The 72,089-nt window shown below is 34.9% G+C and overlaps 2 protein-coding genes across 7 annotated transcripts; both read right to left on the reverse strand.

Annotated features, from left to right (window-relative positions):
• Nucleotides 1-24,262: 24,262 nt before the first annotated feature.
• Nucleotides 24,263-25,102, reverse strand: LOC133034240 (uncharacterized). Its single transcript, XM_061109289.1, has one exon. The coding sequence runs from the start codon at nt 25,100-25,102 to the stop codon at nt 24,263-24,265; it is 840 nt and encodes a 279-aa protein (XP_060965272.1).
• Nucleotides 25,103-40,913: 15,811 nt separating this feature from the next.
• On the reverse strand, nt 40,914-50,088 carry LOC115718998 (serine/threonine-protein phosphatase PP1 isozyme 2). Of its 6 annotated transcripts, none has more exons than XR_009686230.1 (5): nt 49,472-50,043; nt 47,144-47,703; nt 46,661-46,936; nt 45,264-45,609; nt 40,914-41,953 (listed from the first exon to the last, which is right to left on the reverse strand). XR_009686230.1 is itself a non-coding variant. In XM_061110411.1 (5 exons), exons 2-5 carry the CDS (start codon nt 49,644-49,646, stop codon nt 45,601-45,603), a joined length of 1,020 nt encoding a protein of 339 aa, XP_060966394.1. In that variant the 5' UTR covers nt 49,647-49,659; nt 49,752-50,088; the 3' UTR covers nt 44,583-45,600. The 6 variants fall into 6 exon arrangements, 4 of the variants coding, with proteins under 4 accessions (XP_060966394.1, XP_060966393.1, XP_030503700.1 ...); XR_009686229.1 differs by lacking the exon at nt 40,914-41,953 and adding an exon at nt 44,583-44,654; XM_061110411.1 differs by lacking the exon at nt 40,914-41,953 and having other exon boundaries at nt 44,583-45,609; nt 49,472-49,659; nt 49,752-50,088.
• Between the last annotated feature and the right edge of the window lie 22,001 nt (nt 50,089-72,089).

Raw genomic sequence — 72,089 nt, forward strand, 5'->3', positions numbered from 1 at the left:
GTCGACAAACTCAGTAAGAAAAGCTTAATCATAACATAAACTTAAATCGGATAACAACTAGGTGCCCATACACCCAATCATATCCCTATCCTGTGTCCCATGCGTACTAAGTCTAGAATGTTTGTACGATAGTACTATTGACCATAATATCAGCCTATACTTGGTACTCTAGTTGTACTGATGTGATAGCAGCAATCAATACTTAGGTCAAACATACATTCATCAGTATCCAATATAACTCTATGTATATTGATACTGCTATTTCAATATGTTATCGAACAGGCATTCATAAATATGCACACTAAGCATGTAATCACATATGCATATCATTATACTAATCTTACCTCGATCCTAAGTTCAGGTGTGTCGGTCAACCTGAGTGGAACTGCTGCTAAACAGTTTATAGGCTCCTAAATCACAATATTATAAAATTGATAAGTAATACGCTAAATCACCTTTTGGGGACTTAAAATCAAAACTAGAAGTTTTCCTATCCATAGATAACATGGAAATACCCTAAGTATGGCTAAAACATGAAAAACTAGGGTTCAAAAACTGGTAAAACTAGTACACAAAATTTTCGAAAAAAACCAGTTCTTAGGGTTCTGCCTGGGAAAACGGTTAACCGAATCTACAAGGCTAGCCCAAATCAGTTAACTGGTTCTCTGCAAGAATCCTGAAAAAACCTCACCAATAATTCAATTCTACCCGAAAACGTTCCAACCCTTCCAGAATGCCTAAACAAGCCACAATAAACATAATTCAAGTGACAAAAACATGTAAAGGTTCCTGGAATCAAATATACCATTAAAGGGAAAAGTTTGAGCTCAAAAGCTCAAACTTTGTCTAGGATGTGTAACAACTACTTAAATAGTCCATAAACAACTTGAATAACTTAAAAATAACATAAAAATCCACACTCAAACCAAGCTAACCAAAATAGCAATTTAAACTAACAAAATTGCATTCTAACCTAACCTAAAACCTATAAATTCAAAGAAGGAGAAGAGAACTAGCTTACCTTAGGCTGCTATCTTTAATTCTTATCAATTTCCCTAGAAGAAACCCTTTGATTTACTGAGAAATTGGCTAAAGAACTCAAGCTTCAATGGCTCTAGGTGATGGCCGACCCAAGAGAGAGAGAGAAAAAGGGTTTGGAATTCTAATTTTTCTAATTTCTTCCTAAATGAAATAAAGGAATTAAATTCTTCTTATTTAGCTTAAATAAAATAAACCTAAGGATTATTACTAATCCAAAATCTTATTAAAGACAAAAACAAGGGTAAAATTACCAATTTACCCTTTTTCATAACCTTGAAATAACTTTGCCACCTAGGGGTATTTTGGTCAAACCTAATAACTCTGAACAATCCCAACTTACCAAAAGTCTATCTATAATGCCCCACTATTTCTAAAGTACTAACCATAATAAAGTGACTCTATAGGCCATATGTCGCATTCTACTGTTACCGGGCATAAGATATAAAAAATATAAAATTTCACATATAACATAATTAACACACCTAGAATTCAAATATATCTCCACAATTGCATAAATTATAATTAAAATTCTAATTCTAAATTTAAGTCTTAATTATCTACTAATTCTGATATTAAAGTTAAGCATTTATTACAATGATAATCAACGATAAAGTTTACTTACACTTGTATAAGTGGAATATATATCCTTTCTAGGACATTGGTAAAGTATACTAGTATCTGATTTATGGAGTATACATCAGACTGGATCGATATTGAACTTGGATAAGATATCATAAACTTACCGTTATATCTTTCAAAGTCAATATCACTTAGTTGATCTTAGATCAATAGATCTTAATCTCGAGATAATTAGGTTCTGGCTTAACTGTATTATTTGTGTTCTTTGAGTTATTCGTTAAAGCTGATCAAATGGATCTTCCCAGTACTTACATCTTGGGAACATGATAGTACAATTGAGTGGGAGTGCTAATCATAGATACGGAATTTAGAGCTTCGATAATGACATAGAAGTAAAATGATAATTTCCTTTGAGCTTGGCTTAACAAAGATAAATGGATGAGCTCGTATTTTATTAATTATATTAGTTTACTGAAATATTATTTATAGGAAGATAAGTGTTTTAAAGATAAAATACATTGAAGGGTAGAATGCTAAATTTTTCTCTACTCGATGTAAATCATTAATAGAGGATCTTTGATTATTTAGAAATAATAGATAATTAATAGCGTATTTATATTTAGAACATATAGAGTGTTCTATGTAATCAGGAGTGCAATTCTGAATCTATAGTGGACTCAGGAGGAATGAATAAGTTAAGAAATTTACTTGGTAAATTTTGGATCTACTTATTGTGAGCTTGATTATATAGGCACATGGCCCCCGCACTAGTTGAGATAATATTAGCTTGTAAACTCAGATAATTAATTTTAATTAATCAATTAGAATTTTAAATTAAACTATGTATTATTTATGAATTTTCAGTAAGTAAGGGCTTACTTGAGAAGAAAGAGAGAACTTAGCGTTTATTTATTAATTAAGAGACTTTGTAAAGCTTAATTAATAAATAAATTAAATAGAAATTTTATTATAATTATTAAATAGATAGATTTAATATTTATAGGATTAGAATTAAATGACATTTGTGAAAGAAAAGATAAGTGGTTAAATAAAATGGCAAAATTAAAACCTGTAGGGCCCACTAATAGGTTTAGCCATAAGGGTTTAATTTATGCTATTATTTTATCTTTTTTAATTCCATATAATTTAAATCCTAACCCTGGATGAAATCTTATAAATTGGTAATGATAGGCTCTTTGTCTCGTAACCCTGATAACATAAGATGAAAACTCAAAATTCACTTTGTCAGATAAATTAAGAGAGACTCCTATTAGATTTTGAAATTCCTTCACTTTTGCCCTCTAGAATTTGAATCCTGTAGAGAAGAGAGTACTTGTTCACACAATTCAAGTTAATACTCAATCATAGTGTGAAAGTTTGTGAAGAATTCCATTATCTAGGAGATCCAGGTTCAGATCTTGGTAATACTCTGCGAGAAAACGGATCAAAGGTTAGAGATCTTAACAAAATGAGCTATTATATTCTGCTAACATAAATGTAAGATTTTTTACAACTTTATATGTGTTTATTTCATTATTTTAGGAAATTCATGTTTAGGATGTTAAATTATAGATTATAATCAAACATACATGTTAGTAAATGTAGATACTGGTAAAATAAGTTCCAAAACAGAGACATACCCAGGACCCTCGATGGGGCAATATCCTTTGAAAGCCATTATCTGGGCTTCCTCCAAGTTGATATACGTTTGAGCCCTTTTTTGGAAGTCTTGAAGGCTAGTGGCTCCTTCTTTCTGAAGTTCATTCCAGAAGGGAGTTCCCATCCAGATACCAGCTTGTAATAATGCTAATTGTTGTCCATCATCCACTTCTTAGGTTTCGGAAGCCTCTTCCTTGAATCTGTTCATGAAGTTTTTCAATGTCCCCACCGGTAGTTTCTTAATGTTAGTCAGGGCACTAAATTCAGGATTAATCTTTCTAGCTGCTACAAATTGCCTTCTGAAATTAATTTGTAACTTGTTCTAATAATCTACAGATCTAGGCTCGAGCTTTTTAAACCATTCCTCAGCGAATCCTCTTAATGTGAATGGGAAACACAGGCATTTTACGTCATTGCTGACTCTCATGACTGTCATTACTCGGTTGAACCTTGACAAGTGATCACTTGGATCTGTGTCTTCTGTGTACAGGGTCATTTTAGGCATCTTAAAGTTCTTCGAGAGCTCTGCTTCAAGTATAATTCTTGCACAAGGCTCCCCAGTCCTCACACTCAGATTCTGAATCATCCCCCTTTTGCATTCGAGAGACTTTAGCTATGTCCTTTTAGAGAATAGTGAGTTCAGCTAGGATTATTTCATTTAAGGTGTTATCCAAAATTGTTATGGTTTTATTTTTTCGTTCTAAAAGAGTCTTGAGGTTCCCGTGCTTTGCATTGAGTTTTTGCCTTAGATTGACCAGAGGATCCTTTTGGCTTTTTTTCTTTCTCTCCACGGCTCTTGATGCACGGATATGCTCCTCCGATCTCCCTGAACCAGAGGACCAATTTTTCTCTTAGGAAATCTGCCCCCTATGGGCCTTTCCCTTAAGGGAGATGGGAACAAACTTTATGTGGGTCTCAAGCCTTTTTATTCCTTTCTGGATTAGTCGTAGGATTTGATTTAGGGAGACTTTTGGAAGGGTATCAGATAGGGCTGGGCTCTCGGTTCTTTTGCTTCTAGTCACCCGATGGCTGAGAAGGTCCTTCTCCCGTCTTATCTTGTCCAAGCGAGCCCACATTTGGGTGTACGTGAATGCCTACAACTTCTATCGTTGTTTTCATGGAAATTACTATTTCTTGTATTCTCTTGTTTTGCTCTTTTTGTTCTGCCAACTCAACCTCATGGTTAGCAGCTTTTTTGTCTTAACGCGATCAATTCAGCATAGCTACCATCATCTTATGCCTCCTACTCTTGTTGGTTTTCTTCATACTCGGGATCCTCAGTTTTGTCTTGCTCCTCGATATCTACCCTCGAAACCGCTTCTTCTCTATTTGGACCCACATGACCTTTAGGCGGAGGAGGTCGACGCGAGTTATTCCTAGTCAACACCATCGTATCAGGAATCTATTTATGATTTTCCTTTTATGGAATGCTTAGCTCTCAATGAAAGTACTAAAATATTGACTAAGATTTTTGGCAACTATTAATTAGAGCTATTTCGAATGATTAGAAGAAATTTAATACGAGATTTTTTTACGTGGTTGAAGTATCAATGAGCCTTAGTCCACGAGTCACTGTTATTAATGTGGTTGTTCTTTACAGAGAGTTTTTTACTATTTTCTCCAACCCCCTTGCATGAATGTAGTTGGGGGTATTTATAGCCTCATAAAGATGGTAAAAAGGCCACCATTGTCGTAATTGTATGTACATTACTTGCACAATTCCTCAAGTTTGGACAATAGGGCATGTCTGCCTATTTTCATACAACACGTAGATTTGCTCTAAGTGTTTGGTGAGATAAACCCTTAGCTTCTGCTAATGATTTGACTATTCATTTTGCAACCGTCATAAAAGATGTTGGATAGTGTGAAATCAGAGAATGATGGGTTTAAACCTTTGACACGTCCTTTCAAGGCAATGTGCAGATGTTTTCTCTATGCTACATTTAATGCGCCTACAATGACTTAGATCCAAGTCTTGGCGTTCGGACTCGTTTGCCTTTCTTAACACATCTCCGGATGGACTTAATTCTCAAAGCTGAGGAAGTAAATCTCACTTTCTCAAAGGGACTCCACGGACGCGGCTAATGAGTTCTTTTACAGTTTTAGAAAGATTTAACATAATTACTCTCTAAAGTATTGGTCCAGGTACCACATGACCCGCTTGCCACGTATACCCGGAGAAATTATGGGTCACAGTCATTAGTAGGTGTGATCTGTCACATGATCGTTTAGGATGGAAATTTAATTTTTTTCACATTGTTTTGATGTTTTACAGCTCACACTTATGAGTCATTTAGTTAAAGATGTTGTTAAGATTTTTATCCTTATTACAAACGTCTTGGATTGTTTATTTTTATTAAGAGCATTGCTATTAGGCACCAGTGGTGCCTAGCACATTCTCGACATGTCGCGTTGCGATTGGCTAGCGATACTCCCTAAAAGCTATTACATTGAATTATATGGGATTCGATACTTAGTTAGATCAATAGCGATATTGATACATGGAAAGGTGTTAGGCACCACTAGTACCCTTTAGTATTTTTCTATTATTAATTATACTTAATGAAGATTATCTGTAATGGACTATATTTGATTTATTATAAAAATTCTATTTTTTTTTTTATAATTACATCTTTTCAGAAAAACATGATCTAATTAAAAATCATTTTTTGTTTTTCAAAAAGGAACTAACATATTTTCACGTGAAGCAAGACAATCAATGACTAAAATAATAATAATAATAATAATAATAATAATAATAATAATAATAATAATAATATACAGTGTATGCTTCTCTTATTATATATGTGTGAAAATAATTAAAAAATCCATAGCCAAACTAGAATCAGAATGGGATCTGATAAGTAGTATATAGCTAGTTTGATTTTATAATAAAGTAAATAAATAGTAGTTTTCAAAGAGAGAGGTAGCGGTGCTTATATCCTCAAATAATAATAATAAAAAATAAAAATAAAAAGTCTTTAAAGTCATGTGAACTGAACTGAAAAACTGTGAGATTTAATAGGTTCCAAGTACCCATGTGCTGTGCTTCATTATTCATGGCACCTCTGACTTTTGCTTGACTTTTAAATAATTAATAATTACTTAATTGATAAATATAAATAATATTTATGGTACGTACTTTTAATTAATATTACGAGGATTATAGTTATAGATTTACGTTTTTATACTTAATTTTATTATTTAATTAAAAAAAATTAAATTAATTAAGATTTTTACTTTCTGAACTTTCACATGTACCAAATCATACTCTTTAAATTTTTAATGTCGTTAAAAATACTCTCTGAACTATTGAGATTGTTAGATTTAAGGACTTTTGTCTAATTTTATTCAATTTACTATTTCAGTGATTGTTTATGTATTAAATCATACTCCCCAAACTTTGATAACTACCAAATCATATCTATCGAACTTTGACATATACTAAATCATGTTCTTTGAACTTTTTTATTAAAATTGGATAAAAGTGCTTAAATTCAACAATCTTAATAGTTCAAGGAGTATTTTTAACGATCTTAAAAATTTAGGGGGTATGATTTGATACATATCAAAGTTTAAGGAGCAGAAAAAACCTAATTAGTCAAAAATTTATTTCTTTTTGCATTGTAAAGAGAGTTAAAGAAATAGTTAAATTTGAATTAAAGAAAAATAAAAAATATATTAAATGTAAATATATTTTTAATATAGTGCTAAGAGAATTTTTCTTAATTAAATAATAAAATTAAGTTCAAAAATTTTAATTTTTTTTATTGGTCATTGAACTAAAATTAAGATTAATTATTATTATTTTTTTAAAAAAAAAATTATACCACCAAATAATCCAAATATATATAATCATAGCACTAGTCCCCGTATACCCACCAACCAATTAGATCGATCCATGTGATAGTGTGGTACATCTAATGTTTTAAATTCAACTAAATATTTGAGAATTTTTTTTATACGCTGACTAAAGATTCTCTTATGTGAAAAAAAATTGAATAGTTTAGGGTTGATGTTTTAATTTTAGGGTCCCTTTAGTACTTAGGATTGGATTAAATAGGTTAATTAGTGTGAATAACTAATCCAGTTAATTCTATTTATCTGAAATTATTTATTCCATTCAGTAAGGTGGGATAAATAATCTCATGCAGGTAAGATTTTTTTTATCGATTTTTTAATTTTAATTTTGTTAATACATTTAAAAATTAATAAGAATTTAAATGATTATTATAAATTTTTTTATCAAAAATATATTCATTAAAATAAGTGAAAATGTATTTAAAATCATACGTAAGCTTTTAAAATTTAAAATAATATTAATTAAATGATAATTACTTAAATTGATTTCAAGAGAAATAATATATTTTTAAATTACTTGAAATTTATATTAATATTTTAGAAAAAATAATATTTGTATTAAATTATTGATTAAATTAGTATTTAGCATAAATAATTTTATAATATTTAAGTAATTTTATTTTAATATTTTAATTATTTATTAAATAAAAATATGATAAATTATTTTATTATATATTTATGATGTATATATGATAGATTATTTTATTTGATTTTATAATTTAATTTTTTTTATTATTTTTTTCTGTGAATTATTTATTTTTATTTTTATTTATCTATTTATTATTTATTTTTATTTTAATTTAAGTTTTTTTTTTAAAAAAAATAAATAAAATAGTTCAGTCCATTAATCTTAAATCAAACACAAAATTACTTTCTGCTTTAACCAATTTTTTTCAGTCCAATCCAATCCTACGCACACACCGTTAATATATATATATATATATATATATATGGGTTTCAAAAATATATATAGGGATTTAACTGTATATATTTAAAAAAAATAAAAACTATCAATGAAAAAGTTAAATCTCAAATAAGAAACAATATTCTCAATGTAAATAAAAAACATATAGTATTACTAGATTAAATGCCGGCTTATCATGACTTTTCAAAGCAATGATGTTAAACTATGAATTCTTAGTTTAATAAATTAAAAATAAAAATTTGTTATATACCCGTTCTTTAAGTAATTAATATGAATATTTCAAAAATGATGGTTCTCAAATGTTTTGGAATAAAACTATTTTGAAACATTTTTGAAGTTAAAATAATCTTTAATAAGCAAAACATTAAAATATGATGTATTTTTAATAGTATTTAATTTTAGCCATTATCATATGTTAAATTCCAATAGATTAGGTGTAATTTAAGTATGAGCATTGTTATTACGCATCAGTGGTGTTTACACCTTCTCGACATATCGCGTTGCGATTGACTAGCGATACTCCCTAAGAGCTATTATATTAAATTATATGGGACTCGATACTCGCTTTTAAAGTATTGCATGATTGGTTTCATATGACTAACAATTTTTATATATATGAGAATTTTCTGTAGGTTTGGAGAATTTTTCATGATTCAGATCACAACTAATAAGTCGAGAAAATATATGATGTATATATATATTCTATATAAAATGTGCCTATATAACTGAATTTTTGGTTTATGAGAAATTTATAGGTGTGACTTTTTATTTATATTTAATAAAATAATAAAATATTATTTATATATAATAAAATAATAAAATAAAAATAAAACAAATCTCATTTAAACTGATATTTGATATTTGAACTAATATTATTTATATATATACAATATTATATATTATTCTCATATGATATTATTTAAACCATAAATTTACTATCCTATTTTGAATTTAATTAAAACCAACAAAATATATATACCTAATCTTGTACGTATATCTCTCATTTTTTTTCTTTTTTTTTTATTAAAATTAATTATTTTAAATAAATAAAAATTCATAATAAAAATTTAATTTCTAAATTTTCTCTATTACTATACTATTTTGAATTTAATTAACAACAATAAAATATATGTACGTATATTTTTCATTTTTTCAATATAAATTTTCTATATACATATATATTTATATAAAAAAAAATAGAGATAAAAAATAGTAGTGAAGAGATCTAAAAAATTTCACATAAGCTTCAAACACACTCTAAAAAAGTATCATTTATAATTCTATGTGTAACTAATTTATTTGTTTATTTGGATGATTTTAGTCTATATATCTCAAATTATACTTTTTAATTTTTATAATTCGGTTACAGCAAGTAAGAATATTTGGGTTGATGTAATCATAACAGTATATATATATAGCTTTAGTTGAGCATGAATTGTCCATTTGATTTTGTTTTAAGTTTAGATTTTAAAATTGTATTTGAATACTTAGCTATATATATATGTGGATCTTGAGTTTATCGGGTTAATTTGTTAAAAATATATGTTTACTGATTTGCTCAAAACAAATATACATAAACACATATATTTTGTTGAATCTATCATGGAGTGCTATGAGATTGATGAGAGGCTTCAAGAGAAGAATGAGATTACGATGGCTGCAGTTCAAGTTTCAAAAAAAAAAAAAAAAGTCAGAAGTGGCAACTTGCATTGTGAAGAAAGCTGGAAGCCCAACTGAGAAGAAAGTTGGCCCAAATCTAAATATAAGATTATGATGTTATAGATGATATTAAGAAAAATTTGGAGAGCATTGCTTTGTTATAATATTATTTGGAAGCTATCATATTTCTTGTTTTTTATATTCTTTCTTTCATATGTCCAGTTATATGCCTGCTACTCCTATTCTTTATAATTTTATTATTACCGGCTCGAGTTAAGTGTCCATAGTAAGTGTGTAGCATTATTATTTTTTAAATATATTTCAAGCTAATCTCCATTCTCCTCTTCTCTTTCTGCATATTTTAAATTTGACTTTTCACTATTGATTTTCAAATAACCCCACACACTAATTAAAATTAGTTTTTTTTTTCTTTTGAGAAAGAAATGCTTTATTCAACAACCAAAGAACTACACCAGGTCTGGCATGTCTGCAATCAAAAACGCAGCAGCACAAGAGGGAATACCCTCTGACCAAAAAGAATTACATCTATAATTAAGAGCCCTCTTTGCTAAAGAGTGGGCCACAAAATTACAATCTCTATACACAAAATTAATTCCCACACAACCATCTAAAATATTTAAGGAGAAAATCTCTAACAGGGGAATCCCCCAGTCGGCCCGAGAAGCTGTTTTAGACTTCAGATGATTGGTTGCTGTGATGTTGTCTGAGCTAATAAAGAAAGGTTTAGTTTCCATTCTTTGAACCAAATGCAGACCTAGTTTTATAGCCAAGACCTCTGCCAATAAAATTGAAAACTGGCCGGTCTGAAACCCAGCTTCCGCCGCCAGCAAACAACCTCTGTGATCCCTGATCACAGCAGCAATGCCGCACCCGTGTGTGTCTGTACAAACCGAAGCATCGCAGTTCAGCATATAGGATCCTTTCAGAGGTCCAGTCCATATTCTATTCTCCTTGACTGGGATGATTTGGTTGTGATCTTTATCCTTCTGCAGTAAGTTAGAAATGTAGTCGAGAGCTCAAGGAATCCAGTTACCCATATCAACAGTCTTATTTTGGAAAATGCGTTGATTTCTTTGACTCCAAACAAGCCAACTTAGCCCCAGAAATACTTCAAAGTCCTCTGTAGAACAATTTGACTTCATATACATTAGAAAGGCAAGCATATCAGTCATTGATTCGAGTTCTTTGGGGAAAAGATGCCAGAACCCCGCAGAACGCCAAACATTCTTCAACCGAGGACACTTCCACAATGCATGGCCTATGGTTTCCTCATGATTCCAGCAACCCGTGCAACAGCGATCAAGTTGAATTCCTCTATGAGCCAGAATACTCTTTGAAGGAATCCAGTTGTGACACACCTTCCAAATAAAATTCTTCATCTTCGGGGTTAAATTCGATTGCCATAACATCTTCCACCACCCCCTCACTATAGATTGAATTTTCTTGTAACCACTAGCTTCCGTATACTCCCCATTGATTGTATCGTGCCATATTAGTTCATCCTCCCCACCATCTTTTCGAGTTTGGATACCTAAAATCCAAGGGATGTCGTCTTCATGCATTGTTTCCTTGAGAGTCTCTATGTTCCAATCACCCACCTCATCCATTAGAGAACTCACATATGAGTTGGGGGGAACCATAGCCGGAGTGCGGAGAAGGAAAGGGGCCCCTCGAGGAATCCAATGATCTTCATTGATTCTTATTTGATTACCATTTGTCACACACCACCTTGAACCCTTTACTATAAGCTCGCGGCCCCAAATGATTCCTCTCCAAATATTTGAGCAATAACTCCCAAGGCCAGCGGTTAAGAAACCAGAATTTGGGTAGTAGAGGGCTTTCAGCACTTGAGCGACCAAACTATCAGGTAGGTAACAAGTTTCCACCCTTGCTTAGCAAGTAAGGCTTGGTTAAAATCCTCCAAATCTCTGAATCCCATACCCCCAGGCCACTTATCTTTGCAAAGTTTATCCCAGCTGCCCTAATGAATTTGGTGTTTATCTTTTGTTGATCCCCACCAGAATCGAGCGATAAGACTCTGAATCTCACGGATCAGCCCCTTTGTTAATCTAAAACAACTCATTAGATAGACCGGAATAGCTTGTATTATTGATTTAATTAACACCTCGCGACCCGCTTGAGAGAAGAGACCCATCTTCCAACCTTGAAGTTTCTCCCATACCTTATTCCGAGTCTGACCAAACACTTCTCTTTTATTCCTTCCAACGAACGCAGGTAAGCCCAAGTATTTAGTATGGTTTTCTATAAATGTGACCCCAGTGAAGTAGCAAGCCTTTGACCATCTGTATGTCTAATTTTACTGCCCAACCATAAGCTTGATTTATTGAAATTGATGCATTGGCCAGACATAGCTGAATAGATACGAAGAACCTCACCTAGAGCTGCCCCTTCCTCTAAATTAGCATCCAAGAATATCAAGCTGTTGTCGGCAAATAGAAGATGCGTTAATCTTTTCTCCAAGAGGCCAAATCGAAGCCCATGTAACCTATCGGCTCGGCTAGCTTCGTTAAGTAAGCATGATAATCCTTCGACACAAATGAGAAACAAGAAGGGAGAGATGGGGTCTCCTTGTCTCAAGCCTCTCTTTGGGACAATATGACCCCCGGGGCTCTCCATTTAGCAAGATTGAGAAGGTGACCGTTCTCACACACCCCATAATCTTTACGATCCACTCCTCCTCGTACCCCAGACATCTCATCATCGCCTCTATAAACTCCCATTCGACCCGGTCATAGGCTTTAGACATATCCAACTTTAGCGCCATTTTCCTTCCGTTGCCAAAACGACCCTTCTTCAAACAATGTAGACTTTCAAACCCAAGGATGGCATTATCTTGAATCTGTCTTCCTTTGATGAAAGCACTTTGGTTCTCTAAAATTACTTTGTCCAGGCTTAATTTCATTCTATTAGCAAGGCATTTGGATATCACTTTGTACACAACATTGCACAAACTCAAAGGTCTATAGTCACCTACCATGGTTGGTTTCTTCACTTTGGGGATTAGGCATAAGAGAGTGACATTCAAACTGCTACAATCCTTGTTCTTGTTTAGCACTTCTAGGCAAGTAGTAATCACCTCTTGGCCCGACTTGGTCCAATGATTATGATAAAACAACCCCGGGAGACCATCTTTTCCCGGAGCTTTAAGTGGATGAATTTGCCCAATAGCCTCTTTAACCTCCTCCGCTGTAAAGTCTTCCAAAAGTATTGCATTATCATGAAAACACAGTCGGTTGGGGACACCGAGCTAGAGTTTCTTCCATGTGTGGATATGGGTCTGAAGAGGAGAATAGATCCGAGTAGAAGCGAACTAAGATTTCCTCAATCTCCTTGTCTTTCGTACACCACCTTCTTTGATCATCAAATAAGCCACTTATTGTGTTTTTCTTTTTCCTTTGATGTAACACCCTAACTAACTTAGGCGTATTACGTGATTTTTAAATGTACTGTGCAGCTCGTTGCTAATCAACGAGGTTTATGGAAAAACGTGATTAATTAAAATTTTGCTTTTTAATTAAACTTATAAAACAATATTACAAAAGACTCGGGATCCCGATAATAAAATCATTTACAAAAGGTTTAACTGTTTAACTGTTACATAAAATAAAAGTCGTCTAACGACCAGTTACAAAAATCAGCCTCGCTGTCCCGATGATCGTACGCTCCAGGCCTAACCGCCCCGACATGTACAATCTTCTCAAGCTCGCTCACGGTCCATCAGCTTTAGCCTTGCCTTTACCTACACATAACGTAGAACTGTGAGTCGACAGACTCAGTAAGAAAAGCATAATAATACTCATACATAATACTAACTGCCGTGTCCAACACGATACTGAGTCCCGCTACTGCCATGTCCAACATGGTACTGAGCCACTACTGCCATGTCCAACATGGTACCGAGTTACGAACGTTCATAGGGACGGTACTATTGACACGTAACAACACGATCGGTCGAGCCGGTCATACTCCGCCGCCGGTCATACTCCGGCTGTCTGGACGTGTTACTATATCCTCCCGATCGGTCGAACCGGTCATACTCCGCCGCTGGTCATACTCCACTGTACCGACGGATACGTCAATAGTACGGAACCACCAACCAAGTGTCGGCTGATCGGTCAAACCGGTCATACTCCGCCGTTGGTCATACTCCACCGTACCGACGTGACAGGGTTGGATGGTTCGAAGCCAACATACAACTAATGTAATCTAACAGGCTTCCTACATGCTCGCTAAACATGTAATCTACATATGCATACTGTTATACTAATCTTACGGATTCGATTTCGGGTGTCTTGGTCAACTTTGGCCCAGGCGAAGGGCGGCGGATTACTGGCTCCTAAACCATAAAAATCACAACGCTATAAGTGACACGCTAAATCACTTCCCGGGGACTAAAACTAGGAACTAAAAGTTTCCCTATCGATAAAAAGCATGGCAATACCCCCTAAAACATAAAAACAAGGAAAACACGGGTTCTGAAAAATTCCCCAACCGGTAGACCGGTTGCCCAACCGGAATTCCGGTTCTGGGAAATTCAGGACCCTCATCAGGAATTCCGGATGCACAACCGGAATTCCGGTTCCTCGCAGGCAGCAACATCAAATTTTCATAACTTGCACAATTCAACCCCAAATCACCTCAAACTTTCCAGACCTGTTCTATACCTTCCCTAGAACATATCCAAAGCATCAAAACAACCCAGAAACCTCAAACATGAAAAATGCCATTGGAGCTCAAGCTTTGAGTTCTAAACTCAAACTTGAGCAAAAACACCTAAACATGCATTTCACTAGCTTAATTCTACTTAATCAAGCTTATCTAAGCCTCTGAAAAACAATTAAAAACAACAGCAACATCACAGAACAGATTCACAATATTTTCTTCCAAAAATCACATTTTTGCATAGGAAACTCAAAGATTTGAACAACCTAACTAACATGCTTCAAACAACTCAATTAACATCAATTAAACATGCTTTAAACCTCAGAAATCAACAACCAAACACAGCAATAATAACAGCCACAAAAGCATGCATTTTACTCAACTTTTCACCATTTTTTTCAAGAAAACAAAAGAGGAAAATTAAGAAACACCTACCACAAACAAGAGTTCCAAAGTGATGATGAATCTAGCTAGAAATTGATGGAAAAACCCAGCCCTTTGAATCCCATGCACCAGCCGAAAATAGAGAGGAAAGAAAGAGAGAGTTTTTCTAATTTTTTCTAAGTGTTGGGTTTTGTTTTGTAAAATGAAGGAAATGGAGTAAAGGTCACTTAATACACATTTCATTTCAGCCAACAAATAAATAAAATAAACAATTAATTTTCAAATAAAAAGCCACTAAAAGACAAACATTAATGGGGCAAAAAGACCATTTTGCCCCTCCACCATAAAATCACATAAATCATACTAAAGGGGTATTTTTGGGACATTCTAAATTCCCGGCCATTCCCGACATTCCCAATGTCTAAAACCCGTCCCCAAACTGCTAACATACTAAGTTGTGATTCCTACTGAGCCAAACGCCGAGTTCCAAAATACCGGGCACCGAAATTACAAAATAGGCAAGCTACTGAATAACATAAATAACAGTATAATAAATTATTTAAATAGCTATAAATAATTTCATAATTAATCATAAACAACTGTTAATTTCCAAATTAACTAAGCGGGCTTTACAACTATCCCCCCCTTAAAAGGATTTCGTCCCCGAAATCTAACCTGAATAACTCTGGATATTGAGCTCTCATATCTGACTCTAGCTCCCAGGTGGCTTCTTCCACCTTACTGTTTCTCCAGAGAACCTTGACCAATGCTATGGTCTTATTCCGAAGGACTTTATCCTTTCTATCCAGGATCTGCACCGGGCCGTTCCTCATAAGTCATGTCTGGCTGAAGCTGAAGACTCTCATAACTGAGTATATGAGAGGGGTCTGAAACGTATTTTCTCAACATCGAGACATGGAATACGTTGTGAACTGCTGATAAGGCTGGAGGCAATGCTAACCGATATGCCACTTGACCTATTTTCTCGAGAATCTCGAAAGGTCCTGTAAATCTAGGGCATAACTTGCCTCTTTTCCTGAAACGTTTAATCCCCTTCATCGGAGATACCCGTAGAAACACATGTTCCCCTACTTGGAACTCAACATCTCTGCGTTTCGGATCTGCGTAACTCTTCTGTCTGCTCTGTGAGGCAAGCATTCTAGCTTTTATCTTCTCTATCGCTTCATTGGTCCGCTGAACTGACTCTGGACCTAGGTATTTCCTCTCCCCTGTCTCATCCCAGTGGATTGGGGATCTACATTTCCTACCGTACAACAGTTCATAGGGAGCCATCCCTATCGTACTCTGATAACTGTTGTTGTACGAAAATTCTATCAACGGTAGATATTTACTCCATGAGCCTTCAAAGTCCATAACATAGGCTCTCAACATATCCTCCAATATCTGAATTGTCCTTTCGGACTGACCATCTGTCTGAGGATGGAATGCTGTACTGAATTTTAGCTTTGTACCCATTGCCCGTTGCAAACTTTGCCAAAATTTGGAGGTAAACTTCGGATCCCTGTCCGAAACTATAGACTTCGGTACCCCGTGAAGTCTCACTATCTCTCTGACATATAACTCTGCCAACTGATCCACTGTAAATGTTGTTCTAACCGGCAGAAAATGAGCAGATTTCGTAAATCGATCCACCACTACCCAGATGGAATCAAATAAACCCGTGGTCCTAGGTAACCCGACCACAAAATCCATCGTAATATCCTCCCATTTCCATTCTGGTAGGGTTAGAGGCTGCAACAACCCTGCTGGTCTCTGATGTTCAGCCTTAATCTGCTGACACGTGAGGCATCTCGATACGAATTCTACCAAATTCTTCTTCATACCGCTCCACCAGAAGTACGGTTTTAAATCTTGGTACATCTTGGTGGTGCCGGGATGCAGAGAATACGGGGTAGAATGAGCCTCCTCAAAGATCTCAATTCTCAGTTCCACACTGTTCGGAACACAAACCCTGGCTTTATACAAAAGTATCCCACTATCTGACACTGAAAAGTCCTTGGCTTGACCAGCCAACACCTCATCTCGGATTTTCACTAACTCCGGATCTGTCATCTGAGCGACTCTTATTCTTTCCAACAGATCAGATTGCAGCGTCAAGTTGTGAAGCTGACCTACCACAAACTCAATGCTGGATCTAACCATATCCTCTGCTAGCTGAGGTGAGATCTGAACCATACTAGCTACTTGCCCGGGACCCTTTCTGCTCAGGGCATCGGCCACTACATTGGCTTTTCCGGGATGATAGAGGATCTCACAATCGTAATCCTTCACTAATTCCAACCAACGCCTTTGTCTCATATTCAAATCTTTCTGGGTAAAGAAATACTTGAGACTTTTATGGTCGGTATAGATCTCACACTTCTCCCCATAAAGGTAATGCCGCCAAATCTTCAGTGCAAAAACCACTGCAGCCAATTCTAGATCATGAGTCGGGTATCGCTGTTCATAATCTTTTAACTGACGGGAGGCATAGGCGATAACCCGGTCGGCTTGCATCAACACACACCCTAAACCCTGTTTGGATGCGTCACAGTAGACTACGAACTTCTCCTTGTCCGAAGGCAAAGCTAGTACCGGAGCAGTAATCAATCTGTGTTTCAGCTCCTGAAAGCTAGCTTCACATTTATCTGACCAGATAAATCGCTGATTCTTCTTTGTAAGCTCGGTTAGGGGCATTGAAATTTTGGAGAACCCTTCCACGAACCTACAGTAGTACCCAGCTAAACCCAAGAAGCTTCTGATCTCTGTCACTGTCTTCGGTCTCGGCCAATCCCTGACGGATTCAATCTTCCCGGGATCCACCTTGATCCCATCTTTACTCACAATGTGCCCTAGGAAGGACACCTGAGATAACCAGAACTCACATTTCGTGAACTTGGCGTAAAGCTTATGTTCTCGAAGTCGTTGCAGTACCATTTGAAGATGTAACTCATGCTCCTCTTCTGATTGAGAGTACACGAGGATGTCGTCGATAAACACAATCACACAGATATCGAGGAAATCCTTGAATACTCTATTCATCAGGTCCATGAATGCTGCAGGAGCATTGGTTAGTCCGAATGACATAACCAGAAACTCGTAATGTCCATACCTAGTGCGGAAAGCCGTCTTTGGAATGTCCTCCTCTCGGATTCTCAACTGATGATAACCCGAACGGAGATCAATCTTAGAAAAGACCGTCTTCCCCTGAAGCTGATCGAACAAGTCATCGATCCTAGGTAATGGATATTTATTCTTCACCGTCAGCTTATTCAACTCCCTGTAGTCGATGCACATCCTCATAGATCCATCCTTCTTCTTGACGAACAAAACCGGGGCTCCCCAGGGTGACACACTGGGCCGAATGAACCCTATGTCAAGCAACCCTTGGAGCTGAATCTTTAATTCCTTAAGTTCAGCTGGAGCCATTCTATATGGGGCTTTGGAAACCGGTTCCACCCCTGGTGCCAAGTCAATCACGAAATCAATCTCCCACTGAGGTGGTAACCCTGGAAGTTCTTCGGGAAAAACATCCAAAAATTCCCGAACCACCCTGATATCTTCTGGCCGAATGGTGTCTGGCCGAGTGGTGTCCACCACCACGGCCAGAAACCCTAAGCAACCGCCGTGCAACAATTCTCTCGCTGACATAGCCGAGATCACCGGGATCCGAGATCCCTGAACTGAACCAACAAATACAAACGGTTCTTCACTTTCCGGTTGGAAGACCACCATCTTCCTTTTACAGTCAATGCTCGCCGAATATTTAGATAGGAAATCCATTCCTAAAATAATATCGAATTCGACTAAACTCATCTCTATCAGATCAGCGCTTAACTCTCTACCATCTATCCTGATCGGCATAGACCTAATCCACCTATTGGAGATAACCAATTCTCCGCCAGGTAACAGGGTTCCAAACCCTGATTCATATCTATCATAGGGTCTACTCAATTTACTAAAGACTCTGGCCGCCACATAAGAATGTGTAGCCCCAGAATCAAACAGCACTGAAAATAGTGAGTTGTTAATAGAAAGCTGACCTGTGACAACTGATGGGCTGGCATCTGCATCAGCCTGCGTGATAGCGAACACCCTGGCTGGAGTGGGTATCGCTGGAGCTCTCGGTGCCTCTGGTCGGAGCTGGGGACATTCCCTCTTGAAGTGTCCAGGCATGCCACAATGAAAGCATCCCTGACCTTTGCACTCGCCCCGATGGTGCCTCTTGCAGCTAGGGCACTCGGGATAGGAGAAGCGGGTCTCAGTACCACCAGGACGACTCCCTCTGTTCTGGTTCCCCCGGAACCTCTTGTTCTGACTCGAGCCACCGGAAGCAGTGGGTGCTCTCTTCCTCTGATCAATGGCCGAACCACTACTCCCCCTGCTATAGCCTGATGCAGGAGGGGTAGGAGCCCCGCCACTAACCGGAGTACTGGCTGATTCTGACATACACCCCACTGCGCCCTCAGCTCGCAGTGCCTTCTCCACCATCTGAGCATAGGTGGTGCTGTCGTCTGTGGTAATCATTAGATCATGCCTGATCTTGGGATTCAACCCGTCCAGGTACTTCTCCTTCTTGCTGAAGTCGGTCGGCACAATTCCCGAGGCTAACCTCGCCAACCGATCAAACTGAGTAGTATACTCAGTGACGCTCATGTTCTCCCGCTGGGTCAGGTGAACGAACTCTTTCCTCTTGGCGCTTCTGACCGCCTCATTGTAATACTTTGCGTTGAAGAGTTCCTGGAACCTTTCCCAGGTCATGGTGGTGACGTCATGGATCTGAGACACCATGTCCCACCATACCAAAGCGTCCTCCTGGAACTGAAACGTGGCGCACACCACTCTGTCGTTACCGGTGACACCCATGAAATTCAGTATCTTGGTGATCACCGTCAGCCATTGCTCGGATTTCATTACATCCAGACCTCCTAGGAATACCGGAGGTGCTTGCTTCCGGAACCGCTCATACAGAGGTTCCAATCTATGGGCCGCCACCACTATCTTGGCACAGGCGGCGAGGGCGGTGCCCGCGGAACTATGGGCACAGAACCGCAGGAGCACCCCGCCGTCTCAACCTCTCGAATCTCGAGGTCTTGTTCTTCGATCCGGCTTGCATCTCCGCAAACCGCAACTCCCACCGGGCTCCCCGATCGGCCGGGGAGCTCAGGCAGCCTGTGGCGGGTTCTCATCACCCCGACCACGAGCCCTGCCTCGGGGACCTCTACCTCGGCCCCTAGCAGGTGGGGGAAATTGAGCTCCCTGACCTTGATTCGACCCTACGGAGTTGCCCTGACTCCTGGTAGTCCGCCTGCGAAACCAAGAGTTGGCATATCAGGTCGTATTCAAGGAGAGCTTACTAATGCCGCTTAATTTGGAAATTAAAAACGAAACATGCGCCTATTCTACTATCAGGCTACTAACATGCTTCCTAACAGGCTTTTCTTTTTCATAACTGAATAAAATAAACTACTAAAGCAATAAAGGCTTACTGAACCGTGAACCGAGCTAACTGCTGATGATGATTGTACATGTCGTGACGATCTTCGGAAGACAACCTGGCGGCTCTGATACCAAATTGTAACACCCTAACTAACTTAAGCGTATTACGTGATTTTTAAATGTACTGTGCAGCTCGTTGCTAATCAACGAGGTTTATGGAAAAACGTGATTAATTAAAATTTTGCTTTTTAATTAAACTTATAAAACAATATTACAAAAGACTCGGGATCCCGATAATAAAATCATTTACAAAAGGTTTAACTGTTTAACTGTTACATAAAATAAAAGTCGTCTAACGACCAGTTACAAAAATCAGCCTCGCTGTCCCGATGATCGTACGCTCCAGGCCTAACCGCCCCGACATGTACAATCTTCTCAAGCTCGCTCACGGTCCATCAGCTTTAGCCTTGCCTTTACCTACACATAACGTAAAACTGTGAGTCGACAGACTCAGTAAGAAAAGCATAATAATACTCATACATAATACTAACTGCCGTGTCCAACACGATACTGAGTCCCGCTACTGCCATGTCCAACATGGTACTGAGCCACTACTGCCATGTCCAACATGGTACTGAGTTCTGAACGTTCATAGGGACGGTACTATTGACACGTAACAACCTGATCGGTCGAACCGGTCATACTCCGCCGCTTGGTCATACTCCGGCACTGTCCGACGTGTTACTATATCCTCCGATCGGTCGAACCGGTCATACTCCGCCGCCGGTCATACTCCGGCTGTACCGACGGGATACGTCAATAGCACGGAACCACCAACCAAGTGTCGGCTGATCGGTCAAACCGGTCATACTCCTTGGTCATACTCCGGCTGTCTAGACGTGACGGGGTTGGATGGTTCGAAGCCAACATACAACTAATGTAATCTAACGCTTCCTACATGCTCGCTAAACATGTAATCTACATATGCATACTGTTATACTAATCTTACACGGATTCCGATTTCAGTGTGCCGTCAACCCGACCGGAATCGAAGCCGAGCGCGAATTACTGGCTCCTAAACCATAAAAATCACAACGCTATAAGTGACACGCTAAATCACTTCCCGGGGACTAAAACTAGGAGCTAAAAGTTTCCCTATCGATAAAAAGCATGGCAATACCCCCTAAAACATAAAAACGAGGAAAACACGGGTTCTGAAAAATTCCCCAACCGGTAGACCGGTTGCCCAACCGGAATTCCGGTTCTGGGAAATTCAGGACCCTCATCCGGAATTCCGGATGCACAACCGGAATTCCGGTTCCTCGCAGGCAGCAACATCAAATTTTCATAACTTGCACAATTCAACCCCAAATCACCTCAAACTTTCCAGACCTGTTCTATACCTTCCCTAGAACATATCCAAAGCATCAAAACAACCCAGAAACCTCAAACATAAAAAATGCCATTGGAGCTCAAGCTTTGAGTTCTAAACTCAAACTTGAGCAAAAACACCTAAACATGCATTTCACTAGCTTAATTCTACTTAATCAAGCTTATCTAAGCCTCTGAAAAACAATTAAAAACAACAGCAACATCACAGAACAGATTCACAATATTTTCTTCCAAAAATCACATTTTTGCATAGGAAACTCAAAGCTTTGAACAACCTAACTAACATGCTTCAAACAGCTCAATTAACATCAATTAAACATGCTTTAAACCTCAGAAATCAACAACCAAACACAGCAATAATAACAGCCACAAAAGCATGCATTTTACTCAACTTTTCACCATTTTTTTCAAGAAAACAAAAGAGGAAAATTAAGAAACACCTACCACAAACAAGAGTTCCAAAGTGATGATGAATCTAGCTAGAAATTGATGGAAAAACCCAGCCCTTTGAATCCCATGCACCAGCCGAAAATAGAGAGGAAAGAAAGAGAGAGTTTTTCTAATTTTTTCTAAGTGTTGGGTTTTGTTTTGTAAAATGAAGGAAATGGAGTAAAGGTCACTTAATACACATTTCATTTCAGCCAACAAATAAATAAAATAAACAATTAATTTTCAAATAAAAAGCCACTAAAAGACAAACATTAATGGGGCAAAAAGACCATTTTGCCCCTCCACCATAAAATCACATAAATCATACTAAAGGGGTATTTTTGGGACATTCTAAATTCCCGGCCATTCCCGACATTCCCAATGTCTAAAACCCGTCCCCAAACTGCTAACATACTAAGTTGTGATTCCTACTGAGCCAAACGCCGAGTTCCAAAATACCGGGCACCGAAATTACAAAATAGGCAAGCTACTGAATAACATAAATAACAGTATAATAAATTATTTAAATAGCTATAAATAATTTCATAATTAATCATAAACAACTGTTAATTTCCAAATTAACTAAGCGGGCTTTACATTTGAGAAGCCTTATGATGGAAATATTTAGTATTGCGATCTCCGTGAGTGAGCCATAGAGCCCGACTTCTTTGTTTCCAAAGGATCTCCTCCTTGACCTCGGCAGCATTCAGCTCTCTCTCTATTGTCCTCCGGGTTTTCCAATCCTCCTCGCCCGATAAAGTAGATAGGTGTTTCAAATCCTTTTTAAGTTTCTTAGTTCTAGCCTTTAGATCCGCCTTCTTATCCTTATTCCACTCCTTAAGAGCCTCCCCACAAGAATTTATATGCCCCCTAAGCCCTTGAGGAGAACCCCAATTAGAGTTGTCAAGCCACACCGATTCAACAATCCTACCACAATCTTCCTCTTCGGCCCAAGCTTGTTCATAATGGCACCGAGATCTCTAGTTTGGTGTCTTGTTTGTTTGATCCTTCACATGACTGAAAGTAAAAAACATGGGGCGATGGTCCGAACTCCACCAAGGAAGGAGGGTAACGGAAGACTCACAAAACCTTTGAAACCATTTGGAGTTAGCCATAACTCTATCTAGTTTTTCAAAAACCAGGTTTTGTTGACGCCCATTACACCAAGTGAACTCCCCCCCCCCCCCGCTCATCTCGATCTCCTTAAAGTTACAATAAGAGATTGTTCTTTGGAAATCCCGAATCTGTGAGTCATTCTTCAAACAGCCCCCTTTCTTCTCTTCTACCTTAAGAACCTCATTGAAGTCACCTCCACAAACCCAAGCTCCTTGTATCAAATCTCTTAGTCTCTATATTAATTGCCAAGTGAATTTCCTCCCCCCCGGATCGGGACTGCCGTAGAACCCCGTAAACCTCCAAGAAAAGCCTAAACCATTTTCCATTATAGCATCTATGTGGGAAACAGTAAAGGATTTTATATTAACTTCAAAAGGATCTTTCCACAAGAGGGCAAGACCACCACTCTTACCTTTGGCTGCCACCACAAAACAACTTTCAAATCCCAACACAATTCGAATTCTTTCCATCGCTGCTTCATTAAGTCTAGTTTTAGAAAGGAATATCATCCCGAGATGATAATCTTTCAGATGGGAGCAAAGAGTTTTTAATGTCCAGGGGTTCCCAAGCCCCTGAACATTCCAAAACATGATACTCATTGTTCTCGGCGACTCAGTTCGACCGAGTGCGCCGCTTCCAAAATCAAACCAGAGGACAAATCCAAAGACTTAGAAATGTCCCTTGATGCTTTATCCTTCATCAAGTTTCCTGAGCTTCCTATCCATTCGTCGCCTTGGGTCACCACTGGGGATTTCAATTTAGTATCGATCTTCTTATCTTTTCTATTCACAACTCTCTTTTTCCTCCCTCCCTTCTGACCGGTTTTCACACTCCCAAAGCTCCTGTCCAAAGTGATAGGGATGTCTATCCACTCCCCCTCCTTGTTGGAGACAACCACTTCCGATTTCTCATTACCTCTACTGTCATCTCTGTGTAATCTCTTCCCTGTTTCATTGGCTAACCCGGTTCCCCTGTTCAAAACCTCACTACTGTCCGCTCTTCTTTTCACCCCTGATCCTCCTTCTTTTTCTAACTCCTTTCCTCCCCGATTGGCATCAAAGCAATCCATTAAGTTCACAAATTCGAATGGAAAAGAAGTTTTAGAAGTTTGTACCTCCCCACGCAGAGAATTCTGGTTGGTAATTCTTGGAGTAGAGTCGGATTCAAGACTTCCCCCAGACTTTTTACCAATTGAGACTTTTCCACTTCGCTAATCCCCTTCAAGCTAACAGCAGGTTGAATGAAATTAGTACCCTTCTCTCCATCTTCTGTGTTCTCTGTTCTTCCCTTTTGCCCCATTGGTTTATCATCGATTTTCAACCAAGCACCGAAGGCTGCTGAAGAACGACCCTTACCATCCACGACAGTCACAGGATGTGATGCACAAGACCTGAAATCATGTCCTATCTTCCCACAGCTAAAACACATAAAGGGCAATCTTTCATAACGGAATGGGAGCCAAATTCGATCACCAGAATTAGGATAGAGAAACCCCGGGCATAACGGTTTATCGATCGCGATCCACACTTTAAACCAAAAATAACCATTCACTGTAATCTTTGTTACCTCTTCTTTTTGGATTTCAATAACCTCTCCCGCCATTGATGCTAGTCGTAGCATGTTGTTCTTGGTTATAGCTTTAGTGGGAAGATTCAAAACTCTACCCATCAACGGAAACCGATTCATCTCCACCTCCCAGTTAGACGGAAGTTTTGAAAAGCGTTGAAGAATCAACACTCCATTGTTCAGCATCCACGGAGACTTATTGACAATTCTCGACAAATCCGATTCGTTCTTGAAGGAGAAAATCAGGAAGGAGGCTTCGATAGTCACCTTCTTAATCTTCACCCCCGAATCTACCTCTGCTAACCCCCAAACTCTGCCCAAGATTGTCCGGATTAGGTTTCTATTCATGTTCTTGTTTGAACAGAATCTCCCCAACAGACAAGATTTTCCAACCTCAGACTCCCTCTCCTCGTTGACTTCCCATCCATCCTCATCCGCGACATGAAGGTTCTGTTAGTGTTATTATTTTGTGACAGTGTTTGTTCTGTTCAATGTCTAGTTGTATCTGGATTTTTAGTCTGTTATATCTGCACTAACGTTTGTTTACGAGAGTCTCATTTAAGTGTTAGTTAGTGCCAGCTGGACTTATTTTTGTGGATATATATAGTCAGTTTCTGTTAGTAATGTGGTTATCCATTAAATCGTTCAGACAGTTATTTCGGTTGTTTCTAGAGAGATAGTCGTATCTTGTTTCTTGTTGTTGTGATTACAGGTTAGATCTTGGAGCTTGAGAGTGTTCATCAATGGCGGAATGATCTGAATCTGGAATTGTTGAGTTCAAACTGAAGGGATTTCAGTGTCATCTTCATCATCAGATCTGAAGGGATTTCAGATTGAAGACATGTTGAAGAGGAGCTCAGTTGCTGCACAAGGGATTGTGCATTAACAATCAGTGTTCTTGATTGTCGTTGGTAATTCATTACTAATTGCTGTAAAGGTTGTATTTGATTCCTTTAGAGAGAATTGGAAATTGTAATATGAACCTTTGATAATTAGTGGATGAATTTACCCTGGTTCGGGGAACCCAAGCACTAGTCGGCTGAGATGTGTTCTCAGTGCAGATGAAGCTTGTAAATTGATGTGTGATTTACAGCTTAAAGTTTAATTCATGTTCATAACTCATATCTTGAAATCAATCAATCTAAAGATGTACAACTTGGTAACTTGAATCATTAAAATCTACTAGTTGCACTTTCAATTGGTATCAGAGCTTGAAATTTTATAAAAATTTGTGTTAGATCCTACTACTGTATGATTCTTGATCGTTGATTCTTGAATCAACCTTAACGATCGATTCTGTCGCAACTAACCTCCTCTGAGTTCTCTCTCAAAGAACTACAGAACATTTGTGTGTCTGTTTACCACTTCTGTGTGCAGGATGGAAATGTTTAGAGAAGGAGGCTCCACCTCGAGACCTCCTATGCTGGAAGGAGCCAATTATCCATACTGGAAAAGCAAGATGCGTGCTTTCTTGAGAGCTGTTGATGAAAGAGTTTGGATGTCCATAGAAGAAGGGTGGTGGAAACCAACGATGATGGAGAATGAAATCGTCATACCCAAACCCATGAGTCAATGGACCACTGTTGAAATGGAAAGAGCGAATTTCAACTCAAAGGCTCTTCATGCCTTGTTTAATGCTGTCTCCACTAACCAGTTGAAGGTTATAGCCAATTGTGAAATTGCTAAGGAAGCATGGGAGAAGCTAAAGATTAAGAACGAGGGAACTGATGCTGTCAAGAAATGAAGGCTGCGTGCCTTGGCAAAGGCTTTCGAAAATCTTACCATGGAGGAGGATGAGTCTGTGGCTGAATTCCATGCAAAACTTTGTGACATCTCTAATGAATCATATGCTCTGGGGAAAACTTACTCTAACTCGAAACTGGTTCGAAAGGTGCTTGGTGTCCTCCCCAGAAGATTCATGTCCAAAGTTACCTCTATCGAAGAAATGAGAAACATTGAGGAACTCGATCTTGACGAACTCATCGGGTCATTACAAAACTATGAGCTATCACAGTCTAGGTGGAAGAAAACCAAGAAACAAAAGGAGGTGGTGAAAGAAAAATCAGATGTTGGCATTGCACTTATTCACCAAGAAAACAAGAAACCTGTTCTGGAAGACTTAAATGGCATTACAGATGAAACTGTTGCCCTATTAACAAGAAACTATGCAAAGTTCTTGAAAAAGAACTACAGGAAAAATTCACCAGCTGACAAAGAAAATCTTCTCAAGAGAAACAAAGGAGTAAATTTCAAACCAGGACAAGCCTCAACTGATCAAAAGGGGCGAGGGATTAAGTGCAGAAAATGTGATGGATATGGTCACATTCAGGCTGAGTGTGCCAACACACTAAAAAAGAAAAAGGCCCTTGCGGCAACTTGGAGTGATAGTGATGAGGAAAAGAACTCCACAGCCAGTGAAGGATCAGATGAGGAAAAGCAGGTACTAGCATTCATGGCCCAAAGCTGTAATCCAGTTGAATCTGAAGATGATGCAGTCTCCACCTCATCAGAAGCAGACAGCACAGGTCGTCAACATGCTTATGAAGAAATGTTTGCACAATGGGAGTACATGACTAAACAGATTCGTGCCCTAAAGAACTCCCTAGAGCAAGTGGAGACTGAAAAAGGAAAGTTAGAAGACTCTGTCAAAAATCTCAACCGACTTCTTGATGAAAAGGAGAATGAGATCTACAAACTCACAGCTGATCTAATCCAAACCAAGCAAGCTTTACAGTTCATTCCCCCAGGCACTGCTGCTATCAATCAAACCTTCAGAAGCCCTATGGTGATCGAACTTCATTAGGATATAAGATGCTATATAAGCAAGGGAATGACCTGTCTGTTGAGCATTCCTTACCCTCCAATGTCAATTCATCAAAGAAGGAAGATGGATCTCCTGACACCTCAATCACCATTAACGAATCTGACTCATCTGAGAGGAGACAGGTTCCAACTGGACCCATCAAACTCAAATTTGAAGGAAGGAGGACAGATGCTGACAACCTCCTACAGAATGACAATTTCATTCCTACATGTCATTTCTGTAATAGGAGAGGTCACATTCGACCTAAGTGTTACAAATTGCAGAACTACTTGAAAGCCATGATCAATCGACCAAATAGTTTCCCTCCACCAAATAAGTCACATGGACGCAAACCTCGTCGAGAATGGAAAATAAAGTCCAAACCAAATCCTGATGTTGGTTTGGTTGCAAAGCTATCTCTGTCTGCCTTTGTTGAAGGTCAGTGGTACTTCGACAGTGGATGTTCGCGTCACATGACTGGAAATAAGAAATTGCTAGTTAACTTCAAAGATGAAAAAGGGGGATCTGTCACTTTTGGGGATGGCAACAAAGGACAGATTGCTGGGAGAGGTGATGTAAATGTGAATGGAGCAGCTCAACTGACCAATGTCTTACATTTGAGAGGACTCAAAGCAAATCTCATCAGCATCGGTCAATTGTGTGACGACAATCTCTCTGTAAGTTTCACTAAAACTCAATGTTTAGTTTCATCTGATGGGTGTGTTGTCTTAACAGGAAACAGAACTGTAGACCAGTGCTATGCTGTATGCAATACCATAGTGTGCAACAGGACCTTCTTGGACAAACCTGACTTATGGCACTACAGGCTGGGACACTTGAACTACAGAGATCTCCAAAGATTGGTGAAGCTTCAAGCTGTAAAGGGAATTCCTGACATGAAAGTTTCCAAGGAGAGAGTATGTGGTCCATGTCAGCTTGGAAAACAACATAAGGCATCTCATCCCACAATTAATAGACTTCTCACCTCTCGTGTGTTGGAACTAATGCATGTTGACTTAATGGGGCCAATGCAGAATGAAAGTATCAGTGGGAAAAGATATGTAATGGTCTTGGTGGATGACTACTCTCGGTTTACCTGGGTTGAATTTCTTAGAGACAAGTCTGACACATTTGGATCATTCTCTGCCTTGATACTGAGATTGCAAACTGAGAAAGACTCCAAAGTTGGAAAAGTTTTTCGACTGAGAAGTGACCATGGAAAAGAGTTCGAAAATTCCATATTCTCAGAGTTCTGTAATGGCATGGGAATTCACCACGAGTTTTCAGCCCCAAAAACTCCTCAGCGGAATGGAGTTGTTGAACGAAAAAACAGACTCTACAGGAAATGGCTCGGGTCATGATGCAGGCCAAAGATATTTCAAAACGATTTTAGGCTGAAGCTGTCAATACTGCCTGCTACGTGTGCAATAGAGTTCATCTTCGCACTGGTACCTCTAAAACTGCCTATGAGCTATGGAAAGGAAGACCTCCTAACGTGAGCCACATCCATATTTTCGGATGTACGTGTTATGTCTTGAACGATCGGGATCACTTGACCAAGTTTGATCCCAGGAGTGATGAAGGAACATTTCTGGGGTACTCCACCAACAGTCGGGCTTACAGAGTATTCAACAAACGGACTCTCTCTGTAGTCGAATCAATGAATGTGAAATTTGATGATTTAGAAGGACATGAAGAAGTGTGGATCGAAGATGACTCTCCTGTTCTCTCAGGCTCTAGACCAGTCCTCACTAGACAGCCTCAAGTGTATCCTGACACTCCTACAGAGTCTCTAAATACAGCATCAGGCATATCAGGTGACAATCAAGCCAGTGCCAGTGGTCCAGGAAGAGGAAATGAAGTTGATAGTGCCCTGACCAACGAACCCCAACAAGTCAAAGTACATAAAAACGGACCCCCATCCTGGGTTGAGAAGGCTCATCCTCAGGCCACTGTCATAGGAAATCTGAATGATACCATGGTCACTAGACGTAAATTGCAGAATTTGTTAGCCTTTGCCTGCTATCTGTCACAGATTGAGCCCAAAAGTTTTCGAGATGCATTGTTAGATGAGTTCTGGTTGGCTGCCATGCAGGATGAAATGGGAAATTTCAAGAGACTGGGTGTCTGGATAATAGTCCCTCGACCAGATGGTGCAAATGTTATAGGGACAAAATGGTTGTTTAAAAACAAGTCTGATGAATTTGGGACAGTGACTCGAAATAAAGCACGACTTGTGGCTCAAGGATATAGTCAGGTCGAAGGCATCGACTTTGATGAAACATTTGCACCCGTGGCTCGATTAGAATCCATTCGGCTACTTCTTATCATTGCATGCTTTTTGAAGATCAAACTCTTTCAAATGGACGTCAAGAGTGCATTTCTCAATGGGGTAATTCAAGAGGAAGTCTATGTCAAACAACCACAGGGGTTTGAAGATCCACATCATCCACACCATGTGTACAAGCTCAATAAAGCCTTATATGGACTGAAACAGGCCCCATGTGCGTGGTATGATAGACTCACCTCATTTCTCATCTCTCATGGCTTCACTCGAGGTACTGCAGATAGCACTCTATTCATTAAACATATTGACAAAGGAATTTTTGTTGCCCAAATATATGTTGATGATATCATTTTTGGCTCAACTTGTGATAGTGAAGTCCAAACATTTGTCACTTTAATGACTAATGAGTTTAAAATGAGTTTAATAGGTGACCTTACTTTCTTTCTAGGACTCCAAATAAAACAACTAGATCATGGCACATTCATTTCACAGTCTAAATATGTCAAGTCTATGTTAGATAAGTTTGGATTCTCTCAGGTCAAGCATGCACACACACCAATAGGCACCACGTCCAAATTGTCACGAGATGAGTCTAGTGACCCTGTAGACCCCACTCTATACAGAAGTATGATAGGTGGCTTACTGTATCTCACAGCAAGTCGTCCTGATATATCCTTTAGTGTAGGTTTATGTGCCAGGTATCAAGCTAATCCTAAACAGTCTCATCTCTCTGCAGTCAAAAGAATTTTCAAATATCTAGCTGGGACAGTTAACTATGGTCTTTGGTATAGTTGTGACACGAATACCTCTTTGGTCGGATATAGTGACTCTGATTGGGCAGGGTGTATAGATGATAGGAAAAGCACTTCAGGGGGTTGATTTTACATTGGGAATAACCTAGTCTCGTGGTATAGCAAAAAACAGCAGTCCATCTCCCTTTCCCTTTGCGAAGCGAGAATATATTGCGGCGGGCGATTCTTGCACTCAATTGATATGGCTGAATAAAATGCTTACTGATTATGGGTATCCTCAACACACACTGACCATCTTTTGTGACAGGACAAGCGCCATAAACATCTCTAAAAACCCTGTGCAGCACTCTCGGACCAAACACATCGACATCAGGTACCACTTTATCCGAGAACTAGTTGAGTCAAATATGTTGTCAATATCTCATGTGCCCACAACAAATCAATTAGCAGATCTGTTCACTAAAGCTTTAGATACTCAAACTTTTACTCATTTAAGAACATGTATTGGTCTCTGTACAATCTAAACTGTTCTTAGTGTCATCTGATCAATCTATTTTGCCTATGAGTATGCGTGTATGTCACAGTTCTTCAGCAATGGTTCTTCTGTCCTTCCCCATCTACTATATACTACTTTGATTGTTACTACACTTGAATCTTCCCCAGTCAAAAAGGCTACCTCTTCCAGATGCAATGGGAAGAGCTCTCGTACACCTTGTTCTAATAAGTAGTATGCTCCTTCTCTATTAGTTCTTGGTACTCAAAGAGGACGGCTACATCTCTGGAAGAGAGTGAAAGCCATGTCTGGGTACTAAAGTAAAAGCCAGAGTGATATAAAAAAAGGCTTCATAAAAAAAAAACAATACAAAAATCGTTATTTTTCTACTATCAGTTGTTGCTTAGTTGAGAGAGTGGTCCAGCTGATTTTCACTCTTCTTGGACCACATGAGATCACTGTTCACACACGAATGGAGATTCAAGGTGTAGTGCTCTCGTAAGTATCATTGTCGCTGGGGAAGGGGAATGATCTGTTGCTCAAGATGTGCAGTACGTGTGTTCTCAGAAACACTTTTCATTGATCGGCTGATATCATTTTTTTTGTCTTAAAAGTTGAGTATCTCGAAGTTTTTTTTTGGTATTTTTCTGTTTTGTCTAAGTGTGGGCTAAATGCAAATATTGTTGGTATATTTGTCACAATTCTGGTTTCTTTGATACACTCATTGCCTGATGACGTTGGTTTGTTTCGTTTAGTGTGCCGTATGATGTGGTAGTAAATATTCAATTTGGGCGCGTACGGTTTCTTTGGCAAAAATCAAATTTTAAAAAAAAATCATCATCATTTTTTGCCTGGTCAGTTGTGTCAGGGTGCCTATACTTAAGGCCTACGGAAAGTGATCAGTCTCACTTCTTCACTTTCCTCTCCGAAACCCTAAGCTCTGCCTCATCCAAATATTTTCCTCTCTATCATGGAGAATATCACACCCATTGCAGTAACCCCTGTTGCTATGGTTGTTCCATCTGTGGAGTCGACTGATGATCCTCCAGTGCCTCCTACAGTCGCGTCTGCATTGCCTAATCCCTGTCGTGACATTGTCCTCTACCAGTCGGAGGTTGGTGGTTCTGCACATTTCCCGAGTTCAGAGTCAACCCCGTCTCCCCCCTCACCTCCGGTCAGTCAGAAACCTCGTACGTTTCTAGGTAAGGCTCCTTCTATCTCTAAAAAGGTTCGTCCTTCACTTTCTTCTCCTTCCCCACCTGTGTCCAAACGAGTCACCCGTTCTTCGTCGAGTCACCAGTCTCCCTCGAAACCTGTTGGCCCTCCTCGTCCTCCATCTAAGGTCTCTATTCCTACCCCAACCAGTGAACGTGTTCAACCCAAAAGAAAATCCTCTGCTGACACCACGTATCATCCACCTGAAAAGAAATCCAAGAAAAAACCCACTCCAGTTGCCTCTACAAAGTCATCTCCCAAACGGTCGTCTAGAGGTTCTAAAAAGTCCAAACTTCCCAAAGTACCTATATCAACTGTCGACCCAGCAACAGTACAATGCTTTGTTGATGCCTCTAAAGCCTCTGTCTATCAACGGTGGTTTGGCAGTCGTGAGCTTTGGTTCGAACAAGTGGTCATATTAGATGATTTTCCTGAACTGCATGAGTTTTTAAAACTTAGGAAATGGGTCAACACGGTCACTAACTTGTCTGCTCCCCATCCCATATTAGTTCGAGAATTCTATGCCAATCTGGATAGAACTGTTATTGCTGAGGGTCATCCAGGGTGTGTGAGTGCCTTTGTTAGGGGTCATAGAGTTCCTTTTGGTCCATCCACTATTGCGTCCTTATTGCAAGTTGAGTCCATCAGGAATCCGACATATGGGAAACACTTCAATCCAGATCAATCTTTGATGGGTCGAGTGCTAACTGGCAGGGATGACTATATTTGGGACAAACAGGAAATTCTGGCCACTCACTTGACTCCATTCTATAGGGTTCTCATTTGTCTGCTGTTACACTTGAGATTGGCAAGTTCTTGTATGCTGTAGGCACTAATGTGTCCATTGATCTGCCCTCGCTCATTTTTGAACGGGTACTGGAAGCCTCAGAATCCACTGGCACTCGTAACAAGCTACCATTTCCAAGTTTAGTTCAACGAGTTCTTATGGATGCTCACCCTCCACTCACAACGCATGATTATCAAGTTCAGAATCTGGTTCTCAGTACGAGCTTTCTCTCGGTGGTCAACATGAAGCCTTCTTCAACCACTCCCTCAGGAACCACAGTGAGTAAAGGCAAGTCTCCTATGTTCAAAGGACTCTCGGATTCCAGCTGGCAGGTACAAATGTTTACTGAGTTTCAATCTTTTGCCAAACGCTATAAGAAGGATCAAAAGCGTCAGCTTGCCTTTGAGGCCTCAATGTATCAAATGGTTTGCTCTATCAAGTCCACTCTTTTGCACCATTTTCCTGGGGATTCTCTGCCTGACATCTCTCTGCCTGAGTTTCATCATGATTCGTTTGGCGCATCATCAGACACATCTGGGAATAATGCACATATGCAGGGGGAGCCTTCAGCCTTGGATCCTGTCACTAGTTCAGCACAACCTGATCTAGATCCTCCAGCTGACACTGCAACACCCTTTGTGTCGACAGGACCACCTCCCCAGGGGGAGTCTGGCACAGCACAGGAACCCACAGATCATATTCAATGAAGGGGGAGATATATGTAATTCGTTTTGCTTTTGTAGTGGCTTTGTTTATATTCCTAAAATCTTTTATATCTGGTTTATTAATATTTTTTGGTCTTTAGTTTTGTGTGTTAGTCATTGAACATAACCTGTCAAGGGGGAGAATGTTAGTGTTATTATTTTGTGACAGTGTTTGTTCTGTTCAATGTCTAGTTGTATCTGGATTTTTAGTCTGTTATATCTGCACTAACGTTTGTTTACGAGAGTCTCATTCAAGTGTTAGTTAGTGCCAGTTGGACTTATTTTTGTGGATATATATAGTCAGTTTCTGTTAGTAATGTGGTTATCCATTAAATCGTTCAGACAGTTATTTCGGTTGTTTCTAGAGAGATAGTCGTATCTTGTTTCTTGTTGTTGTGATTACAGGTTAGATCTTGGAGCTTGAGAGTGTTCATCAATGGCGGAATGATCTGAATCTGGAATTGTTGAGTTCAAACTGAAGGGATTTCAGTGTCATCTTCATCATCAGATCTGAAGGGATTTCAGATTGAAGACATGTTGAAGAGGAGCTCAGTTGCTGCACAAGGGATTGTGCATTAACAATCAGTGTTCTTGATTGTCGTTGGTAATTCATTACTAATTGCTGTAAAGGTTGTATTTGATTCCTTTAGAGAGAATTGGAAATTGTAATATGAACCTTTGATAATTAGTGGATGAATTTACCCTGGTTCGGGGAACCCAAGCACTAGTCGGCTGAGATGTGTTCTCAGTGCAGATGAAGCTTGTAAATTGATGTGTGATTTACAGCTTAAAGTTTAATTCATGTTCATAACTCATATCTTGAAATCAATCAATCTAAAGATGTACAACTTGGTAACTTGAATCATTAAAATCTACTAGTTGCACTTTCAGGTTCCCAGTAAGATCAAGCAGGTCTTCCATGGTGAGATCAGGCTTCGGAGGCATTCCTTCAGGGAAAGGCTCTTCTCAGGGAGAGAGCAATTTATTTTAATTGATTTTAATTAAAATTAGTTTTTCAACCATTTTAAATTATATGATTATTTATTGAATCTTTCTCAATTAAATTATAAAGTACCTAATATAAAACTAAGTATACGTGTCTTGCACGTAATTTTCTTCTAGTATATATATATTAAGGGAGGGTGTGAATAATAACTACCCCAAAGATTTCAACAAATTCCCACCCACCTTATGTATGACCAAGAAATTAAAAATAGGGTTTAATTATAGATAAAAAGAAATTGAAATGTAGAATAATATATCTTATCAGATTATTATTATTTGTAAGAGAAGACGAAGGTGACACCCACACAGTAGTTTGGTTTGCGATATTCATTACATTGAAATGCATCTTATAAACAACAAAGACAAATAGTCAAATACATATGATATATATAGTGCTGAATTGATCAGGACCATGAAGTGATAACCTCACTCTCTTATCTCATACTCCTTATCATATATATTTATATATAAATGTTTGATATGATAAGACGACTTAACGTAATATTATGTAGTAGGACCACTGTACACCCTGTACTATACTCCTTTTTTTGTGGTTTCCCACTATCAAAATTTTCTTTTAAAAATTATTTTTGAGTCTGAGCCAGCTCATGCGGTATTGAATGAATTTTTAACATTCATTGACGTGGAAAAGAAAAATGAAATTGCGTTTTGTTTTCTCAGTAGTTCATTGAAATAGATCCCTTGTATCTTCTATTAGAGAAGGCAAGTAAGAAAAGTATATACTTTCATTAGTATGATTATGATTAACTTTAAAATTAACTAGTTAAAATCATATTTAAAATTAGTATATGAAAATGATTAAATTTAAAAAGATTGACTAGAAATCAACATAAGAGACTTATTTTAAGATAAGACAACACATATATTATTCAAAAAAAAAAAATGGAAGCTAATGTATATATATTTAAGGGTAAATTGCGGCATCTAATATTTCAGATTTTATACACTTAAATACTTAATGTTTATTTTTGGAGGGAAAAATACCTAATGTTACAATTCTCTTACACCATTACTATCACTTCTGTTATTAACTCATAAATATAGACACGTAGAGGGCTCAAATGCATTACATTTATTTATTTTATTTTAAAATTTAATATTCTTAATTAAAAAAAAAATAAGAGAGATGCAATACTAAATTACCATAGTAGAGTGAACCAGTGTAGTATATGGAACATGATTATCGAATTGAAGTATCAATATCATGTGAAAATTGTTATGAGAACAGGTTTTTTTTCTTCGAAACAAGTAGCATTTAGTTTTTGATATTAAGAATATTAAATTTTAAAATAAAATAAAAATAAATGTAATGCATCTGAACCCTCCACGTGTCCATATTTATGAGTTAAAGGAAGTCGTAGTAACTGTGTAAGAGAATTGTGACATTAGGTATTTTTGCCTTCAAAAATAAACATTAGGTATTTAAGTGTATAAAATTTAAAACATTAGGTATTTATGCTGCAATAATAAATTCCAGTAATAATAAATTTAATGTGAAAATTTGTTTTCTTGTTGAGAGTAAAAGATCAAGGAAATTGTATAGTTCATTTTCATTCTTGTAACTAAATGAAGAGTTTCTGCACTGCAATACACTGATTCAAAAGACAGGAATATATTCCAAAAGCAAAAACAGAAGTAAAAACAAATATTGGGTCAAAAACAATTTAATTTATAGTCTAGTGATATTAGTAGAATATTATATTACATGAAAATAGTAATTAGAAATAACAACTAACTTATTAACTTATTAATGTCAGAGACTTCAAATAATAATAAGTTAAGTTAACAACGTGGGTCTCACTCTCACCTATTTTTTGTCCAACCTTTCTCTATTATATATCAACTTGTATGTACTATATATTCCCACCCAACTCAAGAGTACTACCAATACTTATTACTTAATATCTTTTCTATATATATTGATATTCTTTTCTCAATTTATGAGATATTAGAGAAAGAAATAAGAGAGATGAGTGTGTTGGTGTTGGTGTTGATATTGTGTTGTGTTATATATGGGCCAAAAATGAAAAGTCCCCACCCACGTGACCCTGCAATTTATTATTCCCCTCAGTTCACAACAATCTAAATTACACTACACTAAGTTATATAATTATGAACTTCTTGGTACAAGTGGTCCTATATATCTATTTTCTTAAAGCTACTTTAGTGGTCGCCCATAGTAACCAACCATGACACCACCAACTACTATTATATATAAAACATGGACTTGTCACTATAACATAACATATAGTATCTTCTTTGGAAGTAATTAAGTTGGTGTGGTTATCTATCACTTTACCTAACTTCTTGTTCGTTTTACAAACTATATTAAAGAGAGATGAGCATCATGTTCTTGCCTTGCTAATTTTATTATGATTATATTATTTTATTTTGTTTCTTTTGAGAGGATAAAATGTACTAGAAATTATGAGGGGAAAAGATAAGAATATCGTGTTGTGGAAGTGGTGAACTAGTACACCACTGATCAGTCAACATATGGTATTTCTGAACATTGTTGAAACAATTTTTTAAAATGGATGCTTAATATGCATCCATTATCTCATTTTTGTAATCTAGTCAAACATAGCTAGTCAAATCCCATTATTACTTAAGATTATTTCACAAATACAACAAAAAAATTACAAAAATACAACTTCACAGAATTTTCAACATTTTTACGATTTTTTTTTCATTTTATTTACAAAAAATATGGTCATTTTATGTTGTACTCTTGTTTATTTGTGTTGATTTCTTATTATTTGTATATTATTTTTTGTTGTTATTTTGATGTTATTTTCATGTTACTTTTATGTAGTTTTCTTGTTATTTCTATGAAAAACTGTAAAAAATGTAAAAGAAAAAATTCTTTAAACGTAAAAATATAATTTTTTTACAAAAAATAATACTTTATGTAATTATTCCTTATAACTTTAATTTCCGCTTAAAATATATATGCTATAACAAAAGAAAGGGTTAAAACATAAAACATTCATATTGGGACACTAATTTTATTTTATTATTATTGTTTTTAAAAGTAAAATATCATATCTTATAAATAATCAATAGAACTTAACTTTTTATCTTTTAATTGTATGCTTAGTAGGGGTGGCAATTTGTGTTCGTTGAAACTTAGGTATTAATTAAAAGCAAATGTTAAATTTAAATTCGATTAATTTATTAATCGTGTCAAAAACTAAAACTCAAACCCAACTAATTTATAAACGGGCTGACCCGACCTGACCAACCCATTTATATAAAAAAGAATAATTAACAATTTAACCCCATAAATTTTTGACAAGAATTAATAATTAGTATTTTTGCTCCTTGGACTTTCGGCACTACCTTATTTAGTCTCGTAAAATATACGAATTGTTAAAAAAATTTCTTAAAATATAACAATTACATAATTATGACCCTTCTATTAGGTTCTATTATCTTTGCCGTTAAGAATTAGTATTTTTATCTCTTAAACTTTGACTAATATAAAACTTTGCCCTTTTATTAAAAAAAATAATTTTAAAAATTATAATATTCTATTTTTTTAAGCAATTATAATATTCTATTAATTTTGAAAAAATAATAAAAAATTATTAAAAACGTCACAAAAATATTAATTTTACTTAAAAAAAATTAAATTATTCCTAAAACATATTTTTAAACTTTATTTTATGTATAAACACGTATCTTAAAAAATCAAACCAAAATTATTGAGATTCTAATAAATAATTTAAATAAATAAAGATTTTTTGAAAAAAAAATTAAACTCATTTATATTTATAAACTCGTATCTTAATAAATAAAGAAAAGTAATTAAAAATTCAATAAATTTATAAAATTATTTTCAAAAGAGTTATAAATTAAACTAAAAAAAGTGTTATGTTTACTTAAACAAATTTATATTTTTTGAGGAAAATAAAATATACTCAAGTTTCTTCCCGTAAAATTTAGTTTTTATAAAAATTGAATTTTAATATATTTTTTTTAAATATCTAAATAAATTGTTTTAAAAAAATAAATAATTTTTTAAATCACTTAATTAGTTTTAAAATTTTAATTTAATTTTTTATTTTCTTAATCATTTAAAATAATTTTTTCTTAATATCTACATTAATTTTTTGAGATTTACTAAAAAAATGTTGAATATTTCTTTTTTTTTTTTTACTTGAGGGGGTACGATTTGATAATTGTTTAAATTTAAGAGGCAAAGTTGCTAATTTATAAAAGACACGTCAGCATTTAAACGGAATATGGGACAGAATCTAAGAGAATGACTAAATTTCTGTATATGTAAAAGTTCAAGGGGGATTCTTAACAAGTTGTATATTTCAAGGGCCAAAATCAATATTGTCAAAAGTTTAAGGGATAAAATTGCAAATTATTCTTTTGACTATACTGATTATACCCCCTAAAATATACGACTTGTTAAGAATCGCACCTGGACTTTTACATTTACAAAAATTTAGCCTTAAGTTAGGTTCCGTCCCATTATGTCCTTTAAAAGCTAACATGTCTTTGTAAATTAACAACTTTGCCCCCTAAACTTTGACAATTATTAAACCCTACCCCCTCTAAATAAAGATGCAAAAAGTTTAATATTTTTTTAGTAACTCTTAAAAAATTAATTTAAATCTTAAAAAAATCATTTTAAATGATTAAAAAAAATTAAAAAAAAATTAAAATTTTAAAACTAATTAAGCAATTTAAAAAATTATTTACATTTTATAAAAAAATTTATTTTGATATAAAAAAATATATTAAAAATTTAATTTTTGTAAAAACTAAATTTTACGGGAACAAGTTTGAATCTATTTTTTCCCCAAAAATTAAGATTTGTTTAAGTAAACATAATATCTTTTTAGTTTAATTTCTTAACTCTTTTTACGAAGTAATTTTATATTTTTGTTGCATTTTAAATTATATTTATTTATTTTTTAAGATATGAGTTTATAATATAAATAAGTTTGGGTTTTTCATCAAAAATAATAGTTTGTTTAAATTATTTATTGGATTCTCAATAATTTTAGTGTTGTTTTGTAAAATACATGTTAATAATAAGTTTTTTAAGTAAACTTAATATATTTTAAATTAATTTAATATTTTTATCAAGTTTTTTAATAATTTTATTAATTTTTTCAAAATTAATAGAACATTATAGTTTTTAAAAGTATTTTTTTAATAAAAGGAGAAAAAATATATTGATCAAGATTCAGGGGATAAAAAAATTAATTTTTAACAGTAAAAGAAATAAAACCTAACAGGAAGAGCATAATGATGTAACTGTTATATTTTAAAAGAAATTTTTAACAAACCATATATTTTAGGAGGCAAGAGATCGGGTAGTGTCAAAAATTCAAAGGACAAAAATACTAATTATTCTATAAAATCATGCTTAATTTTGATTTACTTATCAACTCACTAATATGTTTATAACAAGTTTGACATGCTTACAATTTTATTATGACATTTTTATGAGCAATTTAAGATTTTATGTCCTCTTGAACTAAAAAAAAATTACATGCAATAAATATAATAAATATAATTTAAGATTTTTATATCCTTTTGTTAGGTTATTATCGTGATATTTTTAGATTAATTTTGTCAACTCAAAAAGTACTTACTTAAGTTTTAAATTTTAAAGTATGTTATTTTAAATCGTATTATCGTGTCTGACTTAAATTTTCAGCTTTCATTAGCTAGTTTATGCTACACATAAAAGAAAAGCTATACTCCTAAAAAGATAACTATTAAGTTTCTCAAATTGCCATAAAAAGAGATAGTTTTAAAACAAAATTGGACTAACCATTACTTCCACATTTCCACTGGGAGTATAGAACCACAGTTACAGAAATGTTATAATTTTATGTGTTCTATGTGAGAGAAAACACACATTTTATTTTATAAATTTCTTAATCCAATTATTAAAACTCTATAGGTTTAAAGATAGTAGCTATGGATGTAATATAAATTCAGAAAACATTTTTATATAGAATTTTAATAATTGAATTAATATGTAATTGAAATCTGTAAAAGAAAAAGTTATTATGTACTTATCCAATGTTTAAATAAAATTACTAAGGAAATAAATTACTATCTCACGCCATCAAATTCACATTTTATTTTCTTTTAAACTTTAAAGTAATATAGTATATGCCTTTGCAATATGTAGATTAATGCAAATTATTTATAAGGAAGAACTAATCCAAATTATGAACTATGACTTTATAGAGTTTATTCCAATATAGAACACTATATTAAGGAAATTTTACAGCACTTGAAACCTTTATAAAGCAAATTGCCCAATCTTAGAATATTTAAAACTAAACAAATTATACATGACAAACTCTAATCTCGAAGGATCGTTTGGTATACAGGTTTTATTTTATGAGAATAGATTTGAGATTGCTTTGAGAGTGATAAAGCGAATCTTAAAATTAGGAAAGCATTACAGTGTTTGGTTATGTGCTAGATTATTATGATGATGCTTAAGATATTTATTTATTTATTTATTTTGAGAAAAATGTCTCAACTACCACACTAAGAGTAATGAAAACTCCAAGGAGGGGGCGAGAACACAATATTGAGTAACATCAACTATAAAAAAGTTTTGAATACAACTTGAAGAATCCGACCACCAAATAGTGTTCGACGTCGTAAGAGCGATTTTAGCTAAGGTGTGGGGAACAACATTTAAATCTATAGTTTAATGTAAAAAAAAAAATATCTTTAAAACCATCACAAAGATTACCAATTTCATCTAAGACAAAATCCAAAAAGGAAATAACAGAAACTTTGTTCACTACTTTTTGCACAATATTCAAGCAATTCTTTTCAAAGATGATATTATCATACCCAAAGCAATGACATTGGACCATGATATTCCAAAGCACCAAAGCTTCTGCCACTTTAGGATCAAGACAACCTTCTAGGCACCAAACAACAAAAGCGAGAACAGTACCCAAAATGATCACGCACCACCATATCAAGGCCTCTACAAGCACCAATTTTATCAATAGCAACATCACTTTCAACCTTGATAGAACCAGCCAACAGAGGAGACCATATCGAAACAACCTCATCAGAAGGCAAAGAGGCTGCTTGTCCCAAAGAGAGAGGAAGCCTAGCCCGAGCCCGACTATGTTGGAAGTTCCAAAAAAAAAAATTTATGAGCCCAATTCACCACCAAGTCAGGAGGTAAATTAATGTTTTTATGTACCATTTTATTTCTCTTGAAATAGAGTTTTATTGAATTTTTACAGGATAGTATGATCGACCCTAAGAATTTTTCATCGTTCCTTTAATAGTCCAAATGCTCTCTCTACTACATTTCGAGCAAATGAATGTTTCATACTGAAAAATTCAGTAGGGGTACTATGTGGGACATTCCAATCGTTTAAATGATGTCGATGTCCTCTATAAAGTACTAAGAACACCATTGGGATATCCAACATCACATAAGTAGTAATATCCTTTAAATTGATTGACAAAATTGTGAACCTATTATGAAATTAACTTGTATGTATATGATATTAGACATGGAAGAAAAAGTATACTTTGTGAAACTTTTAGTCCATTTGGCTTGGATTTAGCATCTCGCAACACTCAAGAGTCTGCAGCTGATCCTTCCCATTCGAGTTAGACATAAATAAATTGCATATCTTGTGAGACTATACCTAATACATTAGTGGCAATTTCACATTTTCCAGTCCGATACCTAAGGTTACCTACAGCCAACTCATTGACTTTAATGTGTGTACCATCTAGTGCTCCCTAACAATTTTCGAACCATTTCTACCTCTCATTAGTTGAACTATCAAGAATCGATTCAGGCTTTTTTTAATAATAGTCTATGAAGACACAACAAAGCATTCAAATACAACATTAAATTGTCTACTCACTGTTTCACACGAATGTGTAAACTTTCGTCTCACAATTCTATTCTTAATGTCATGAGATACAATATATAAAAATATAGCAATCATTTCTTCAACATTCATATTTTTTGTTCCTTTCAAACCTCTAATAGTTTTTAGTTAGTGACACAAAATACTAAATATTCTCCTATACACACGAGTATTTTTTATACAAGCTAAATCACTAGTATGTATCATTCTAAAAATATCTAGTTGACGTAATTGGTGCCTATAGAAATAACTTTGAAGAAATATATTTGTACTTATACGTAACAAATAATAATTACTTAGAGTATGAAAATAAGTGTCAACTTATTTATCATCTCCATATATTGAAGTAAAATTGCTACAAATCTTATTTTCTTTGCAACCAATAAATATAATGACTCACTTATATGCACATAGAACTAAAAAAACATTCAAAAAAATTAGGGACCAAAACCATAGATTTGTGACATTTGTCTATTTCAACATTGCAATTTCAACCCATTTGGTCTAAATTCAGATCTGGTAAGGGCTTTGGAGTTACTTTATCATATTTAGTAGATAAATAAAGCCTTGCATAATAGTCCAAACCATGTACGATGATGAATCAACCAACATTATTATTATTAATAATGCTTGTTAAGACAGGTGCACTTATTGGAATTTTGGTTGAGTTAAGGTTAGCAAGCTCCATGAATGTACTGATAAAATCAATTAGCCCGCCCTTATTAGAAGTATAAAATCAATTAACCCAATTAATAAGTGCTCTTGTCTTAAGAAGCATTATTATTAATAATAATGTTGATTCATCATCATCAGTACATGGGTTGGAGACTATTATATATTTACTAAATATGATAAAGCAACTCCAAAAAGCTCTTATCTGATCTGAATTAATCCAATTCTTTTTTACAAAAATGTAAGAAGAGACAAAGTATAAATTGTTATGAGAAAAACAAATATTGGCAGCATTGCTTTGGGAGATGTGGACCATATAATAGATAAAAGAGGGTAAAAGAAAATTGAAAAAACTGTAGAAAGAAAGGAAGGATTAGGTGGATGAGTGCATGTGCTTTGTAATGTATTGGAGTGGTAGACCATTCAAGATGTCACACACAACTCTCTGTTTTAAGTCGTAAATAATATAATTTATGAACTTGCTATATTAATTTCTTGTATTTGATTTAGAGGTTTCTCGTATTGGTGTCCTCTATTATTATTACTTTTTTATGACAATCAAAGCAGTGAATCAATTATTACAATCTAAAACAACGGAAAATGAAAAATGTAAGCAACCCAGTTACAAATCTTTTATAAACTTAAGCCAAAGAAACAAATAAAACCAGAAAAATTATATCTCACACAACAAAACAAAACACTTGACCTATAAACCAAAACAGAACAAAATAAGTCCAATTGAAGTTAACTTTTGTATATGGGAATCAAAACAATGAATCAAAATAGTACAATCTAAACATAATAGAAAATGGAAGATGTAAACAACCCAGTTAAAAATCATCCATAAACTATAACCAAACATATACAAATGAGACAAAAAAAAAATCATCTCTTACCAAAACTTTTCAATTCATGATAAAGAAATGAGTTATTATTGATATAGAAATGGCAGAAAAATTTATGCATGAGTTGAAAAGTTGGGTTCTAAACCCATATGTCTCCCACTCTTTAATTCTCTCTCAGGTTATAGTTATCATTTTCTTTCAAAAAAATTATATAGAAGAAGCCTCTCGTACATAGAGCATGGACCAGGCACAAAAGTCTTGTGGGCAGAGCAGGGCTATTGGCTGATAAGTCATTTTCTTTGCATGCCTTTTGAACTGTGTGCTCTAACATGATCATTCATCTAAACCAACTCAGCAATTTGCTTCAGATTGTGAATTTATTGTGATTATATGTTTGTAACTACATACTTGTCACCTATATATATAAATAACTTTTATTTATACCACAAAAGTTGAAGTCATATTTATATATTATAAACTTCTTTACTAAGAAGCAAAGGAACAATCTACCATTTAGAATTTGTAGCTATATTTAACTAAAAATAACATCATAATTTCCTCGTTTAAAGGTGACAAGTATGTAGCATCATATTTTCCTCATTTCTACCTACTATGGATGACGTTCAGACATGTATCCTCGCAAGGAGTTGGAAAATAATATGGTTTTCAGTTCCAAAACTCTTTTTCTCCGACACTAATACTACTACTCCCAAATTTCAAAAGTTCCATAATTATGTTGATAATTGCTTGGAACACCACAACAGAGGTCTGTATTTTATTACAGATTCAGCCCAAGCTTAATGACCCACCCATAAATCTCTAGAACAAATCGACAGAGCTTTCAATTTTAGGGAAGCAGAGCAAAGCTTGAGAACATAACTACTAACCATTAAATAAATTGAAAGAGAATGAACAAAAGAGAGAGATGAAGGAGATTAGAAAGAAAATCAACCACATCTGATGCAGATTCATGAAAATGATAGATACTTTGATTTCGCATATATATATTTAAAGAGAGAGATACCTGATTCAAGGAAGAAGATAAAGCGAACAACAGCTAAGGCTTCACCAAGTGACGAAGAGAGAGCGTTTCAAAGTAAGGGCCGAGTTTTCCAGTCAAATAAAACTCAACGTTTTGAAGATGTTGATATTCCCTTAATGTAAAGGTAAGGGTACAGTAAAATGACAACTCCATCCAAAAAAATTAAAAATACATACTAAACATAGGTTATATTTTGTATTTTCATTCCCGAGTAAGGAAACCTGCATACCAAACAGCTCTGGAAGTGTCTGATCCACTATTAGATCACCTCAAATATGGTTAGACTAAGATAAGTTTTCTCAATTTACAGGCGTATAGATCAAGCAAGCTACAATAAAAAAAAAGAACACAAGAAAAAAGAGAGGCAATGAGAACATTATAAGAGTTAATCCTAATAAGATATACTGAGACTTGTTTTTTTTTTTTTCCAACTGAGAAGAGGAGACAATGAGAACCATATAAGAGTTAATCCTAATAAGATATACTGAGACTTGTTTTTTTTTTTTTCCAACTAAGAAGAGAACAAGTGTACAGACAAGTAAGGTTCAAGACATTTTGTTTTTGTTTTTAATGGTCCCAAAGCAAAGTAATATGCAATAAATCCATTGCAACAACAAAGATAGCAAGCAGCTAGTATAGTAGTAGTAGTAGTGTACAGAGAAGGAAGATAAAAATAGAAGAAGATTACAGAGCCTTTTCTATCTTAAAGCCCAATTTTTTTATTAGGGGAAGACAAGCTTTGCATTTGTTTCTAAAGACATTTTACCTTTCCAATTTTACAAATTATAATTTTAACATGTTACAAGTAAAATTAAAAACTCTTGTCATGAACCTTGACCATTTCATTTCACTAGCCAAAATGGGCTAATGGTAAAACCTCTCCCTATGCTTGCGAAGAACCCGAAATCTCATACTTTGGCACCAAGGAAGGACTGCAAGCCAAAAGAAAAATGTAACTCAAATTAAAAGTCTAATCATTAGACTCAAATATTTTCTACCCTGCTTTATAGACCTTTTTCTTTTTGAGGGATCATCTATGAAGAATATTTTCCTCACCCGAGCTAAATATAAAACTAAAGCAATTGTTATGTAGGTACCCAGGTGAGACTCGAGCTCCAAATCAATATTGGAGGGACTAAGAAACTGAAGCAATTGCTATGTAGGTACCTAGGAGAGACTCGAACTTCAAATCGTGTGGGAGCAAACAGCATGGCTGATCATTTGAGCTATCTCTCTTGGATTTGGGGTACTTTTAAACAAATTAGACTCTTCTTATGTTGAAGAACAGAGAATCTAATCTCAAATTTAGGTTGAATACATAATGCGCTTTTGGGTTTGACCCTCTCAAGTCTGAATCAGTGGAAGTTTAGTGTATTTACCTTGACTCCTGCTGGACTGCTTCCAGGTTTAGCTGTAGTTGTGCTCCCAAAAACATTTACTGCTGTTGAAGGGTTTCCGGGTTTGGTTGTGGTTGTGCAGCCAAAGTTTAACTTTAATTTTTTATCTGAAGGCTTTAATATTTGGAAAGAGCACATCAATGAATCATCTACACTCATCATTGCCCCAGCATTATCGAATTCTCCACAGTAATTTGGTGCTGAAAATATAGTTACAAGTTGTCGGTTGGCAAAGAATTCATAGCCATCCTCCACAACCTGCAAAATAGATTTACGAGTACAGAGCATTATCACATGGCAAAAAACATAAACTAAAGAGTATTTGGTGATAACAAAACCTTATATAATGTCATTGTGCAAAGATTTATTACAAAAAATAAAGTACTGTGTAAAATCACTCTCAAAAGAAAGTCTGTTTTACAACATATGGGTAATTGCAAAATGAAATTACCAAAGGATATTTACCTGGTGAGCACGACAAATGAGATCCAAATCATGCTTCTGAAGAAATTCACTGACTTTATCAGCACCAAAAGTATATGAAACTCCCCTGTCATTCATTCCCCAACCTTGAACATCTTTACTTGGATCAGACCATAAAAGATCACATAGCAATCCTGTATCTGGCACATCAGTTGGTCGGTTCAGATTTCTTATTTGATCCAAATTAGTAAGGTCTGGAGAAAGGCCACCGTGCATACAGAGGATCTTCTCATCGATTAAGGCTGCCACGGGTAAGCAGTTAAAACAATCTGTAAATGTTTTCCAGATCCTTATATTGAATCTTCTCTTACACTCATCATAAAATCCATAAATACGATTTATTGAAGCACATTCATGATTTCCTCTCAAGAGGAAAAAATTCTCAGGGTACTTTATTTTATAAGCAAGGAGTAGACATATTGTTTCTAGACTCTGTTTTCCTCGATCGACATAATCCCCCAAGAATAAATAGTTGGATTTAGGAGGTAATCCACCATACTCAAAAAGCCTCAAAAGATCTGAATATTGACCATGAATATCACCTGAAAAGCAATACAGGGAAGATATTCAACTTCATAACTCTTTCATAGCCAAAAAAGATTACTGAAGCAAAGCAAAGAAAAATCTGAGTCATAGAAAAGCACAAAATTGACGGTATTCTTCCTACTTTTACAAATGAATGTATCACACATGATTCACCGGATTGCCGATGAAATGTAACGAACAAAATATATTAGTTTCATAATTACTAACATCTAGCTTAACTGCAACTCTCCAACTGTATACGAGGAAAGCAGCTACAGCCCCGGGAATTTATATGCTAACATGTCATTAATGTAGTTAGACTTGGAGGGAATAGAGTTAGAGAGTGCTTAGATTAATATGAAACTCAATGTTGGGTAGTTAGCATTATCATCAATTAAACAATGACCCACTTGAAACATAAATTCCTTGGTCATTCAAAATTTAGTTTATCATACATAGGTTGAGTTTCACATTTTGACTACCAATGAACCAGAAGAGATGACAGTCAGTTGTTACTTATTTCATTGTTGAACCTAAACGAAAGAGTACGTTGCTAAGCATATGGATAAACATTCAAGATTCAACAACAAATTAACAATATTAGTGTTGTAAAATCATCCCTTAGGAGACAGCAATAACATTTAGTAAATGTTTTTTTCTCTTTCACATGTACTCTATTCCATAGAACCATGCAAGTGTAACATTCTGAATCTGCATCCTATTTCCAGCGTTAAATTGCTAATATTAGGTTAGGCATTACTAATCACGTCAACAATATACATTTTCATTATACTCAAAAATACAGAATTGTAGTGCAAATGACTGACAAAAGCCTTCAAAGTGTTGCAATTCATAGATGCCCGTGACATAGATTCAGATAAATGCCCGTGACATAGTCTCTTAATTAGACTTTGTGTATCAAATAACAAATTGGGATGAAAGACATTCATGTCCACAAAGGGAATAGTCGATATTACCAAATGTAAATATGACCATAATAAATAAATATAAGCATCCTACTAAAGCATAATGCTCCACCGGTCTTCTTCAAATTTATGTCAAACCATATCAATCAGGCAATCGAACCATAATAAACAATCAATTAAAACCATTTAGCCAACTCCAACTTACATCACTTAATGAAAATATAAGGCACAATCATACTTTTCCTATTTTATTTAAGGTCTTCTCGTATGATCAAGCTTTGTTAGATAAATAAATCAATTAATTCAATACCAACAACAACAAATTAGGTTGAACACAAAATCACAATTCACAGCATGGCATTCAAAGAGGATCGTAAAACAAATATAGCTATGTTCCCAAAAGCAAGTAAAATGTCTCAAGTTCAGCTAATTGAATCCTACCCAAATCCCAAAAAAAAGATAAATAGAAAACAGTAACAAAAAAATAAATAAAAAATAATAAGAAACAAAATTTATACAGCTCATCGAGTATATAATTAAACTACAAAATAGTTAAAAAAAAAAAAAAATCGTAATTTTTTTCTTTTTATTTTACACTATAAAATATATTTTTTTTTTTTTTACAAAGATTCACATAACAACATATATTTATTGGCGGTCAACTTAAATAGCAACTAAAATCTAAATAATAACCTACATAAAAACTAATCAACCAATCCAAACCATAAATTTTTAAAAAAAAAAAAAAAAAAAAAATAACAAAATAATTCCAAAAACAAATTAGAACAAAAGCAAACCCATTACAGAGTTTAACAGAAAGTCAAATGAAAAAAAAAAAAAAAGGTTTTGTATAACATACCACAAATTTTGATGGGTGCTTCAAGGTTCAACAAATTAGACTGATTTAAGAAAATTTCTTTAGAAGCTGCACATAGCTGACGGATCTCTAACTCAGATAACTGAACCTGCTTCCCGGGTTGGCCTCGTACTTCAAGTAGGCGATTGATTATGTCATCGAGAACCGATTGATCCATTATATGGGTCTTGCTGATAAACATGACCAAAAAATTAACGGCTTTATTTGACGTGACTGTAACAGAAGAGCAAAGAAGAAGAAGAGGGTAGAAAGAAAAACATGCCTTTGAGTAGAGCCTGGGACTGGGCTCTGTAGTAGAGTAAGGGATGATTGAGATTGAAAGAGAGGTGGCTTGTTTCGTTGTCGTTTGCCTCAAAAAGTTGTCGTTTTTGCTTTGGAAATGAAGCGTTTGGTGCTGAAAAAGAGAAAGTGGGCGTTACTCGCTATTCTTTCCTTTAAGTTTTTCTTTTCTTTGGATCAAAAGGGTTTGAAATGAGCAAAACCAAATACCAAAAAATTTGTTTTTATTTCATACTTTCCTTAACACAATTATATGTTTTTTTAGGAAGTCACTACCTCCTTCTTCTTTTTTCTCGATGATGTCACATTTATTAACAGTGCTAATGTGTAGAGTCTTCCTTGTTGAAAAGTCAAATATGTTCAAAAGCAAAAACTAATAAAGATTTAAATAACAACAATAATAGTAAAATAACAACGACAACAAAAGTAGCAACACCTATTCACATTTTGATTTTTTTTTTTGAAAGATTGCAACTTCCATTAAATTTCAACATGAAATAGGGGTCTTTAATAATCCACACTATTTTAATCATAGTGCATCTAATCCGCACTAAGTGCACATTTTATTTTTTTTTGAATCTAATCTAATCCGCACAATAACTCAAATTCAATCCAATCAAATCTGTAAAAATACAGATTGGATAGGTTATTTTAGATTAGTTACTTTTTAATATTAAATTATATTTATCAAAATATTTTTTATCACATAACTAGCAACAAAATAAAATAAATTATAGTTATTATATGTCTACAACAACAAATTAAAATAAATAAAATAACAAATTCAAAGGAAGAAAAAAAAATTATATGTATAAAGAACTATTTACTTTTGTTTTAAATTGTATTAAGAAAAAAAATTATATATAAGAATAGAATATGCATTTGATCTATTAAGTTTTGAAATAAAATTGTATTATATATATTAGACTTTTTATAAATTCCTATTTTCTTTACATTAAAATGGTATTTGTATATATAATTTTTTTAATTTTTTTTATAAATATGTGTGGATTGTATTAGATCGGTTACTTTTACATGTCAATCAACATTCAATCCGCACAAGTACGGATTTTGAATTTTTCAATCCAATCCAATCCGCACAAATGCGGATATCCGCACTTTGCGGATTGAATTGGATTGGATCGTGCGGATTGAATTGAATCGACTATTTCATGAACACCCCTAACATGAAGGTACAAAGTCACAATACAAAGATTAAGGTTGAGAAGTTATTCTATCAACTTACTCCTTATGTAAGCCTAAAGAATCTCTTGCTAAGATATGCACTAAAGTGTATCCCTTTCATGGACAAAATACGGATAAACATTAGAATATGAAGATAAAGGTATTGACAATATTTGAGATTAAACTGGATAGAGTTGAGCGATCTTTCCACTTATGTTTTATTTTCTGAATAAGTTGGTGTTGGAAATTATTTTACCAGGATCTTAGATCTACTCACAAGTATGTTTATTAACATCCTAAATAAGAACTTTCTAAAACGATAAATTAAACACATATAAAGTTTAAGAAACCTTACATTGGGGGCAGCGGAATTAAATGACTCCTTCCGTTCAGATATCTAGCCCTTGATTCCTTTCTGTAGCAGAGCATTATCAATATCTGAACCTGGATCTCTTTCTCTGAATCCTTGATGTTGAATCTCCTTTGCTGATGATCTTTCTTCACGATCTTCCTCACTATGATTGAGGTATCACTTGATGTGTGTGGGCACTACTCATACACTAAGGATTTCGAAATTCAAAGGAAGAAGAAAGAAGAAGTGGTAGCTAAAGATAGGGAGAGAGAGAGAGGCTCAGTTTTTCTGAATCAGAAGAAGTGTTTTTCCTGAAGCCTTCACTATCTATTTATAGCATTCCACTGTTGGGTTTTATGCCCTAAATAAAACTCATTTCAATATAATCAGATTTACTTATTAATATAGATCAGAAATAACATTTAATGTTGCATGGTTCACATGATTTATTTCATGATTATATGTACATAATGTATAAATTCATCTGAAACCCTTTTCACATACTTGATCCTGTTTATTGTGTCGTCAACACATTGGAAAGTAAACATGGCTATGTGAATAAAGTTTCCTAGATTTATCAGACATAGGGTTTTACTGATATGATAATCTACAACAGAGTTTACTTGCATTTGGAGAAATGCTATGTTCTTTCCAGAGCATTGGTTAAAGTAAAGCTCAGGTTGGATGCATGGAGTATGCATCGGAAGGGACCGATATTGAACTTTGACTTAGATTTATTAAACTTACCGTAATATCTATTCAAGTCAATATCGTCTAGTTGATCCTAGATCAAATGATCTTAATCCTGTTATGATTAGGCTCAATCTTGAAAGGCTATTCGTGTTCTTTGATTTGTTAGTTAAGCCTACTTTTAGGTCAGGGTGATACGTACATTTTGGGAACACGGTAGTGCAATTGAGTGGGAGCGCTAGCATAAACATGGAATCTATAGCTTCTATCTGGCGAATAGTAAGCAAAGGATGATCTCCTTCGAGCTTGACCAAACGAAAATAAATGGTGGAGATCTCATTTCACATAAGTTGAAATATCATTTATACGGGGTCAAGTGTTTTAAGGATAAAATACATAGTAGGGTGTTACGGTAATTTAATCCCTTCACTGTGTAGATCATTCATATAGAGGATCATTGATCACATTAGGATTATAACAATGGATAACTAATGATGTGTCTATATGGTGGAACATATAGAGCATTCTATATACTGAGAGTGCAATTCTAAGTTCTATGCGTGGATTCAACGAAGAATTAATAAGTTAGTGAATTTCAGTGTTAAATTCTTGATCTACTTATTGGAAGCTCGGTTATATAGACCCATGGTCCCCCCACTAGTTGAGATAATATTGCTTGTAAGACTCATGTAATTGGTTTTGATTAATCAATTATAATTCTCAAATTAGACTATGTCTATTTGTGAATTTTTCACTAAGTAAGGGCGAAATTGTGAAGAAAGAGTTTTAGGGGCATATTTGTTAATTATGATACTTTGTATGGTTCAATTAATAAATATGATAAATGACAATATTATTTAATAATTATTTATAGTTATTAAATAGTTAGAATTGGCATTTAAATGGTTGAATTAGAAAATTGGCGTTTTTGAGAAAATCAGATGCAGAAAAGATAAAATTGCAAAATTGCAAAAAGTAAGGCCCAAATCCACTTGTATAGGGCTGGCCACTTTTGTAGGAAATTTAAACTGATTTTTTCATTATTTTAATGTCAAATAATTCAAACCTAACCCTAGTGGAATGCTATAAATAGATAGTGAAGGCTTTAGGAAATTTACACTAAAATTTCTACACTTCTGATTCAGAAAAAACTGAGCCTTCTCTCTCCTTATCTTTGGCTGACCCTTCTCTTTCTCCTTCCCTCTTCAATTTCAAAAATCTTAGTGTATGAGTAGTGCCCACACACAGCAAGTGATACCTCAATCATAGTGAGGAAGATCGTGAAGAAAGATCATCAGCAAAGGAGTCTCAGCATCAAAGATTCAGAGAAAGAGATCCTGGTTCAGATATTGATAATGCTCTGCTACAGAAAGGAATCAAGGGCTAGATATCTGAACGGAAGGAGTCATTTAATTCCGCTGCACCCAATGTAAGGTTTCCTAAACTTTATATGTGTTTATTTCATCGTTTTAGAAAGTTCATATTTAGGGTGTTAATCAACATACTTGTGAGTAGATCTAAGATCCTGGTAAAATAAATTCCAATAACTGGCCTCAGAGCCATGGTAATTGATTTACTTGCAAGAAATTTGGATTTTAAAACGATTGTTTGTATGTTCTTTGGATGGTATCATGTTGTATTGAGTGTTATTTGATGATTGATTGATGTTTGTAAAATTTTCGTGAAACATAATTGCGATTTTATCTCTGGAATTATTTTTATTGGATAGTATGGAAAAAATTAAGCAAGTTAGCCTTTTACAAAACTCAATTTCGATTTTATTTGAATTAGTTATGAATTTTTGAAGATTTAAAAAAATCGGGGCTGTGCTGAAATTTTCCTGCGATCGCGAAACTGTCCGTACAGCTCACAATTTTTTTGTTTTTCTTCGATTTTTCATGCTTTTTCATGGAATTAACTTCCGATTTTCGGTATAGTTTTGTATTTATACTATTACTATTCCTAATTCAATTCTAATTATCTTTTTGAATTAATTTAATATTTTTTAAATTTAATTCAAGATATTAGTGTAATTTGAATTTGAATAGAATTAGTATCTATCTTCTTGCTTAAAAATCTATCTTATTTTAAAGTTTGATTATTTTTATCTTATCTTAAATTTAAAATAAGATATTTATAATCATGTCATTTTTAAATGATATAAGATATTTTGCTATTTTTTTAAATTTTGTTATTTTATTTATTTAAATTACATTTAAAATTTGAAAAGATATTTATTTATCTTTTCTAATTTTTTATTTAATTTTTATTTATAAAATAACATTTAAAATTTAAAAGTAGTTAGCAAATTTTTGAAATGATATTTAGGTTGGTTGAAACCTAATTTTTCAAAAATTGTAGGTTTAATTTTAAATTTAATTTTTTTTTTTAAATTTCGAATTTTTCAAATTTTTTTTTTTAATTTTTCGATTTTTTTTTTTATTATTTAATTAATTATTTTCGAAATTAAATATTTAATTTAAAATTAAATAAATCCTACATCCAACTATCCAACTAACCTTGTTGCAGGAGTATGTGTTTTAACTTGTTTGTAAGTTTTCAAAACCTATTATTACTTGATTGCAAATAGCCATGGTTACTTTTTGCCAGATCTAATGATCTGATGGCTCCCTTGGTCAAGATAATAATTTGTAACAGGTATATTTACAATCTTCTTTCATCTGTGTATGACCTAGCAACATGATAGGACCCATCCAAGTGTGCCTGTGTGAGCCTATGTGTTTAATTTGATTATAGATACATATAGGTTGTTGTTGCTAAAATAAATTATCATAGTTCTTGATAGAATTTATTTAAGCCCATTTAGTTATTGGGCTTATTCAATTAATAACAGTTGTTCTTATTAAGGTTAAATTCCTCTCTTTTGGGCCTTGTGTGAGAGTTGGGAGCCATAGAAGTGGGTACGACATACTGAACCCAGCACCCCCTCACATGAACCACCCCAATTGTGAAGGCCCATTTGCCTGATTTGAACAACTGTGCTAGGTTAATTACACTAGTTTAACCTAATAAAATTGATTAGCAACATAATTAATTTCATTTATTTTTGAAATTAATTTAAGAAAATTATAGTTTAAAGAATTTTTTATTCTAAGCTAAACTATATGTATTTTCTTGTATTTAATTAAATATAAAATTATAACCATCTAGATTCTTTCTGGAACTTAATTTAAATTTTTCATTAAATATTCTTATTTAAGTTGATATTTAGTTATCTACAACTAACCAACTTAAATCTGAATATCTTTTGAATTTCAAATTTCAAAATTAAGTTGAGGAATTTTAGGCATTGGTTATTAAGATTCTTTAGATATTTTTTAAGTTAATATCTTTTCGAATATTAACTTAAAATAGAATATTTTCAAATTAAGTGGTTACAACTTAATTTTTGATATTTAATTAAAATTAAATTTGAAAAATATTTAAGTTCTAGATTTTTTCTAATACAACTTAAATTAGATATTTTTTCAAATTTTGTGGAAAAGATACTTAGTTAAATAAGATATTTTCTAGATAGTTATTTCTAGACTACTTATTATTTCTAATATTAAATAGGAAAATATTATAAATTGTGAAATTAATTATTTATATAATTAATTTTGGTACAATTTATTTTAAGTATATTTTTCCTAGTATTAAACTAGAAATTAATAATTAAGCCTTCTCTACACTTAATTATTTATTTCTTGAATTTAATACATTTAATTAATTTGAAAATTAAATATCTAAGTTGATTTTTATCATCATACTTAAATATTTCTTTTTCATGACATTTAATTAAATAGAAAATTATTTTTAGTTGAAATTTATTTTTTCAACTAAATTTAAATAATTTTCAAAATATATTTTTCTTTATTTTATTAATCAAATTTCAAAATTGCATTTCTTAAATGCTGGAATTTCAAATTTTATTTGAAAAATAGATTAAGTTGTAAATTAATTATTTATTTTAATTAATTCTTGGATCAACTTAAATCAATGATTTTTTCATTTATTGATTAATTTAAAATAAATTGAATTAAAGTATATTATTAGAAATTGAATTAATTAGTCAAAGGAAAATCTAGATAGGTGATATTTTTGCTTGAAGTATTTTTCTAGTGTATTTAATTAAATAAAAAATCAATATTTAAGTTGATTTTCATCATCATACTTAAATATTTGAAATTTTTCTTATATATATTTAATTAAATAGGAAAATTATATTTTTTGTTGTAAATTAATTTTATTAATTAATTTTGGGCCAACATTAAATTAGAATAATTTTTCCAGGATTTATTTTTTATTTTAACATGCATTTTTCGAAAATTGTATTCTTAAATACTTTAATTTTTCGAAATGAAATATATATATTTATAGAAAATAAAATTTGAGTTGTAAATTAATTTAAATTAATTTTGTAACAACTTAAATTGAATATTTTTCTAAATATTTACTGGAAATTATTACTAAGATGGAAATAATTCATGTTATTTTCATATCCATCTAAGTAAAATTTATAAATATTAAATTAAAATTTATATTTGGAATTTTTCATTCTAAATTAGAAATTTTAAATAAATAAATATATATATTTAAAATAAATAAATTAAATAAAGAGAATCAAAGAAAATACAACTCACTTTAAATAATGAGCTTGATTATTATTAAGATATTCGATCTCCATTGTTGGTCTTACAAAAGTTAAATGTTTTCAATATAACCTCGAGACGCTAGACTTCGTCCCCCTATGGATGGTTATTCGTTGAACGCATTTAACACCGTAAGATTTCATTTGATAAGTGTTTTGTAAGTTTTCGTCTCTATTAGACTCTCCCCTACGGTGACTACTTAGAGATAAACTTATGAAACATGAAACAATGGTGGAAGCTCATAAAATGAGAATAACCTTGACTCTCGCCTACCGGGACAACGTTGGATTCTTATTTTGATCGAATAAAAGGTTGGTAGAATGGTTTCTATTTTAGATGAGCTGACAACTCTATTCAATGAATGATACTTTGACTCTCGCCTACCGGGACACTGTATCAGTTTGTTGAAAACCTTGAAAATTATTTAGGATTGTATGTTTTAGTATTTTCACTAGTCATTCCTACTTGCTATATGTTTATAATTTCTGAATTGTGTATGAATTTATATTGAACCATGTTATTTTCTGTTATTAAGTTGTAGTTTAATTTCGAATCTTCATTGTTGGTCTAACATGTTTGTTTTTCTAATGAGATAAATCCCTAATGGATTTTCACCATTAGACATACATAATATTGTATATGCAACATCTAGCTGTTCATCAATTGATGACACCTTAGACTAGTATTTATACAATATGAAACAAGAAGATTACATAAATAAGATTACTTTGTCTTTCGCTAATCGAAGCATCGTTGGATTCTTATTTATAAACGAAATTATTCTAATTCCTCTTAGCTTATTCATTTCGAATTAGCTACAAAACATATCATTGGATGAATGGTCTATATATCATTTCATGTCATTATATTTTCTCTTAAGAAATTAAATGACGCATATGATTATAATCCCGAAATTCTATTCCCAATTGATATAAATCCTCAATCTTAGAAATCTCCTACTTGTATGGGCAAATCTGACTTCGAGTTTGTATTAGTAGTGGTGGTCCAAGATAGAATTACTCATTATATTTGGTATAAATTTAAGTCTTTGACTTTAATTTTAGATTTCCAAATAGAAATTTTCCTATATTTCTAATTCCATATACAATACAGTTACACTTTCTCAAGTGTTTAATATCCATCTTCTATTAATGGATTAAAACTGTATGGAATATGAGTTAGGTATTCTGTGACCAGGATCCACTTGCAGTATTCTAAAACTCTTTGATGTAACTAAACCTATGTCATCAATAGACACTACCATTTTTTTTAATCTATGACATTTGTATCTTGTTCATAGTGGATTTGACAAGATCAATCTCTGCAAAGAGTTAATATGTCTATATCCACTGAAAGTAGTTCATCTCATTCGCAGATGGATGTACATTCAGAGGTGGATATGAGTTTTTCGTTGTATTCTTAAAACGATAACTCTAGATTATACCTTTTAGCAAAGAAATTTGAAATATTTAAAAAATTTCATTAATTTCTAGCAATGGTTAAAACCATTAAGGTAAGTGGTTAAATATCTTGCGAACTAATAGGGGTGGAGAAATAGTTAGTAGATATGCAGTTCAAAGATCATTAAATTAAATTTTTGAATTATATCCAAACTTACCTCCCCAGAAATTTCGAGTTGCATATTGATGATTAGTTACTAGTCGTTGCCTAAATCCTTCTATCGTAATACAATTTCAGAATAATGTAATGGTTGGGTACTTAATGTAAATCATTACTAGATTCATGGATGACCTAATCAAAATCTTAAGAAAAGCTAGAACTGTTAACCATGGTTTCTTAGCTATTCTAAGTGATTAGGGGTGGACCATCCCATAGTCAATAGATAAGAAAGTGTTTGTTCAAACAAATACTACTTTTCTAAGAAAATGACTAAGTCTGAAAACAAGTAGCAAATAAAGGAGATATTTTTCTTGATTCCAAAAGTGTTCTATCATCTTAACATATGATGATCCCACTGCCTCTGTTGTCTTGTCACAACCAAAGAAGTTAATACCATTTAATTTTCTTAGACATAATTCACGGTACCTTGTCGTAGTGGGAGAGTTTCTAGGAACTCACCTTCTTATGACTTGGGAGACACTAGTGATTAAAATCCATCGTGAGTTTAAACAAGTAATGGATTGTCAAGATAAGAAACTAAGAAGAAAGCCAATAGAACTATGGTTTAATCCATTCACATGGAATAACCTAAAGTTTTCTATTACAAGGACATAAAAGGAAATTTTAGTTAATAAGTCTATTCTATGGACTTAACAAACTTCCTGTTCCTAGTATTATAGGTTTGAGTTTATCTAAACCTATGGCTTGTGGTATACCTGGTAATTACTTACTCTAATGCAAGCAACTTACTTTAGTAAGATGCTGAAGCATTTTCTTTCTAATGACAATCTATAGAAGCTTCACAACTTCTTAGGTATAGGTTTTATTTATCTAAGGAAAAGTCTTAACTATTCCAGAAAAGATAAAGCCATGAAAGAATTTCTTATATCAACAGTGAGAGGTCTTAGATATGCTTTTGTATGCCTTAGACCAGACACCTGCTGTTGAGTGGGAGTAATGAGTAGGTATCAGATTAATCCAGGAGAAGAACATTGGAAGACAATCAAGTAAATCCTAAGATTAAGAAGAGGAACTATATGTTAGTCTATAAGAGTGTGTTTAAAACTCTTAGACTACACCACATTAGATTTCGAAATTTGCCTTTGTGCTAGTAAATCTTTCTGATAAGATGGTGGTTACTCTGGGGGTGGAATAGTGATTTTGGAGAAGTGTAAAAACCTATCTGAAGTCTCTAGGTCTACCAGAGAGAGACTGAATGTTAAAGTTGCAAGAAAGGTACTTATTCAGTCTAAGGAAAGTTCTATACATCTTTGGCATCATTCCAAATTGCGTTAAACTATTAGTGTTAATTTCCTGATTAACCAAAAGTAGTTGCCAAAGATATAGAATCCAGTATCCCAAGAGAGTAGACATATAGAGAGGAATTTCACATTATCAATAATTTTGTGATTAAAGGAAGAGTAATAGTGGAGAAAAGGTTGTGGTTAATTCAACCTTTCAGATCCTATTACGAGGAGTTTACTACTACTACACTTGATTTGTATATCAAGGTGTTGAGATTATTTGAAACGCACTTTTTGTTTTATATTAGTGCAAGTGGGAGTTTGTTGGGTTTTATGCCCTAAATAAAACTCATTTCAATATAATCAGATTTACTTATTAATATAGATCAGAAATAACATTTAATGTTGCATGGTTCACATGATTTATTTCATGATTATATGTACATAATGTATAAATTCATCTGAAACCCTTTTCACATACTTGATCCTGTTTATTGTGTCGTCAAAACATTGGAAAGTAAACATGACTATGTGAATAAAGTTTCCTAGATTTATCAGACATAGGGTTTTACTGATATGATAATCTACAACAGAGTTTACTTGCATTTGGAGAAATGTTATGTTCTTTCCAGAGCCTTGGTTAAAGTAAAGCTCAGGTTGGATGCATGGAGTATGCATCGGAAGGGACCGATATTGAACTTTGACTTAGATTTATTAAACTTACCGTAATATCTATTCAAGTCAATATCGTCTAGTTGATCCTAGATCAAATGATCTTAATCCTGTTATGATTAGACTCAATCTTGAAAGGCTATTCGTGTTCTTTGATTTGTTAGTTAAGCCTACTTTTAGGTCAGGGTGATACGTACATTTTGGGAACACGGTAGTGCAATTGAGTGGGAGCGCTAGCATAAACATGGAATCTATAGCTTCTATCTGGCGAATAGTAAGCAAAGGATGATCTCCTTCGAGCTTGACCAAACGAAAATAAATGGTGGAGATCTCATTTCACATAAGTTGAAATATCATTTATACGGGGTCAAGTGTTTTAAGGATAAAATACATAGTAGGGTGTTACGGTAATTTAATCCCTTCACTGTGTAGATCATTCATATAGATGATCATTGATCACATTAGGATTATAACAATGGATAACTAATGATGTGTGTATATGGTGGAACATATACCAGTAATCTCTAATCTCTTCATAAAAATATAATTAATGTACTCATCATTAATTATTCAATTACAATAAAAATACACAAATTACTTTTAGAACAAACTCCTCCAAATTACATTGACAGTCATAGTAATTGTATCCATACAAGAAATTCTTACATTCATAATTTCACAAATTAAAATCGACAAAAAATGGATTGAAAATACCTGTTCAATAGCTGATCGCGGATCGTAGAGAAGAGGATTCACACGCTTGGGAAGAGAGAAGATTGGTGTAGCCGACGATGACGAAATTAACCGCAGAAAAAAGAAACATAGGGTTTTCTTATTTATTTAATTTCTAGTGCACGGTTGTTATAAAAATCAGCAAAAAGTTAATATTAATTTATGAATTTTTATATGTAAAAATATGATTTTTTTTTTTTTAAAAAAAAATAAATATCATGTAATAAACGTATTTTATTTAAAAATAAATTAGAATTTGAATTCATTTTTTATAAGTGAATAAAATTTAAGAACACAATCTATTATGAGGTATGATAGTAAGTGTGAGTGTGATCAGCCGAATATTAGAGGGTATATTACATTTTATAATATTATATTAAATTATATTTTATGTAAAATTTTATGTGGTATTAATTTTAAATGCCAATTTCCTAATTCAACCATTTAAATGCCAATTTTAACTATTTAATAACTATAAATAATTATTAAATAATATTGTCATTTATCATATTTATTAATTAAACCATACAAAGTATCATAATTAACAAATGGGAAATTTTATTTACACCCCAAAATTTTCTAAAGCCACCCCATTTTAATAATTTTTATTTTATATAAAATTTATATCTTTAATTATACTAATTTTTTTAAACTTTTTTTTTTCCAATTCATATTCTTAAAAATATACCTATCAAACAAAAATAAATTATATTTTAAATATTATGAGAAAAAAATTAAAATAAAAAATTATATGAAATTTTCTTAGAAAAATTAAAAAAAAATATACATGAGTTAAAAAAAATTATGAAAATAAAATCAAAATAAGTATTGAAATTAACATAAAATAATGTGAGAAATTTTTTTTAAAAAAATATTAAGAGTAATTTTTAAAAATTATTTAAGTTTATAATTTTTTTAATAATGGGGTGTACTTATTATTTTGTGGGGTGTAAATAGAACTCCCCTTAACAAATATGCCGCTATAAACTCTTTCTTTACAATTTCGCCCTTACTTAGTGAAAAATTCACAAATAGACATAGTCTAATTTGAGAATTATAATTGATTAATCAAAACCAATTACATGAGTCTTACAAGCAATATTATCTCAACTAGTGGGGGGACCATGGGTCTATATAACCGAGCTTCCAATAAGTAGATCAAGAATTTAGCACTAAAATTCACCAACTTATTAATTCTTCGTTGAATCCACGCATAGAACTTAGAATTGCACTCTCAGTATATAGAATGCTCTATATGTTCCACCATATAGACACATCATTAGTGATCCATTGTTATAATCCTAATGTGATCAATGATCCTCTATATGAATGATCTACACTGTAAAGGGACTAGATTACCGTTACACCCTATAATGTATTTATTCCTTAAAACACTTGACCCCGTATAAATGATATTTCAGCTTATGTGAAATGAGTACTCCACCATTTATGTTCGTTTGGTCAAGCTCGAAGGAGATCATCCTTTGCTTACTATTCGCCAGATAGAAGCTATAGATTCCATGTTTATGCTAGCGCTCCCACTCAATTGCACTACCGTGTTCCCAAAATGTACGTATCACCCTGACCTAAAAGTAGACTTAACTAACAAATCAAAGAACACGAATAGCCTTTCAAGATTGAGCCTAATCATAACAGGATTAAGAACATTTGATCTAGGATCAACTAGGCGATATTGACTTGAATAGATTTTACGGTAAGTTTAATAAATCTAAGTCAAAGTTCAATATCGGTCCCTTCCGATGCATACTCCATGCATCCAACCTGAGCTTTACTTTAACCAATGTTCTGGAAAGAACATAGCACTTCTCCAAATGCAAGTAAACTCTGTTGTAGATTATCATATCAGTAAAACCCTGTGTCTGATAAATCTAGGAAAACTTTATTCACATAGTCATGTTTACTTTCTAATGTGTTGACGGCACAATAAACAGGATCAAGTATGTGAAAAGGGTTTCAGATGAATTTATACATTATGTACATATAATCATGAAATAAATCATGTGAACCATGCAACATTAAATGTTATTTCTGATCTATATTAATAAGTAAATCTGATAATATTGAAATAAGTTTTATTTAGGGCATAAAACCCAACAAACTCCCACTTGCACTAATATAAAACAAAAAGTGCGTTTCAAATAATCTCAACACCTTGATATACAAATCAAGTGTAGTAGTAGTAAACTCCTCGTAATAAGATCTGAAAGGTTGAATTAACCACAACCTTTTCTCCACTATTACTCTTCCTTTAATCACAAAATCATTGATAATGTGAAATTCCTCTCTATATGTCTACTCTCTTGGGATACTGGATTCTATATCTTTGGCAACTACTTTTGGTTAATCAGGAAATTAACACTAGTAGTTTAAGGCAATTTGGAATGATGCCAAAGATGTATAGAACTATCCTTAGACTGAATAAGTACCTTTCCTGCAACCTTAACATTCAGTCTCTCTCTGGTAGACCTAGAGACTTCAGATAGGTTTTTACACTTCTCCAAAATCACTATTCCACCCCCAGAGTAACCACCATCTTATCAGAAAGATTTACTAACACATAGGCAAATTTCGAAATCTGATATGGTGTAGTCTAAGAGTTTTAAACACACCCTTATAGACTAACATATAGTTCCTCTTCTTAATCTTAAGATTTACTTGATTGTCTTCCAATGTTCTTCTTCTGGATTAATCTGATACCTACTCATTACTCCCACTCAACAGTAGGTGTCTGGTCTAAGGCATACAAAAGCATATTTAAGACCTCTCACTGTTGATATAAGAAATTCTTTCATGGCTTTATCTTTTCTGGAATAGTTGAAACTTTTCCTTAGATAAATAAAATCTATACCTAAGAAGTTGTGAAGCTTCTATAGATTTCCATTAGAAAGAAAATGCTTCAGCATCTTACTAAAGTAAGTTGCTTGCATTAGAGTAAGTAATTACCAGGTATACCACAAGCCATAGGTTTAGATAAACTCAAACCTATAAATACTAGGAACAGGAAGTTTGTTAAGTCCATTGAATAGACATATAAACTAAAATTTCCTTTTATGTCCTTGTAATAGAAAACTTTAGGTTATTCCATGTGAATGGATTAAACCATAGTTCTATTGGCTTTCTTCTTAGTTTCTTATCTTGACAATCCATTACTTGTTTAATACTCACAATGGATTTTAATCACTAGTGTCTCCCAAGTCATAAGAAGGTGAGTTCCTAGAAACTCTCCCACTACGACAAGGTACCGTGAATTATGTCGAAGAAAACTAAATGGTATTAACCTCTTTGGTTGTGACAAGACAACAGAGGCAGTGGGATCATCATATGTTATATAAGATGATAGAACACTTTTTGGAATCAAGAATTAAATATCTCCTTTATTTGCTACTTGTTTTCAGACTTAGTCATTATCTTAGAAAAGTAGTATTTGTTTGAACAAACACTTTCTTATCTATTGACTATGGGATGGTCCACCCCTAATCACTTAGAATAGCTAACAAACCATGGTTAACAGTTCTAGCTTTTCTTAAGATTTTGATTAGGTCATCCATGAATCTAGTAATGATTTACATTAAGTATACAACCATTACATCATTCTGAAATTGTATTACCATAGAAGGAATTAGGCAACGACTAGTAACTAATCATCAATGTGCAAATCGAAATTTCTGGGGAGGTAAGTTTGGATATAATTCAAAAATCAAATTAATGATCTTTGAACTGCATATCTACTAACTATTTCTCCACCCCTATCAGTTCGCAAGATCTTTAACCACTTACCTTAATGGTTTTAACCATTGCTAGAAATTAATGAAATTTTAAATATTTCAAATTTCTTTGCTTAAGGTATAATCTAGAGTTATTGTTTTAAGAATACAACGAAAAACTCATATCCACCCCTGAATGTGCATCCATCTGCGAATGAGATGAACTTACTTTCACTGGATATAGGCATATTAACTCTTTGCAGAGATTGATCTTGTCAAATCCACTATGAACAAGATACAAATGCCATAGATTAAAAAAAATGTGGTAGTGTCTATGATGACATAGGTTTAGTTACATCAAAGAGTTCTTAGAATACTTCAAGTGGATCCTGGTCACAGAATACCTAACTCATATTCCATACAGTTTAAATCCATTAATAAAAGATGGATATTAAACACTTGAGAAAGTGTAACTGTATTGTATCTGGAATTAGAAATATAAGAAAATTTCTGTTTGGATTCTAAAATTAAAGTCAAAGACTTAAATTCAACCAAATATCATGAGTAATTCTTTCTTGGACCACCACTACTATTTAAACTCTAAGTCAGATTTGCCCATACAAGTAGGAGATTTCTAAGATTGAGGATTTATATCAATTGGGAATAGAATTTCGGGATTATAATCATATGCGTCATATAAAATGACATGAAATGATTTATAGACCATTCATCCAATGATATGTTTTTAAAGCTAATTCGAAATGAATAAGCTAAGAGGAATTAGGATAATTTCGTTTAAAATAAGAATCCAACGATGCTTCGATTAGCGAAAGTCAAAGTAATCTTATTTATACAATCTTCTTGTTTCATATCGTAAAAATACTAGTCTAAGGTGTCATCAATTGATAAACAGCTAGATGTCGCATATACAATATTTATCTTTCGAGATCTAACACTATTATGTATGTCTAATGGTGAAAATCCACTAGGGATTTATCTCATTAGATAAACAAGCCAAGTTAGACCAACAATGAAGATTCGAAATTAAACTACAACTTAATAACAGAAAATAACATGGTTCAATATAAATTCATACACAATTCAGAAATTATAAGCATATAGCAAGTAGGAATGACAAGTGAAAATACTAAAACTTATAATCCTAAATAATTTCAAAGGTTTTCAACAAACTGATATGTAAAGCCCGCATAGTTAATTTGGAAATTAGCAGTTGTTTATGATTAATTATGAAATTATTTATAGCTATTTAAATAATTTATTATACTGTTATTTATGGAATTCAGAAATGCATGGTTATGTTATCCAGTAGTTTTCACATGTTGCATTTCCGGTGCCCGGTATTTTGGAACTCGGCGTTTGGCTCAGTAGAAATCACAACTTAGTATGTTAGTAGTTTGGGGACGGGTTTTAGACATTGGGAATGTCGGGAATGGCCGGGAATTTAGAATTTCCCAAAAATACCCCTCTAGTATGATTTATGTGATTTTATGGTGGGGGGGCAAAATGGTCTTTTTGCCCCATTAGTGTTTTGTTTTATGTGAGTTTATTATTTGAAAAATAATTATTTATTTGAGTATTATTTGGCTGAAAGTGTTATGCTAGGTGTCATTTAATCATTTTTCATTTTACATCAAAAAAAATCATAAGTTAGAAAAGAAAGAAAATTTCAAATGAAAAGCTCTCTTTTCCTCTCCATTTCGGCTGGGTTTTGGGATTCAAAGGCTGGGTTTTTCAAGCTTGATTCAACCTATATTTGTGAACTCTTGTTTGTGGTATGTGATCCCTAGCTTTCTCTCTTTAATTTATTGGAAAAAAAAATGATGAAATTGGTGATGCATGCATGATTTTTGATTCTTTATTCTTCTTTGTGATTTTGTTGTTAAATTATGTGGTTTAAAGCATGTTAATTGAAGTTAAATAAGCTGTTTTGAAAGCATGTTAGATAGGTTGTGCAAAGCTTTAAGTTTCTATGTAAAAATATGTGATTTTTGAGAGAAAAGGTTATATTTTGTTGCTGTGATGTTGAGGATGTTTGCTTGAGTTTCCAGAGGTCAGTCTAAGCTTGATTATGTAGAATTAAGTTGGTTTGATTGCTTGTTAGGTGGATTTGCTCAAGTTTGAGTTTAGAACTCAAAGCTTGAGCTCCAATGGTGATTTTTGTTTATGTGTTTTCTGGGTGGTTTTGAGGCCTTAGAAATGTTCTAGGGAAGGTATAGAACAGGTCTGGAAAGTTTGAGGTGATTTGGGGTTGAATTGGTCGAGTTATGAAAATTTGGGTTTGCTGCCTGCGAGGAACCTAATTCGGTTGTGCATCCGTAATTCGGATGAGGGTTCTGAATTTTCCAGAACCGGAATTCCGGTTGGGCAACCGGTCTACCGGTTGGGGAAAATTCAGGGACCCTAGTTTTCCTCGTTTTTATGTTTTAGGGGGTATTGCCATGCTTTTTATCGATAGGGAAACTTTTAGTTCCTAGTTTTAGTCCCCGGGAAGTGATTTAGCGTGTCACTTATAGCGTTGTGATTTTTATGGTTTAGGAGCCGATGTCCGCCGCTCGGCTTCGGCCGATCGGGTTGACCGCACACCGAATTCGGAATCCGTGTAAGATTAGTATAACAAGATGCATATGTAGATTACCTGTTTAGCGTGCATGTAGGAAGCCTATTAGAGTACATTAGTTGTATGTTGGCTTCGAACCATCCAACCCCGTCACGCTCGGTACAGCCGGAGTATGACCAAGAATGAGTATGACCGGCTTGACCGATCAGTGACACTTGGTTGGTGGTTCCGTGCTATTGACGTATCCCGTCGGTACAGCCGGAGTATGACCAAGAATGAGTATGACCGGCTCGACCGATCGGGAGGATATAGTAATACGTTGGTACAGCCGGAGTATGACCAAGAAATGAGTATGACCGGCTTGACCGATCGTGTTGTTACGTGTCAATAGTACCGTCCCTATGAACGTTCGTAACTCGGCACCATGTTGGACATGGCAAGAAGTGGCTCGCACCATGTTGGACATGGCAAGATGCGGGACTCGGCATCGTGTTGGACACGGCAGTTAGAATTATGTATGAGTATTATTATGCTTTTCTTACTGAGTCTGTCGACTCACAGTTCTACGTTTATGTGTAGGTAAAGGCAAGGCTAAAGCTGATGGACCGTGAGCGAGCTTGTGAAGATTGTACATGTCGGGGCGGTTAGGCCTGGAGCGTACGATCATCGGGACAGCGAGGCTGATTTTTGTAACTGGTCGTTAGACGACTTTTATTTTATGTAACAGTTAATCAGTTAAATCTTTTTGTAAATGATTTTATAATCGGGATCCCGAGTCTTTTGTAATATTGTTTTATAAGTTTAATTAAAAAGCAAAATTTTAATTAATCACGTTTTTCCATAAACCTCGTTGATTAGCAACGAGCTGCACAGTACGTTTAAAAATCACGTAATACGCCTAAGTTAGTTAGGGTGTTACAATTTGGTATCAGAGCCGCCAGGTTGTCTTCCGAAGATCGTCACGACATGTACAATCATCATCAACAGTTAGCTCGGTTCACGGTTCAGTAAGCCTTTATCGCTTTAGTAGTTTATTTTATTCAGTTATGAAAAAGAAAAGCCTGTTAGGAAGCATGTTAGTAGCCTGATAGTAGAATAGGCGCATGTTTCGTTTATAATTTCCAAATTAAGCGGCGTTAGTAAGCTCTCGATGATCGTGACCTGAAGTGCCAACTCAGGATTTCGAGGCGGTTCAGACTAGATGGACGCCAGACGAAATATTAGGAGTCAGGGCATCTCAGTCGGGTCAGATCAAGGTCGAGGAGCTCAGTTCCCCTCAAGTGTTTTGGGGCCGAGGTAGAGGTCCCCGAGGCAGGGCTCGTGGCCGGGGTGATGAGAACCCGCCACAGGCTGCCCAGGCTCCCCCAGCCGATCAGGGAGCCCGAATTGGGAAGTTACGGTTTGCGGAAATGCAAGCCCGGATAGAAGAGCAAGATCTCGAGATTCAGAGGTTGAGACAGCAGGGTGCTCCCGCTGTTCCAGTGCCCGTAGTTCCAGTGGCACCTGCCCGCCGCCTGTGCCGAGATAGTGGTGGCGGCCCATAGATTGGAACCTTTGTACGAGCGGTTCCGGAAGCAAGCACCTCCAGTTTTCCTGGGAGGTCCGGACGTAATGAAAGCCGAGCAGTGGCTGACGGTGACCACCAAGATTCTGAACTTTATGGGTGTCACCGGGAACGACAGAGTGGTGAGTGCCACTTTTCAGTTTTAAGAAGACGCTCTGGTCTGGTGGGACATGGTGTCTCAGATCCATGACGTCATCTCTATGACCTGGGAAAGGTTTTAGGAACTCTTCAACGTTAAATGTTATAACGAGGCGGTCATAAGCGCCAAGAGGAAAGAGTTCGCCCACCTGACCCAGCGAGAGAATATGAGCATGACGGAATATATTACTCAGTTCAGCCGGTTGGCGAGGTTAGCCTCGGGATTTGTGCCAACCAATTTCAGTAAGAAAGAAAAATATCGGGATGGACTTAATGTGAAGATCAAGTACGACCTTATGATCACTACCGACGATAAGACCATCTATGCTGAGATGGCGGAGAAAGCATGGTGAGCTGAGGGCGCAGTTAGATGTATGTGGAATCAGTTAGGACTCCGGAATGTGGCGGGGCTCCTACTCCCTCCTGCGTCAGGTTTCAGCAGGGGAGGTAGTGGTTCGGCCATGGACTGGAGGAGGAATCATCCACTGCATCTGGTGGCTCGAGGCAGAACAAGAGGTTCCGAGGGAACCAGAATCAAGACGACCGTCAGGGTAGTGTTAGGACCCGTCATTTCTACTGGAGTGTATTATTAGTAAGAGGCATTCTCCGGGTGAGTGCTTGGGTCAAGGTTGTTTTTGTGTGGCTGCTAGAACCTCTAGTAAATTGGGTAGACCCTATGATAGATATGAATCAGGGTTTGGAACCCTGTTACCTGGCGGAGAATTGGTTATCTCCAATAGGCGGATTAGATCTATGCCGATCAGGATAAATGGTAGAGATTTAAGTGTTGATCTGATAGAGATGAGTTTAGTCGAATCCGATATTATTTTAGGAATGGATTTCCTATCTAAATATTCGGTGAGCATTGATTGTAAAAGGAAAATGGTGGTCTTCCAATCGGAAAGTGAAGAACCGTTTGTATTTGTGGGTTCAATTCAGGGATCTCGGATCCCGGTGATCTCGGCTATGTCAGCGAGAGAATTGTTACACGGCGGTTGCTTAGGGTTTCTGGCCGTGGTGGTGGACACCACTCGGCCAGATACCATTCGGCCAGAAGACATCAGAATGGTTCGAAAAATTTTGGACGTTTTTCCCGAAGAACTTCCAGGGTTACCACCTCAGCGGGAGATTGATTTCGTGATTGACTTGGCACCAGGGGTGGATCCGGTTTCCAAAGCCCCGTATAGGATGGCTCCAGCTGAACTTAAGGAATTAAAGATTCAGCTCCAAGGGTTGCTTGACATAGGGTTCATTCGGCCCAGTGTGTCACCCTGGAGAGGCCCGGTTTTGTTCGTCAAGAAGAGGGAGGGATCTATGAGGATGTGCATCGACTACAGGGAGTTGAACAAGCTGACGGTGAAGAATAAATACCCATTACCTAGGATCGATGACTTGTTCGATCAGCTTCAGGGGAAGACGGTCTTTTCTAAGATTGATCTCTGTTCGGGTTATCATCAGTTGAGAATCCGAGAGGAGGACATTCCGAAGACGGCTTTCCGCACTAGGTATGGACATTACGAGTTTCTGGTTATGTCATTCGGACTAACCAATGCTCCTGCAGCATTCATGGACCTGATGAATAGAGTATTCAAGGATTTCCTCGATATCTGTGTGATTGTGTTTATCGACGACATCCTCGTGTACTCTCAATCAGAAGAGGAGCATGAGTTACATCTTCAAATGGTACTGCAACGACTTCAAGAACATAAGCTTTACGCCAAGTTCAAGAAATGTGAGTTCTGGTTATCTCAGGTGTCCTTCCTAGGGCACATTGTGAGTAAAGATGGGATCAAGGTGGATCCCGGGAAGATTGAATCCGTCAGGGATTGGCCGAGACCGAAGACAGTGACAGAGATCAGAAGCTTCTTGGGATTAGCTGGGTACTACCGTAGGTTCGTGGAGGGGTTCTCCAAAATTTCAATGCCCCTAACCGAGCTTACAAAGAAGAATCAGCGATTTATCTGGTCAGATAAGTGCGAAGCTAGCTTTCAGGAGCTAAAGCAGAGGTTGATTACGGCTCCGGTGCTAGCTTTGCCTTCGGACAAGGAAAAGTTCGTAGTCTACTGTGACGCATCCAAACAGGGTTTGGGGTGTGTGTTGATGCAAGCCGATCGGGTCATCGCTTATGCCTCCCGTCAGTTAAAGGATTATGAACAGCGATACCCGACTCATGATCTAGAATTGGCAGCAGAGGTTTTTGCACTGAAGATTTGGCGGCATTACCTGTATGGGGAGAAGTGTGAGATCTATACCGACCATAAAAGTCTCAAGTATTTCTTTACTCAGAAAGATTTGAATATGAGACAAAGGCGTTGGTTGGAATTAGTGAAGGATTATGATTGTGAGATCCTCTATCATCCCGGAAAAGCCAATGTAGTGGCTGATGCCCTGAGCAGAAAGGGTCCCGGGCAAGTAGCTAATATGATTCAGATCTCACCTCAGCTAGCAGAGGATATGGTTAGATCCAGCATTGAGTTTGTGGTAGGTCAGCTTCACAACTTGACGCTGCAATCTGATCTATTGGAAAGAATAAAAGTCGCTCAGATGACAGATCCGGAGTTAGTGAAAATCCGAGATGAGGTATTGGCTGGTCAAGCCAAGGACTTTTCAGTGTCAGACAGTGGGATGCTTTTGTATAAAGCCAGGGTTTGTGTTCCGAACAGTGTGGAACTTAGAAATGAGATCTTTGAGGAGGCTTATTCTACCCCATATTCTCTGCATCCCGGCACCACTAAGATGCACCAAGATTTGAAACCGTACTTCTGGTGGAGCGGTATGAAGAAGAATTTGGTAGAATTCGTATCGAGATGCCTCACTTGTCAGCAGATTAAGGCTGAACATCAGAGACCAGCAGGGTTGGTGCAGCCTCTAACCCTACCAGAATGGAAATGGGAGGATATTACGATGGATTTTGTGGTCGGGTTACCTAGGACCACGAGTTTATTTGATTCCATCTGGGTAGTGGTGGGTCGATTTACGAAATCTGCTCATCTTCTGCCGGTTAGAACAACATTTACAGTGGATCAGTTGGCAGAGTTATATGTCAGAGAAATAGTGAGACTTCACAGGGTACCGAAGTCTATAGTTTCGGACAGGGATCCGAAGTTCACCTCCAAATTTTGGCAAAGTTTGCAACAGGCAATGGGTACCAAGCTGAAATTCAGTACAG

Source organism: Cannabis sativa, chromosome 2 (assembly GCF_029168945.1).
Source record: "Cannabis sativa cultivar Pink pepper isolate KNU-18-1 chromosome 2, ASM2916894v1, whole genome shotgun sequence".
Taxonomy (NCBI): Eukaryota; Viridiplantae; Streptophyta; class Magnoliopsida; order Rosales; family Cannabaceae; genus Cannabis; species Cannabis sativa.

Excerpts from the sequence above, each read along its gene's own strand:
- LOC133034240 (XM_061109289.1), bottom strand. The coding sequence starts at position 25,102 with ATGAATAGAAACCTAATCCGGACAATCTTGGGCAGAGTTTGGGGGTTA.
- LOC115718998 (XM_030647839.2), bottom strand. The coding sequence starts at position 49,670 with ATGTTTATCAGCAAGACCCATATAATGGATCAATCGGTTCTCGATGAC. Across the intron at positions 47,704-49,471 it reads AGCACCCATCAAAATTTGTG|GTGATATTCATGGTCAATAT; the intron begins GTATGTTATACA and ends ATTGCTTTTCAG. Across the intron at positions 46,214-46,660 it reads GCAGTCCAGCAGGAGTCAAG|TCCTTCCTTGGTGCCAAAGT; the intron begins GTAAATACACTA and ends TTTGGCTTGCAG.